The sequence below is a fragment of the Rutidosis leptorrhynchoides genome, chromosome 3 (genome assembly GCF_046630445.1).
Source record: "Rutidosis leptorrhynchoides isolate AG116_Rl617_1_P2 chromosome 3, CSIRO_AGI_Rlap_v1, whole genome shotgun sequence".
Lineage (NCBI taxonomy): Eukaryota > Viridiplantae > Streptophyta > Magnoliopsida > Asterales > Asteraceae > Rutidosis > Rutidosis leptorrhynchoides.
The window spans coordinates 68758963-68831051 of record NC_092335.1 but is presented as its reverse complement, the minus strand read 5'-3'; the positions used below and the strand labels follow the sequence as shown (position 1 = coordinate 68831051).

General features: G+C 33.1%; 2 protein-coding genes and 1 pseudogene across 2 annotated transcripts; 1 reads left to right on the top strand and 2 right to left on the bottom strand.

The window, feature by feature from the left end:
- Nucleotides 1-38169: 38169 nt before the first annotated feature.
- LOC139896282 (uncharacterized) lies at nt 38170-49868 on the top strand (annotated as a pseudogene).
- Nucleotides 49869-50333: 465 nt separating this feature from the next.
- Nucleotides 50334-52586, bottom strand: LOC139900071 (putative pentatricopeptide repeat-containing protein At3g01580). Its single transcript, XM_071882876.1, has one exon. It carries the CDS (start codon nt 52422-52424, stop codon nt 50334-50336), a length of 2091 nt encoding a protein of 696 aa, XP_071738977.1. The 5' UTR covers nt 52425-52586.
- A 1261-nt stretch (nt 52587-53847) lies between these two features.
- Nucleotides 53848-54512, bottom strand: LOC139900070 (uncharacterized). Its single transcript, XM_071882875.1, has 2 exons — nt 54185-54512; nt 53848-54071 (listed from the first exon to the last, which is right to left on the bottom strand). The coding sequence occupies exons 1-2, from the start codon at nt 54510-54512 to the stop codon at nt 53848-53850; spliced, it is 552 nt and encodes a 183-aa protein (XP_071738976.1).
- Between the last annotated feature and the right edge of the window lie 17577 nt (nt 54513-72089).

Sequence of the window (72089 nt, the reverse complement as noted above, 5' to 3'; positions counted from 1 at the left end):
ATCTTAGAAATTCTAAGATATCACCGTATCTTTCGTTATAAATATCCTCTATATTTCTGAAGATATCTTTATAACGATTCTTGTCAGCAATTAATTATCTCTTTGCAATATCTTTATCATAAAGGAAACTATTTTAGTTTCTATATTCTGTAAAATTAAAGTTTAAATTATGAATGATTTGAAGTAGTGTCGGGAATTGAAGCATGAGTTAGTATAATATAATGACGTCAGGCCAACGTGATTATATTACAGTAAGTCATGCTAAATTTTTAATGGAAGATGATGATTCATAGACTTTATAATCATCATTTGACATGTTACACGACTCTTACATTCTATTTAAACTCTAAACATATCAAGAAAATATTTTTCTTGATGATTCGGTCTTTTCCGGATATTCTGGAAATATGACAAATCAAATCGTGCTATTACCTTTCCTTCTGCTTTGAATATCATGATCATTCGAAACTTCATACCTATGAATTTTGGACCGTTACTTGCTTTACAAAAGCATGAAGCTTCGACATATAAGGGAAAATATAAAGCCCGATAACAACACCGAAATTACAAACCGTGTATGTCAATGTGTATAGCAATATAAAGACACGGGAGAACTAAAAACACAATAAATCCTAGAGCATAATAGAAGTAAACAGACTCCTCTGGTGGGAGTTGGAAAAGAAGGATGATTGTGGCGATAACCAATATAAGGTCAAGAACAAGAACTGGATTGAGCATATTAACAAAACTTTTGGAAGTATGAAATGAGAAAGAAAGTATAGAAGTGGTGAAGATAATGAAACGGAAGAAGCAAATTTATAGCAAAATTCCAGACACAGCAATCAACGCAATTCACCGCATTTAATTAAAGAAAATCCTAATTTCCGTAATTATCGGAGAATCAAATCTTATAAAGATTTCGAAGATTTCTTTAATTCCTTGAAATTCGGAAATCAATCGTAACTATGTCAAAAGTTAAGGCGAACATTTAATTTTCTCATTTACTCTTTTGCGATAGCTTCGTTCATACTCTTTCTATAATCGAATTACTTTATCCATATTATTTAATGTCGATAAAACTTTAATTCATCATTCTTGTTGTAAACAATGACGATCTCTATCAAATTTCATGACTATGATTTTCATGAACTCCTCTCTGTTTTGTCTGCCCTAATATTGCAGCATAAACGCTCAAGGTTTTAAATGAGCTCAATATTATTCATAACACATTTCATGTATCCAATTTACTGAAATGACTTGCATAACATCATTATTTTGAATGATCTCTGCATTAATGATAAAATGCACTTCGTAAAAGAACCTATAGAGATTATGGTTTGTATGACTTAAACGCTTGAAACAAAACAATATTCTATCCGTTGGAAAACATGCAAGGCCCCGAACATACCTGGGAACGTGAAGACCAAACAAAACGTAAATATTCTCGTCTATGTACGAACAATGCCGACTGATGGCAACAACAAAATTTCGGGACGAAATTTCTTTTAACGGGTAGGTACTATAACAACCCGAAAAATTTCGATTAAATTTAAACCTAACTTTGATATGATTTCGACGATTCACGAACCATTATTTATAAATAATTATTTATCATCGCTCACAAGTATTATTACACTCAATATTATTAATAATATTATTATTATTAATTATTATTATCATTATTATTATCACTTTCACTAAAAGTGAAAAGATTATTATAAAAATCATTATTATTAATACAACTTATTATTAATAATATTATTGTTATTATTAATAGTATTATTAACATTTTATAATGATTATTATCATAATTACTAATTATAATTAAAATTATCATTTTTATCATTAATACTGTCATATTAATATTATTATCATTATCATTATCATTAACATTATTATCATTACTAGTATTATTGTTATCATCAATTAGTAATAAAATTATGATTACTAGTATTAACATTAATATTATTTATTCATTATTATTATTAGTTATTATTAGTATTTTTACTATTATTAATATATTTAACAATTAATTAAAAATAAAATAGAAAAAAGGGGATTATGATCAGACAGTTACCTAAATTCGTAGATCAGATTATCTGTTTAGTTTTTATTTATTTATTTGTGACTCCATTCCAACTCAGCTAGTCATCATCAAAAGTTTGTTTATTTTTTTTTCCCGGTATATGTCTGTTAATGGGTTCATCATCGATCACCAACACTAAACAACAATTAATTTTCTGCTTTACACATCTGATTAACATCATGATTATCATATAAATACCACTATTAGCTGCTATTAATTAAAATCAAACAGAAAGAAAAAAAAAAGAGGTCGATACCTCTGTTCTTCAACTTTATAGTCAAAAATCGATTTCTATTCAATCTCTAAAATCTATTAATGCAGTTATGTTAGGAATCCGCTTGTGAATCGTTTTGCAAAATTTCGTATTCCAATTCCTAGTATCGAATTCAAATTCACGAGTCAAAGTTTCAGTTTCAAAAAGTCAACCGTCGTGTTCATCACAAAATTCGAACTCAATTTGATATTTCCGGAACAATTGATGATCGGGAAAGATTATAGGGATGATTTGAAATCTAATTGGTGTTGTAAGCTTTAGCTAAAACCTTCTAAAAATCGAAATCAAGTTCCATGTTCTTCGTTTTCATTGCCGACGTACAGCTACTGCTACTGCTTCATTTTTTTTCCTGTTTTAATTAAGTCAATCAATTACTTATTGTTGCTGTTTCGATTCCACATCATAATTCAAGTCTGGAACAAGCTATTGGGACTGTTAATGGTTTTCAGTCGATTACATTTGAAGTAATAGAAAAAGAAACAGTATTACGGGTTATATTTATATATCTTGGGTTTTAAATCAGAAAGAAACAAACAGCGTGGTGGTTGAGGGTGTTAACGGGCTACCGAGAAGTCACGGGTTCGAGCCTCATTTGAGGCATTTCTTTTTAGACGGGCTCTTAAGGTAGTTTCCATTTCTAATATTAATATTATTATTATGATTATTATAATTATGAGTATTATTATTATTATTATTATTATTATTATTATTATTATTATTATTATTATTATTATTATTATAGTTATTATTAATTATTATTATTAAAACAAGTGGAGTAATATTATAAAGATTATCATTTATATTATTACTATTATTACTAATATTATCATCATCATTAAAATTAATATTATTATTATTACTACTAAAAATATTATTACTTTTAAATCTATCATTAGTATTATCATTTAAATTAACATTTTTAATAAAAATATCATTTTGTTATTATTATCTTTATTAAAATTATCATCATTATTTATTATCATTAATATAAGTATTATTATTAATGTTGTCATTATTATCACCAATATGATTAACCTTATTATTAAAAGTGTTATTTTTATTAAAACTACATTTCTATCTTAACAATAATATTAAAACTTTTACTTTATTATTATTACTATCATTATTATTATTATTGTTATTATTTACTATTATTATTATTTTACTAAATAAGTATTAAGTCATATGTATTATACTTATTATATATCAATTATCAATAAATCAGTTAATTAAAATACTTTAATAAAACATATAATTTATTGAAACAACAATAACAATTTCACCATTAATAAAATAATTGTTCAATTACAATTATAGATTTTAATATATAAACTTGATATAGGTTCGTGAATCCGAGCACATCTCTGTACTTGTTCAAGTGTTATCATACGCATATCATACAAACTATCGTATAGTGAGTTTTTCATAGTTCCCTTTTTATCTATATTTTTGGGCTGAGAATACATGCGCTACTTTTATAACTGTTTTTATAAAATGAATACAAATACTAAAACTTATTTTTCGTGAGTTCATCTGCTCCCTTTTTATATATTTTTGGGCTGAGAATACATGCGCAACTTTTATAACTGTTTTACACGTATCAACTATTAAACTGTGATATGTTAGGCTATGACCAGCAAGTCCCCAACCGACAAGTATAAACGATAACTTGTACGGGGCAAACTTGAAAGTCTAGTCTAAATATCAGTACCAACTATTAAACTGTGATATGTTGGGCTATGACCAGCAAGTCCCCAACCGACAAGTATAAACGATAACTTGTACGGGGTAAACTTGAAAGTCTTGTCTAAATATCAGTACCAACTGTTAAAACTATGCTATACCCGACTATGTCCGACTAAGTCCCTACAGTGATATTTTTAATTGCTGCGGCATTCTTAATTATTGGGGATAGGCCTATCGGGAGTAACGTCCCCGATACATTTGACTAAGTCTTTGTATTACTTGATAATGAAATTAAACGACAAGGACAGAACAACTTGTCATGGGGAAAACTTGAACGTTTAGTCTAAATATCACGCATTGGCATAACTTTTTGATCCTGCAGGAGATCAACTTTACAAACTAAATCTTGTGGTCTATATCTATTACTGAAATTATTGTTTATGACAAACCTATGAACTCACTCAACCTCGTGTTGACCTTTTTAAGCATGTTTATTCTTAGGTACTTAAATATTGCTTCCGCTGTATATCTACTGCTTTGATGATGATTGCTTGCTATGCTTGAAGTCTTCATTACATATCATATCAATTAAAGACATATTTATCTTCCGCTGCAAAACTCAACAAAACGTCTCATGTAGAGTCGTCCTCGTTTATACAACTGTGATTTGATATAATTAGACACAAATACCCCAGGCCCTATTTGGGGGTGTCTCAATGTATTCTCAGCCCAAAAATATAGATTGCAAAAGCAATTAAAAAGGGAGCAAATGAAACTCACCTTAGCAGTACATAAAGTTGTTCACCGAAATGTGATCGAAACTCGGAATACCAAATAACCATAGATCTCAACCTAGAGAGCATATGTTGGTCAATAAATGTCTACCAAGCTAGGTCTGGTTATAGTATATCATAATCCTAATGCTCGAGATCGACATACAAAAGTTATCCAAAGTTGTTTCAAAAAGTCAATTTTGACAATAGTTCAACAAAACGAGACGTGCTTTATATAAAAATTCATTTACTCGGCTGGTAATATTTAAAAATCTATTTTATCAATCTCGTAAACAAGTTGTTTAAATCTTAATTGCAGATTCAAAAGCAATTTCAATTAACGTCAATCATAATTCAGTTGATCATATCTTTTAATCCGTTCATCGAAACTATTCGATATCTAAATGAAAAGTTATTGATTTTTTGTTAGCATTCCAAAAACATGTGTATCATATACCTTTTACTAGTAATATATGTATTTAATTCGTGATCTATTATAAACTATTTAACGACGAAATTTAGCATACACGTATGTATAAATATATATACTCGAGCACTAGACATGGATACACAATTAATATATAAAAGATAAAATATGAGTGCTTACGTATCAATATTGAGATTCAATATTGTAAGAAAGTACGTAGACATAACAGAGATGATAAACACTAGGTTTGATTCATAAATATACCCCCGAACATTACCCATAATTTCCTTAGCTCTATCCCGCTTGAAAACCATTTTTGAAATTGTTTGGACATAACCTCGTCGTAGTATTTTATGTATATATTAATAATAATAATAAGATTAATAATAATATTAATCTTAATAATAATAATAATAATATTAATAATAATAATAATAATAATAATAATAATAATAATAATAATAATAATAATATTAATAATATATATATATATATAGAGATATCGATATAGATTGAGAAAATGAACCAGAAATCGATCAATTTATAGGAACATTTCTGTCCCAGCACCTCATGCGATCGCATGAGGTTTGTATGGGATTCTCATGCGATCGCATGAGCCCCTCAGCCAGCTCACAATCGTTTATATTTTTGCTTGTCGACATGATTATTTAATATAAATATAAATATAATATATTTAATTTATATAATTAATTATATATTATATTAAATTCACGTGCATAGTTAACTTGTAATTTTTGTTCTGATAAGTCGTATGATAGTTATGCGAGGTGTATATAAAATAGCTATTATATTTTACAAGAAAATACTATTAAATACGATACAATTTTACACAAGATATTTATTTATTTATAGAATGGATATACTTAAACCTTGCTACAACACTTATAGGCAGTGTACCTAATCGTACAGTAGTGTAGTTTTTAGTAAGTCCGGTTCGTTCCACAGGGAAAATCTTTAAACAAAGCTTAACGCTATATTAGTTTACTTTTATAAAAATACAAATATATATATATATATATATATATATATATATATATATATAAGTAATATTATTATTATAAAGGGGGGTTTTTACCGTTTAATGACCGGTTTGTCGATTTTTAAAACTTTAGTTGCAGTTAAAACCAAATGTAAAATAATAAATAAATACAAGACTTAATTTAAAGCGTAAAGTAAATAACGATAATGAAATTGCGAATAATAAAAGTGCGATAAAATAAACTTGCGATAATTAAAAAGTACGATAATTAAAAGTGCAATTAAATACAATAGCAATAAAAATGCGATAATTAGAAGTGCAATTAAATATAAAATAAAGGAAATTAAATATGAAATAAAAGAATTATGCTTATTTAAACTTCCGTAATCATGATGTTTGACGTGTTGATTTTTAGTTTATTCCCATGGGTTAATTGTCCTTTGTCCTGAATTATTTAAGATGTCCGTCTGGTTTTTGTCCATAACAGTCCATCAGTCATAAATATAAAGTGCGAGTGTCCTCGTCAAATTATCCTTATACCCGAAGTTAAATATTCCAACTAATTGGGGACTTAAACTGTAACAAGATTTTAATACTTTGTTTAATAATTACACCAGGATGTCGACTGAGTGTAATCCAAGGTTTTAATATTTTGTTATCAATTATACCAAGTATCCTTGTACATAATTTCACCCCTGTTTTAATTATTCTAGTGGTTATTAATCCATTCCCGTGTCCGGTTAAATGAACGATTATTCGTACATATAAATACCCCGCCCATCGTGTCCGATCGAGTGTATATGGTAATTTATAGGGACGCCCAATTGTAAATCTTTATATTAACATTAACAAACTATCATTTAGTTAAACAAATATAAAGCCCATTAATAGCCCATAGTCTAATTTCCACAAGTGTCATTCTTTTGTCCAAACCCCAATTATGGTACAAAGCCCAATTACCCAATTTTAATAATTAGCCCAACATCATGATTACTTTGTTTTAAATAAGCATAATAATAACTTAGCTACGAGACATTAAATTAAAAAGGTTGAACATAACTTACAATGATTAAAAATAGCGTAGCGTTACACGGACAGAATTTCGACTTACACCCTTACAACATTCGCTAACATACCCTTATTATTAGGATTAAAATTAAAATATAAATATAAATATATACGTTTAGATAGATGGATGGATATATTGGATGTTTTTTACGATCAGAATGCGCGAGCTTTATAGGGAGTTTCAGAATTTGGAGCTCCGCGACTCGCGGCATTTTTTACCTTCAAACTCCGCGAGTCGCGGAGTTTGAAATTACAGCTCACAAACTTTGGAGTCTTTCTTGCCGACGGATTTTTATTATTTATATAATATATAAATAATTATAAGAATTATTTAAATATTATATTATATTTATGTGCATAGTTGACTTGTAATTTTTAGTCCGTTGCGTCGAGCGTTGAGAGTTGACTCTGGTCCCGGTTCCGGATTTTCGAACGTCCTTGCGTACAATTTAATATCTTGTACTTTGCGTTTTGAATCTTGTACTCTTGTAATTTCGAGACGTTTCTTATCAATAATTGGAACCTCTTTGATTGTATTTTGTACTTTTGAGCTTTTTGGTCGTTTGCATCTTCAATTCGTCGAATCTGTCTTTTGTCTTCACCTTTTATTATTTAAACGAATATCACTTGTAAATAGAACAATTGCAACTAAAAGCTTGTCTTTCTTGAGGAATAATGCTATGAAATATATGTTCGTTTTTAGCATTATCAAATATTCCCACACTTAAGCGTTGCTTGTCCTCAAGCAATATCGTCTTGAAATACTAAAATCACTTCTTTATTCTTCACACTTTGTACATCCGTGATTTCTATACGGCGGTATAAATAATGGTAGTAACGATATGGTTTACAGTCCCACATGACTATAAAAATTTAGATCCATTAAGGAAATTGGATCTTTATGAAAACATTTGATCTTTTGAAAATTAAATCTAGTTTTTACCCTAGATAAGTTTTCCGGAATAACCCTTCACCGGTGTTTGCAAAATATTTTTGTGGGTTTGGTGGGTTTCAGATTTGAAAATTTTAGCTCAAAACTTGCGGTTTTGTGTCACCCACTTGCTAACATTGTATTTGGAAAGCAACACGTCCAGTTTACTTGTCCCGTATATTACCTTTCGGTAAACTACCGTCCGGTTGTAAAGGAAAGCGTTGAACAAGCAACTGTTAAGGCAATGTCCCCTGACATGCTTTTAATTATGGTCTATAACATGTCGGACGCAATTACTATCCTTGGTATGAGCAATAGTAAAGCTCACCCTTATAATTTTTCGGTCTGGCACAAGGTCCTGTCCTTGACCACTATGCAACCACCGTTCTTACGGTTGACACCCGATTTAGTTCAGGTGACCTAATGAATTCCAGGTGAATTCCTAGGATTTTACGTTCAACGGTAATGAACGCATTGAAAATAGGGTTTTCAGAAAACAAATCGGTTTGTAATTTTGATCAAAATATTTTCTCGTTCAAGCTCGAGTTTAGATATCATTGAATTCCATGAGTTTGTAATTCTCAATCTTTAAGGTCAATCTCAAGGATTGAGTAATATCAGGCTTAAAAGCTAATTTTTGATCTTTTAAGGAGATTATCCTTTCTGGGGATCTGATTCATTAGTCTTATCCAGCTAATTTGCATGGTGCCCCCCATTTTACGAGATAAATCCTTCTCATGGTTAGGATAAATCTGACCACTTGGCGACCCTGTTTAATGCTGAGGTCCGTGGATTTCCTGCTGATTTTAGTGATGACTTTTCTAGATTTTTCGTCAACCTACAGCTGGTCTGGACGACAACTTCTTGACCTAAATCAAGAAGCGCGTGTCTTTTTCGGAAGACTTTACTTCCTTTTAATGATGGAATTAATTCATCGTGTAGATCCATCTTTCTTACAGTAAATCAGGTAAAACTTTTTAGTTTAGTCCAAAGCAAAAGTATTTTCAGTTATTTGTACAAAAATATGTGATATATGTTTTGAATAACTTGGAGAATTTTCCCACACTTGGCTTTTATTTTCCTTTTTATTGTCCTCTATTCCATTTTAAATGAATTTTAACATTTTGGTTTGTTTCTCAATTTATGTCCTTTCTGAGGTAACAATAATTTCGGTGTTAAAACCTAGTTTTATCGTTCATAAATATGTATAAACATGATTTTGAGTTCATTTAATTGAAAATTTTGAAAATTTTTACTAGAATTGGGTAGTCAGTATATAAGACTAGGGCTGTTCTTTATTATCAGAGAGCACAAGATTCTAATACAACTACTACTTTACTAGTATTTCTAATGGTAACCAAGTGTTTAAGATAAAAATTATAAAATCCGAAAGAATTTAACCCCTTCCCACACTTAAGATCTTGCAATGCCCTCATTTGCAAGAAATCAGTAACAATTTAAATTATTGAGGGTGATTTGTGTGAAAATGATTAAATTTTTACCAAAGTTTCCAAATATATTGGCGTTTGTTTGCTGAATGATAAATGGTGCACATCATTTGTTCATTCCGTCTTGTTGTTATTTCACATATATTTTGCATCTTGTCGTCAAAATTAGTTGCTTTTGCTGAACTTAATGCCAGTCTTTGAAAATGCGTTGTTTTACCCTGTTGTGTACATAAGATAAACTGCAAACATATATACATATTTTTGAAGTTTGGTATATTACCCCACATTCAAAAATTATTAAAATCTAAGAATAAAAGTTAGAAAATTATAAAAACTATTACAATATTAACATAAGTATTAAACGTATCAACATTACAAATTACAAAATAAATAAAACTAAGTAGACTAGGGATGATACTGATACCAATAGGGGTTCCATGCATAACCATAGGTGCTATAAAATGCTTCGGCAGGGTTATACGTAGGATACGGTGGTTGCATCTCTATAGACCAGGGAGGGAATATGGGTTTTGGAGTAGGAATATAGTTTCTACCTATATGTTGGCAATGAGCTATGATTTGATTTTGATGAACTTGCCAATCTTCAAATGTTCTCTGTCTAGCATTTTCGTACTCCTGTGAAGCTATAAACCTTTGCATTTCTTGCATTTCATTTCCCCCTCCTACATTACCTCACTGTTGGTTTCTCTCAACCTGTGGATGTCTACCATGGTATTGTACTGCGGCGTTATTTCGCCTCTTCAAAACTTTCGCACCATGGTATACATTTAAACCTATAGTATCGCGGGGTTCTGGTTCTTCGACTAATAATCCCCCCTGACTTATATCCACACCGAGATATTCAGCAATCAAAGTAATAAAAATACCACCTCCTATTATGCTATGCGGTCACATCCCCCTAACCATAGCTGATAAATAATAACCCACACAATAAGGTATACTTACAGCGCTTTGTGGGTCTCGAATACACATATGGTAAAACAAATCCTGTTCATTTACCTTTTCCTTGTTCTTACCTCTTTGTGTAATCGAATTAGCTAAAAACCTATGAATCACTCTTAATTCAGCTCTATCTATATCCAAATAAGAGTAATTTCCCCCTTTGAATCGGTGATGGCTTGTCATTTGACTCCATACACCATGTGTATCAAAATTTTCATCTATCTTTCTACCATTTAGTATCAACCCTCTACAATCGGCAGATGCTAACTCCTCAGGCGTATATATACGTAAAGCCTGAGCCATGTCTAGTAAAGACATGTGGCGCATCGAACCTCCTAACAAAAATCTAATAAAAGATCGATCGGTTAAACTAGCAACCCGATCATTTAATTCTATACTACACAACAATTCTTCACACCATACTTTATATACAGGTCTACGCATGGTGAATAAACGTACCCAGTCGTTAAAAGTAGAATTACCATACCTCTGTGCAAGTAATTCCCTAATTGACCCGGCCAATTCTACAGCTTCTAATGGTCCCCATTCTATGACCCTCGGTACCTCAACAACTTTAGAATGAAGAGTATGCAAACCCCTTTGGTATTTTGGATAATCTATCCAAAGTCTGTCAAATCTCAGGTTCGGGTGCAAATCTTCCAAGTGCATATCAGAAAATGTCATGACTGGATGAGGTATATCTTGCTTGTAGTAGTTATCCACCTCATGTTGTTTCGCATTCTCAGTAGGAGCATTGCGAGCTTGGGATGAAGATTCACCCCTTTCAGTCTGCAAAACACATCAAACACAATTTTTGTGCATCCAAATATGCATTAGTGTCAGCAAAATCATCAATCAAAATAATTACAATGACATGATCAATTTATATCAAACTTAAGCTCATTTTCATATTTTCATCAAATCTACACTTTTTCAAATAAGCATATACGAAAATGTTCGCCAAGTTCATAAGCATTCAACTCAAATAACATGTTAAAATAATCATTACAAGCAATTAAACAAGTTTCAAATGGCATTATCTCTCAAAAATCAAGTTCATGAATTTTTAGACTTGAAAAAGTCCACTTTAATTTTCAAAATCATGTTTAGGCTCAAAGTTTGGATCATTTAACTATCTAAACATGTTACACTACTTAATTTAGCAACAATTCATGATAAAAATCGGCCATAACCTGTTTATATCAAAAAGCCCCAAATTTGCTCAAGAACACAAACCCTAGATTACTCAAAATTTGAAGTTTAAGGCTTCTAATCATGTTAAATAGCATCAATCTAGGTTATACAAGCATAATACATAAGCAATTTAAGCATAATTACACTAAAAAGCATCAAAATCAAATTGGGGAAAAAATTGCTCAAGAACACTAATTTTCGGATTAAATGGTGTTTAGGTGTAGAAATTTACCGTTTTTCTTGAGTAATTCCTTGATAGCATCCTTCTCAACATGATTTTAGTAAAAGATTTGATGATTAAAGGTTAAAAATTGTGATTTTGGGGGTGTTTTTTCGGGTTTTTGTGGAGTATTTTCGCAGTATTTTTCTTGTTTGTGGGTTGCAACTGAGCTGTTCTGCGTTTATATTTTTTTTCTGGATTTTAGGAACTCCGCGAGTCGCGGTATATTACCCTTCAAACTCCGCGACTCGCGGAGTTTGTTTTTTTTTGTTTTTTTTATAACATCTTATACTAATTAAAACAATTAAGTAATTAATTTTAAAATTTTGTTTCCCTTGTTATTTAGGACGAGGTCGTTTCGGATCGATGTCCTAGTTCGTCCTTCGACAAAATTTTAAAATTTGTCTTTTTGTAGCGATTGTTTTAAAAGCTAAGATTTTTGGGTTTTTTTAATGTTTTTAGCATACTTTAATTCAATAAGATTAAAAATAATGATAATAAAAGTTCTCGTCCCTCCCTCGGGTAAAGCAATTTCGGTTCAAAGACCTAGTCTTCAACTCACGACGAATTTTAAAAATCATATTTTTATCTTAATGAGATAAAGTAAATTTTTGTTTTTAAATTCACACAATTTAAATATAAAATTCAAAATTAATATTTAAAAATTCACACCAAACTTACAATTTAAAATGCATAAAATTAAAATTCATATTTTAAAAATTAAAAATTCACACCAAACTTAATTTAAAAATTCATATTATAAATTCACACCAAACTTATATTAATTTTTCAAATATTTACAATTTTAAATATATTGATTTTACAAAGTTTACAATATTAATTTAAGATTTATATATTAATTTTAAAAACATGGTAAAAATAAAATTAAAAATCTTTTTGGCTTTTTATCCTACTTTAATCAATCAAATATTATCAAAAATATGCGCCCCTCTTTTCGGTAAAGTAATTTCGGTTCCAAGACCTAATTTAACTCATGACGAATTTTTGAAATATTTTGGGTTGATTGATTAAAGATATTTATACCTTAAGAATAAACGTTAAATTTCGCAGTGATGTAACAAATTTTTGAATGATATCAATAATTTCGGTCGCCAAACCTAATTTTATTCAATACCAATTTAATACTTTATAGCGAACAAATTAGCGTTTATTATCAAAAGGTTAAAAATAAAAATAATAAAAACTGTACAGACTTACCTGTGAAATAGATTTCTTAGTTATATGATCTATCCCATTCATAAGATAGTCGGTTTAATTGGTTTTCCATGGCTACATAGGCGTAACCTCGAGCATTCAGTGTCTTTTCTTCTAAACATACGAACGGTCCGTCTCTGCATAAAGTAACAAATTCGGTATTTGAATAGGTTTGATTATTTGAACATTTACCTCCATGTGACCATTTTCCGCATTTGTGACATCTTTCTAGGTGTCGTGCTCTTCTTTTCGCTGCGGATTTTGATTTTCCTTTACCAAATTGTAACTTATTATCTTCGCATATGGATTCTTTTCTAACTCCGTCCAATCTTTCTCTGATTACTGATACTCTTTCATTCGGTAGTGTGTCATTATTACGTTTAGTGATCAAAGCGTGTAGCATTAGACTATGGTTTAGTTCACAGGCAGTCTTCATTTCCTAAAAAAAATAAAAATTCAGAATGGGGGGAGAAGACTAGTTCTTTAGGGTCTGCTAGGGAAAGACCATTCGGGTTCCATTTTCGAGAACTACACGAAAACAGACAATCTAACTCTAACAGAAATACATATTATCCTTTAAAGACTTGATTCTCCCCACACTTAGTTAGCTGTGGTGTCGAAATTGTGATTAACTTCGTTGTCGACTTCCATCGGACTATCTATGTAGTGTTTAACTCTGTGACCATTAACTTTAAATTCAATCCCATTTGAATTTATTAATTCTATCGTTCCGTATGGGAAAACTCTTTTGACTATGAATGGTCCAGACCATCTTGATTTCAATTTTCCAGGAAATAGCTTGAATCGTGAATTGAAAAGAAGAACTTTGTCTCCTTCTTTAAATTCTTTTAAACTTCTTATTCTTTTATCATGCCATTTCTTCGTTCTTTCTTTATAGATTAACGAATTTTCGTATGCTTCATGTCTTAATTCTTCTAATTCGTTTAGTTGACTTAATCGTAGACGTCCGACTTCATGTAAATCAAGATTACATGTCTTCGAAGCCCAAAATGCTTTGTGTTCAATTTCTACTGGAAGATGACATGCTTTTCCATAAACAAGTCTAAAAGGTGTGGTTCCAATTGGAGTTTTGTAGGCTGTTCTAAAAGCCCAGAGTGCATCCTCCAATTTAATGGACCATTCCTTCGGATTTGATCCTACGGTTTTCTCTAGAATACGTTTTAAAGCTCGGTTGGTATTTTCAACTTGTCCACTTGTTTGTGGATGATATGCGGTGGAGATTTTATGAGTTACTCCATATCTTTTAAGAACTTTCTCAAGTTGATTATTACAAAAATGAGTACTGATAATGCTAAAAACGAACATATATTTCATAGCATTATTCCTCAAGAAAGACAAGCTTTTAGTTGCAATTGTTCTATTTACAAGTGATATTCGTTTAAATAATAAAAGGTGAAGACAAAAGACAGATTCGACGAATTGAAGACGCAAACGACCAAAAAGCTCAAAAGTACAAAATACAATCAAAGAGGTTCCAATTATTGATAAGAAACGTCTCGAAATTACAAGAGTACAAGATTCAAAACGCAAAGTACAAGATATTAAATTGTACGCAAGGACGTTCGAAAATCCGGAACCGGGACATGAGTTAACTCTCAACGCTCGACGCAACGGACTAAAAATTACAAGTTAATTATATATATAAATATAATATAATATATAATTAATTATATTAATTATATATATATTATATTTATAAAATAAATTGTCGGCAAACAAAGAGCCAAAAGCTGGTGAGCTGTATTTACAAACTCCGCGACTCGCGGAGTTTGAAGGCAAAAAATGCCGCGAGTCGCGGAGCCCCAAAGTTTGAAACTCCCTATAAAGCCAACCGAATTCTGATCATTTTTCATAACATATATCTATCTCTCTCTCAATATATACGTAATATATATATATATATATATATATATATAATTTATATTTTAATTTTAATTTTAATTTTAAATCCTAATAATAAGGGTATGTTAGCTAATGTTGTAAGGGTGTAAGTCGAAATTCTGTCCGTGTAACGCTACGCTATTTTTAATCATTGTAAGTTATGTTCAACCTTTTTAATTTAATGTCTCGTAGCTAAGTTATTATTATGCTTATTTAATCCGAAGTAATCATGATGTTGGGCTAATTACTAAAATTGGGTAATTGGGCTTTGTACCATAATTGGGGTTTGGACAAAAGAACGACACTTGTGGAAATTAGACTATGGGCTATTAATGGGCTTTATATTTGTTTAACTAAATGATAGTTTGTTAATGTTAATATAAAGATTTACAATTGGGCGTCCCTATAGATTACCATATACACTCAATCGGACACGATGGGCAGGGTATTTATATGTACGAATAATCGTTCATTTAACCGGACACGGGAATGGATTAATAGCCACTAGAATAATTAAAACAGGGGTGAAATTATGTACAAGGACACTTGGTATAATTGATAACAAAATATTAAAACCTTGGATTACACTCTGTCGACATCCTGGTGTAATTATTAAACAAAGTATTAAAATCTTGTTACAGTTTAAGTCCCCAATTAGTTGGAATATTTAACTTCGGGTATAAGGATAATTTGACGAGGATACTCGCACTTTATATTTATGACTGATGGACTGTTATGGACAAAAACCAGACGGACATATTAAATAATCCAGGACAAAGGACAATTAACCCATGGGCATAAAACTAAAATCAACACGTCAACCATTATGATTACGGAAGTTTAAATAAGCATAATTCTTTTATTTCATATTTAATTTCCTTTATTTTATATTTAATTGCACTTCTAATTATAGCACTTTTATTTGTTGTTATTATATTTAATTGCACTTTTAATTATCGTACTTTTTAATTATCGCAAGTTTATTTTATCGCACTTTTATTATTCGCAATTTCATTATCGTTATTTACTTTACGCTTTAAATTAAGTCTTGTATTTATTTATTATTTTACATTTGGTTTTAACTGCGACTAAAGTTTTAAAATCGACAAACCGGTCATTAAACGGTAAAAACCCCCCTTTATAATAATAATATTACTTATATATATATATATTTGTATTTTTATAAAAGTAAACTAATATAGCGTTAAGCTTTGTTTAAAAAGATTCCCTGTGGAACGAACCGGACTTACTAAAAACTACACTACTGTACGATTAGGTACACTGCCTATAAGTGTTGTAGCAAGGTTTAAGTATATCCATTCTCTAAATAAATAAATATCTTGTGTAAAATTGTATCGTATTTAATAGTATTTTCTTGTAAAATTTAATAGCTATTTTGTATACCCCGCTGCAAACATCAAGTACCCCGATCACTTATTAAAGCTTTCGGTGTTCCAAACCTTGCAAAAAGACATTTTAAAAAATTGACTACAACTCGTGCATCGTTAGTTGGGAGAGCTTGTGCTTCCGCCCATTTAGATACATAATCAATGGCTACGAGAATATAGAGATTATTATGAGATTTTGGAAATGGACCCATAAAGTCAATACCCCAAATGTCAAATACTTCACATACTTGGATGACATTTTGTGGCATTTCATCACGTTGACTTATTTTTTCGGCCCTTTGACAAGCATCACAGGATTTGCAAAGAAGGTGTGCGTCTTTGTAAATTGTAGGCCAATAGAATCCAGCATCATAAACTTTTCTTGTTGTTAGTTGAGGTCCATAATGCCCTCCTGTTGGTCCTGTGTGACAATGGTTTAATATTTTACTAGCTTCATCTCCAAATACACATCGGCGTATTATTCCATCGGGACAACTTTTAAACAAATGTGGATCTTTCCAAAAATAGTGTTTTATATCACTGAAGAATTTCTTTCGTCTTTGGTACGATAATCCTTTTTCAAGGAATCCACAAACTAAGTAGTTTGCATAGTCTGCAAACCATGGAATTTCTTTATAATCTATCTTCAATAGATATTCATCAGGAAAGTTGTCTTGTATGGCCGATTCATTTAGAACTTCTAATTCGGAATTTTCAAGACGAGAAAGATGATCAGCGGCGAGATTTTCTGCTCCTCTTTTATCTAGGATTTCAATATCAAACTCTTGTAAGAGTAAGATCCAACGGATTAATCTTGGTTTAGCATCTTGTTTTGAAAATAGGTATCTAAGAGCAGAATGGTCGGTATAGACCACCGTTTTTGCTAGAACGAGATATGATCAAAATTTGTCAAAAGCAAAGACAATAGCAAGGAGTTCTTTTTCAGTAGTTGTATAGTTCGTTTGTGCTCCTTGTAACGTCTTACTATCATAATATATAGGTTGAAATCATTTTTCAATCCTTTGTCCTAAAACGGCTCCCATTGCAAAATCACTTGCATCGCACATTAGTTCAAATGGTAGATTCCAATTTGGTGTTATCATGATCGGCGCATTAGTGAGTTTCTCTTTAAGAATATTAAAAGATTTGATACACTCATCTGAAAAGATGAATGGAGCATCCTTTTCTAGGAGTTTATTCATAGGAGTGGCAATTTTAGAAAAATCTTTTATGAAACGTCGGTAAAAACCGGCATGCCCTAGAAAACTCCTAACTCCTCTAACATTGGTGGGACGTGGAAGTTTAGCAATTACATCTACTTTAGCTCTATCCACTTCAATTCCTTCTTTTGAAATTTTATGACCAAGAACGATGCCTTCTTTAACCATGAAATGGCATTTCTCCCAATTAAGTACTAGATTTGATTGTTCGCATCTAATAAGCATTCGTTCCAGATTAGCTAGACATGTTTCAAATGTATCACCGAAGACTGAAAAGTCATCCATGAAAACTTCCATGCATTCTTCTATCATGTCATGAAAAATCACCATCATACACCTTTGAAAGGTTGCAGGGGCGATGCAAAGTCCAAATGGCATGCGTTTGTAAGCAAAAGTACCATAAGGGCACGTGAATGTGGTTTTCTCTTGGTCTTCGGGTGCTATTGGAATTTGAAAATATCCGGAAAATCCATCTAGAAAACAATAGTAACTATTTCCGGCTAATCTTTCCAACATTTGATCAATGAAAGGTAAGGGAAAGTGATCTTTTCTGGTGGCGTCATTTAATTTTCTATAATCAATTCACACACGCCATCCTGTTACAGTTCTAGTAGGAATAAGCTCATTTTTTTCATTTGTAATGACAGTCATGCCACCCTTCTTAGGCACGCATTGAACTGGGCTTACCCATGGACTATCAGAAATTGGATAAATTAGACCTGCATCTAGCAGTTTAATAATCTCTTTCTTAACTACATTTTGCATATTAGGATTTAGTCTTCGTTGGCGTTGCACATACGTTTTATGACCTTCTTCCATAAGGATTTTATGTGTGCAATACGAAGGACTTATTCCTTTAATATCATGAATCTTCCATGCAATGGCTGGTTTATGAGCTTTCAACACAGAAATGAGTTGTGATTTCTCATTTTCAGTAAGAGAAGACGATATTATTACAGGTAATTCAGATTCACCATGTAAATAAGCATATTCCAAATGGTTTGGAAGTGGCTTTAACTCTAATTTCGGAGGTTCTTCTATCGATGATTTGTATCGATATCTGTCTTCTTCTTTTAGCATTTGAATTTCTTCTGTTGTTGGTTCATATCCATTAGCTATAAGTGTAGCTAACATTTCAGCTTCATCAATTGGTTCATTACCTTCTCCTAAAGAACATTCTCCTGTTCCTTGTAATTCTGGAAATTCTTCTAATAATTCTGCATGTGCATCTATAGTTTGAATATAATAACATGTATCATCTGCAGATTATGGTTGTTGCATTGCTCTATCAACTGAAAAGGTAACACTCTCATCCTCTATACTTAGGGTCAATTTCTTACCGAACACGTCTATCATTGCTTTAGCCGTGTTTAAGAATGGTCTTCCTAATATGAGAGGAACTTGAGAATCTTCTTCCATGTCCAGAACAACAAAATCTACTGGAAATACTAAAGTACCAACTTTAACTGGCATGTTCTCCATTATTCCTCTAGGATATTTTATTGATCTATCGGCTAGTTGTATGCTTATTCTGGTTGATTTCAATTCTCCAAGGTCTAGTTTAGCGTATAGTGAATACGGCATTAGATTTATACTAGCACCTAAATCTGCTAATGCTTCTATTGAACTAAGACTACCCAGAAAACATGGAATCGTGAAACTTCCTGGATCAGATAGTTTTTCTGGTATCTTATTCAACAGCACTGCTGAACAATTAGCATTCATGGTAACAGCCGAGAGTTCTTCCATTTTCTTTCTATTTGAGATTAGATCTTTCAAGAATTTAGCATATCTAGGCATTCCTGAAATCACGTCAATGAAAGGAAGATTTACATTTATCTGTTTAAACATATCCAAGAATTTGGATTGCTCGGCTTCAAGTTTCTCTTTTTTCATTTTACTCGGGTAAGGAAGTGGTGGTTGGTATGGTTTAACATAAGGTTTAGCCTTAACTGTATTATCTTCATTAACCTTCTCAACTACCGGTTCTTTTTCCTTATCTTGATCAGGTTGTGGTTCTTGTGGAGTAGGAATAGCTTCATCAGAAGTTACAGGTATTTCAGGTGGTTTAAGTGTTGTACCACTTCTTGTGGTAATGGCTTTAGCTGTTTCATTCCGGGGGTTAGCATTTGTATCACTAGGTAGACTTCCCGGTTTTCTTTCACCTATTAACCTTGCTAGGTTACTTACTTCTTGTTTCAGATTTTGAATAGAAGCTTGTTGATTTCTAAATGCTTGAGCATTTTGTTCATTAGTTTGTTTCTGAGATGTGAAAAACTGCGTTTGAGTTTCAACTAGCTTCGTCATCATATCTTCTAAATTCGGCTTTTTATCATCGGTTTGTTGTGGTAGTTTGTTTTAAAAATTAGGTCTTTACTGATTGTAATTATTATTGGATACTTGTTGATTGCTAGGACCTTGTTGGTTGTTGTATGGAATATTTCGGTTATAATTCTGGTTTTGATTGTAAATAGGTCTTGGCGGTTGATAATTATTCTGATAATTATTTCCAGGTCTTTGGTTTATGTATGAAATATTTTCTCTTTGTTCCATTGTTAATTCAATACTGAGACAATTTTTGTCAAATGTGGTCCTCCACACTGCTCACAACTAATTCGTATTGAGTGAATATCTTTAGTCATCTTTTCCATTCGTCTCTCGACAGCATCTATCTTTGCGGAAATGGAATCTAAGTCATGGCTAGAATCGGCTCTAGCTGCTTTAGATGATCTAACGATATCTTTTTCTTGGTACCACTCATGTGAGTGGGAAGCAGTGTTATCAATAATTTTGTAAGCATCAGTTTCGGTTTTCTTCATAATAGAACCACCAGCTGCTATATCTATGTCTTTCCTTGTAGTGATGTCGTATCCTTGGTAGAATATTTGTACTATTTGACAGGTGTCTAAACCATGTTGCGGACATCCTCTTAGCAACTTTCCAAATCTAGTCCACGCCTCATATAGAGTTTCATTTGGTTTCTGTGTAAACGTAACAATTTCTCCTTGAAGTCTTACGGCTTTAGATGCAGGAAAGAATTGTTTAAGAAAATTTTCAACTAAAACATCTCATGTATCAATCGCCCCTTCAGGTAACGATTCCAACCAATCTTTGGCTTCTCCCTTTAAAGTCCAGGGAAATAACATGAGATATATCTGTTCATCCTCCACTTCTCGGATTTTAAATAGTGTGCAGATCCTATTAAAGGTACGTAAATGTTCATTTGGATCTTCCTTCGGCGCACCACTAAATTGGCATTGATTAGTCACCATGTGTAGAATTTGTCCTTTGATTTCATAATCTGGCGCATTAATGTCTGGATGAGTAATTGCGTGACCTTGGCCAGTGCGTTTAGCTCTCATTCGGTCTTCCATACTTAAAGGTTCCAGATTCTCCATAATTGAATTTGTTGAATCGGAATCACTAGAGGATTCTGATTTAATGGTTCGTTCCTCAACAATCTCTGTTTGAATGATTGGTGGTTCCGGAGGAAAGTTTAGTGGTTCAGGATCTATGAATCGTTCCTGAATATTCTCCGGATTCTCAATTGTGAGGTCGGGTTCAAAAAATGGATTATCGGAAATTTGAACTGGAGTACTTGGTCGACTGGATGACGATTCTAAAGAAAAATCAACGGCAGTAATATTTGCTAAATGTCTTGATCTAGTTACAGGTGGTGAACGTACAAAAGGTGGTGAACGTCTTGCTCGGTGCATTCACTGAATATCCTATTAGTTTTTAAAAGGAAAGAAAAATTATAATAAGTTATCCAATCAATAGACTTTTCTGATTTTGCCCACGTTTCGAATAGCCAAAAGATGCAGCAGAGGGGCAGGATTCGTTTGGTCTCAATATAATTGAGGACTGTTTGGCTCCAATAACCCGGTCCACGTACAAATCCAACTATTACTACGAACCAGAAAATTTTGATGTCTATTAATTTAACCACTTAAAATAAATTTTCGTAATTTTAAGAAATTTAGATAAGAAGTAGAATAAAAATCTATGTCCTAAAACTAGAATATCGAGAAATAAGAAAGAAAAAGAGTTCGTCGAAAAAGGTCGAAAAAGAAAAATGGTTGAAAAATAAAAGGTGACGGAAAAATAAAAGAAACTTATAAAACTTAAAAACAATTGACTAACCTAACCTTATTACTACAACTAACTTAAAATTATAATCGCAAATTGAGATTACTAATTGGAATGATAATTGATACATAGGAAAAAGTCGTCTAAAAATATTAAAGCTTACAAGAAAAACTATATCCCAAATGGAAATAACTTAAAAAGAAACTAAAACTTAAAAAGGCGTCGCAAAATTCTAAAGCACCTAAATCTTAGTCTAAAGAAAAAGCACTTAAGGAATTCTACGGCAAAGCCTAAAAATCTAGAAGTAAAAATAACTATGGCAAAAACTAAGTTTAAAACTAAATATGAGCTAAAAATACAAATATTACGCTAAAACGATTAAAAAGGGACAAAATATAAAAATAAACTAAAAGTTGTAAAAAGTACAATTTTTATAAAAATATTATTTTTATATTAATTATTTTATAAAACTATTAATTTTATATATAATAAAACTAATTAAAATTTAAAATACAATTTAATTTAAAAAAAACTTAAACTAATTATAATAATTAAACTAATTAGGGTTTATTAATAATAATAATAATAAAATCCGTAATTAATGTGAAATTAGGGTTCTGTCACGTGTGTCAGAGTGTCTCCGCGAGTTGCGGTATTTAAAGCAGCAAGCCCCGCGAGTCGCGGGGTTCCAAAATTCAACTCTGGTACAGTTTTGAAATTTGACGTTTTTTTTTTTTATTTTCTGTTTTATATTTTTCTGTTTTAAAATCTAAATATTTATATAATAAAAACTTATATTTAAAAACTAAAATAAAAATAGAACTACTTTATAATTTTATAAATAAAAATCGTAAAACTAGATTTATATATATATATATATTTTTTTCGGTTTTTTTATTTTATTTTTTATATTAGCGTTGCTTCCGGCTTTTAAGCTAGATTTATTCCCCAGCAGCAGCGCCAAAAATACTTGATAGTTATGCGAGGTGTATATAAAATAGCTATTATATTTCACAAGAAGATACTATTAAATACGATACAATTTTACACAAGATATTTATTTATTTATAGAATGGATATACTTAAACCTTGCTACAACACTTATAGGCAGTGTACCTAATCGTACAGTAGTGTAATTTTAGTAAGTCCGGTTCGTTCCACAGGGAAAATCTTTAAACAAAGCTTAACGCTATATTAGTTTACTTTTATAAAAATACAAATATATATATATATATAAGTAATATTATTATTATAGAGGGGGGTTTTTACCGTTTAATGACCGATTTGTCGATTTTTAAAACTTTAGTTGCAGTTAAAACCAAATGTAAAATAATAAATAAATACAAGACTTAATTTAAAGCGTAAAGTAAATAACGATAATGAAATTGCGAATAATAAAAGTGCGATAAAATAAACTTGCGATAATTAAAAAGTACGATAATTAAAAGTGCAATTAAATACAATAACAATAAAAATGCGATAATTAGAAGTGCAATTAAATATAAAATAAAGGAAATTAAATATGAAATAAAAGAATTATGCTTATTTAAACTTCCGTAATCATGATGTTTGACGTGTTGATTTTTAGTTTATTCCCATGGGTTAATTGTCATTTGTCCTGGATTATTTAATATGTCCGTCTGGTTTTTGTCCATAACAGTCCATCAGTCATAAATATAAAGTGCGAGTGTCCTCGTCAAATTATCCTTATACCCGAAGTTAAATATTCCAACTAATTGGGGACTTAAACTGTAACAAGATTTTAATACTTTGTTTAATAATTACACCAGGATGTCGACTAAGTGTAATCCAAGGTTTTAATATTTTGTTATCAATTATACCAAGTGTCCTTGTACATAATTTCACCCCTGTTTTAATTATTCTAGTGGTTATTAATCCATTCCCGTGTCCGGTTAAATGAACGATTATTCGTACATAAAAATACCCCGCCCATCGTGTCCGATCGAGTGTATATGGTAATTTATAGGGACGCCCAATTGTAAATCTTTATATTAACATTAACAAACTATCATTTAGTTAAACAAATATAAAGCCCATTAATAGCCCATAGTCTAATTTCCACAAGTGTCGTTCTTTTGTCCAAACCCCAATTATGGTACAAAGCCCAATTACCCAATTTTAATAATTAGCCCAACATCATGATTACTTTGTTTTAAATAAGCATAATAATAGCTTAGCTACGAGACATTAAATTAAAAAGGTTGAACATAACTTACAATGATTAAAAATAGCGTAGCGTTACACGGACAGAATTTCGACTTACACCCTTACAACATTCGCTAACATACCCTTATTATTAGGATTAAAATTAAAATTAAAATTAAAATTAAAATATAAATATAAATATATACGTTTAGATAGATGGATGGATATATTGGATGTTTTTTACGATCAGAATGCGCGAGCTTTATAGGGAGTTTCAGAATTTGGAGCTCCGCGACTCGCGGCATTTTTTGCCTTCAAACTCCGCGAGTCGCGGAGTTTGAAATTACAGCTCACAAACTTTGGAGTCTTTCTTGCCGACGGATTTTTATTATTTATATAATATATAAATAATTATAAGAATTATTTAAATATTATATTATATTTATGTGCATAGTTGACTTGTAATTTTTAGTCCGTTGCGTCGAGCGTTGAGAGTTGACTCTGGTCCCGGTTCCGGATTTTCGAACGTCCTTGCGTACAATTTAATATCTTGTACTTTGCGTTTTGAATCTTGTACTCTTGTAATTTCGAGACGTTTCTTATCAATAATTGGAACCTCTTTGATTGTATTTTGTACTTTTGAGCTTTTTGGTCGTTTGCGTCTTCAATTCGTCGAATCTGTCTTTTGTCTTCACCTTTTATTATTTAAACGAATATCACTTGTAAATAGAACAATTGCAACTAAAAGCTTGTCTTTCTATAATGCTATGAAATATATGTTCGTTTTTAGCATTATCATCGTACGTCGTCACTCGACTTATGTTCCGTTTTCGGTTTTTTGAACGTCCTTTCGTACATTTAGAAAACTTGCATTTTATGTTTCGTGTCACGTACCTTTGTCAAAATATAGCCTTAAATTATCTATAAACTATACCACTCATAGTATACCTTAAACTTTCGAATGTTTTGGTCATTTACTTCTATAAATCATCGTCTCGCTATTTGTTAATATACATATAATATATACATTTTCATTTTGAAATAGTGTTTTACTGTAGCAAAGATACTGTAGCAAAGTTTTTTACTGTAGCAAATAGTGATTTTCGAAAACACTGAGCTTTTCGGGTACTGTAGCAATTCGAAAATACTGTAGCAAATTAGTGTTTTACTGGTTCATCTTAAACGTTTTAGTTAACTTATCTAAATATTAATCGAATCAAAAATCGAATGTTAATATCGTTTACTAAATAACTTGAAATCATATATATATATATATATATATATATATATATATATATATATATATATATATATATATATATATATATATATATATATATATATATATATTCACATTAAGTTATATATATTGTTCGTGAATCTTCGAGAACAGTCAAAGAATAATTGATTACATGAATATAGTTCCAAAACTTTGAGACTCAACATTACAGACTTTATTTATCGTGTCAAAAATATTAAATCATTTAAAGATAAAGTTTAAATTTAGTCAGAAATTTCCGGGTCATCACACATATGATGGTCGTCATCCACAGGTAGAGAGAGGTTCAGATGAGGAAATGAAGGAACCGGATGACATTAGGGATGTCATTAGGGAGGCTGTTACTGACGTTTATCAGCGTATAGATGAGGTAAAAATGACAAACGAGGCTAGATATAGTCAGTTCGAGCAGTGGCACGCCGAGAATGTGTACGAGCATTCCAGGCAACGACAGCATGATAGATGGCACTATCATCAGCATCAGATCATGAGCCAGCTATCACCTCAGGTACCAAATAACTACGTACCGACCCGACCTTCTTACTATCCGCCACACCAGCCCGATATGCGACCACCATTTACTCTCTACGACCCTAACCAGGCCTATCAGTACACCTATAACCAACCGTGGAACCCGACCGAGGACATGAACTGGAACCCCTATCCAGATTGATACAGTTTCCGTTAGTGATTTTTATCTTTTATTATTTTTATTTACTTATGTTTAAAACATATAATATTGTGATACTTTAATGTAAGTTTTAAATTTTTTTTTTGTGTACTAATATTTCATATTGGATTTGAAAGTGGGATGTTAAGTCCCATTTCAAATTACCATGCATGTTTATATTTGTATTGTATGTATTTTATTTCATGTACACAACAGGGTAAAACAGCGCATTTTCAAAGACTGACATTAAGTTCAGCAAAAGCTACTAATTTTGACGACAAAACGAAAAACAAATGTGATGTAACAACAAGACGGAATGAACAAATGATGTGCACTATTTATCATTCAACAAACAAACGCCAATATGTTTGGAAACTTTGGTAAAATTTAATCATTTTTCTACGCTAATCACCCTCAATAATTTAAATTGTACTGATTTATTGCAAATGAGGGCATTGCAAGATCTTAAATGTGAGAAGGGTTAAATTCTTTTGGATTTTTAAATTTTTGACTTATACATTTGGTTACCATTAAAAATACTAGTAACGCAGTAGTTGTATTAGAATCTAGTGCTCTCTGATAATAAAGAACAGCCCTAGTCTTATATACTGACTACCCAATTTTAGTAAAAATTTTCAAAGTTTTCAACTAAATCAACTCAAAATTATGTTTATACATATTTATGAACGATAAAACTAAGTGTTAACACCGAAATTATTGTTACCTCGGAAAGGACATAAATTGAGAAACAACTCAAAATGCTTGAATTCATTTAAAACGGAATAGAGGAAAATAAAAAGGCAAAGAAAGGAAAATAAGATCCAAGTGTGGGAAAAATTTACCAAATTATATAGAGCATATATCACATATTTTTGTACAAATAATTGAAGATACTTTTTTTTTGGACAATTTTATTAGTTTTACCCGATTTCTTATAATATATTTGAAAGAAATGTGCCACTTGATTTAAAAGGAAGTAAAGTCTTCCGAGAAAAAGACACGCGCTTCTTGATTTAGATCAGGAAGTTGTCGTCCAGACCAGTTGTAGAGTCTACGAAAAACCTTGAAAAGTTTTCTCGAAAATCAGCTGGAAATCCACGGACCTCAGCATCAAACAGGGTCGCCAAGTGGTCAGACTTATCCTAACCATGAGAGGATCTGTCTCGTACAATGGGAGACACCATGCAAATTAGCTTATAAGACTAATGAATCAGATCCCCAGAAAGGATAATCTCCTTAAAGATCAAAAATCAGCTTTTAAGACTGATATTACTCAATCCTTGAGATTGACCTTAAAGATTGAGAATTCAAACTCATGGAATTCAATGATATCTAAACTCGAGCTTGAACGAGAAAATATTTTGATCAAATTACAAACCGATTTGTTTTCTAAAAACCCATTTTCAATGCGTTCATTACCAATGAACGTAAAATCCTAGGAATTCACCTGGAATTCATTAGGTCACCTGAACCAAATCGGGTGTCAACCGTAAGAACGGTGGTTGCATAGCATGGTCGAAGACAGGACCTTGTGCCAGACCGAAAACTATAGGGTGATCTTTACTATTGCTCCTACAAAGGATAGTAATTGCATCCGACACGATATAGACCATAATCAAAAGCATGTCACGAGACATTGCCTTAACAGTTGCTTGTTCAACGCTTTCCTTTACAATCGGACGGTAGTTTACCGAAAGGTAATATACGGAGCAAGTATACTGGACGTGTTGCTTTCTTAATACAAGGTTAGCAAGTGGGTGACACAAAATCGCAAGTTTTGAGCTAAAATTTTCAAATCTGAAACCCACAAAATCTACAAAAACAATTTGCAAACACCGGTGAAGGGTTATTCCGGAAAACTTATCTAGGGTAAAAGCTAGATTGTATATTCAAAAGATCAAATGTTTTCATAAAGATCCAATTTCCTTAAGGATCTAAACTTTCATAGTCATGTGGGACTGTAAACCACAACGTTACTATCATTGTTCATACCGCCAAATCGAAATCACTGATGTACAAAGTGTGAAGAATAAAGAAGTGATTCTAGTATTTTTATTTCAAGACTATATTGCTTGAGGACAAGCAACGCTCAAGTGTGGGAATATTTGATAATGCTAAAAATGAACATATATTTCATAGCATTATCCCTCAAGAAAGATAAGCTTTTAGTTGTAATTGTTCTATTTACAAGTGATATTCGTTTAAATATTAAAAGGTGAAGACGAAAGACAGATTCGACGATTTGAAGACGCAAACGACCAAAAAGCTAAAAAGTACAAAGTACAAATCACGAGGTTCAATTTATTAATGAGAAACGTCTAAAAGTTACAAGAGTACGAGCCGCAAAATGAAAAATACAAGATATTAAATTGTACGCAAGGACGTACGAAAAACCGGGACCAGAGTCAACTCTCAACGCGCGACGCAACGGACTAAAAATTACAAGTCAACTATGCACATGAATATAATATAATATATAATTAATTCTTAAAATTATATATATATATATATATATATATATATATATATATATATATATATATATATATTATATATTAAAAACGTCGACAAACTAGCGAACAAAAGCATTTGGGCTGGATCCAGCTGGACATGCGATCGCATGGCCTGGAAGAACAAAACCCATGCGATCGCATGGCCCCAAAAGTTGGGTCAGGTCCTATAAATTTTGCGTGTTTTGGCCGAATTTGATACATCTTTTTCTATCCTCTCTATCTCTCACGATATATATATATATATATATATATATATATATATATATATATATATATATATATATATATATATATATATATATATATATATATATATATATATATATATATATATATAAAATTTATAATTTTAATTTTAATTTAAGATTAATAATAATAAGGGTATGTTAGCGAATGTTGTAAGTGTGTAAGTCGAAATTCTGTCCGTGTAACGATGCGCTATTATTAATCATTGTAAGTTATGTTCAACCTTTTTAAATTAATGTCTCATAGCTAAGTTATTATTATGCTTATTTAAATTGAAGTAATCGTGATGTTGAGCTAAATATTAAAGACGGGGTAATTGGGCTTTGGACCATAATTGGGGTTTGGACAAAAGAACGACACTTGTGGTAATTGGACTATGGGCTATTAATGGGCTTTATATTAACTAAATGATACCTCGTTAATTTAATATAAAGGTTACAATTTGACGTATCTATATATAACCACATACGCTTAATCGGGTACGGTGGGCGGGATATCTATAAATACGAATTATCATTCATTTTACCGGATACGAGAATTGATTAATAGTTAATGGACTCATTAAAATAGGGGTGGATTACATTCAAGGGTAATTGGTGTAATTGTTAACAAAGTAGTAAAACCTTGGATTACACGCAGTCGATAACCTGGTGTATTCATTAAACAAAGTATTAAGACCTTGTTACAGTTTGAATCCCCAATTAGTTGGAATATTTGACTTCGGGTATAAGGATAATTTGACGAAGACTCTCGCACTTCATATTTATGACTGATGGACTATTATGGACAAAACCGTATGGACATATCGAACATTCCAGGACAAAGGACAATTAACCCATGGTAATAAATTAAAATCAACACGTCAAACATCATGATTACGGAAGTTTAAAAAAGCATAATTCCTTTATTTCATATTTCATCGCACTTTTATTTACTGTCATTTTATTTATTGCACTTTTAATTATCGTACTTTTTAATTATCGCAATTTCATTTATCGTCATTTTATTTATCGCACTTTTATTTATCGCAATTTCATTATCGTTATTTACTTTACGCTTTAAATTAAGTTATTTTTATTTTTAATATTTTACATTAGGTTTTAACTGGGGTTAAAGCCAAAAATAGGCTACAAACTTACACAAATGTACCGATGTCGCACACAAACTCATTTCCGTCCTACTGTCGCCTACAAACTTATAAAAATGTGCTAATATAAACAAAATACTTTTTTTAACCGTCAACCAAAATGGTTGATTACGTGGCTTCTAAGTAGTCAAGACACGTCGGTGATACATCGAAATAGAACTGAAAGTATATGGGCGATATCGGGACACAACTGAAAGTATATGGGCGACATTGGAACATAACTGAAAGTATATGGGCGACATCTGGACATATAAAATGAATAAAAAAAGTTAAATAATTAACTTTACCGGTTCAACATGTAACCGGTAACGAAATGTTAACATCGGCACATTTTTTATAAGTTTGTAGGCGACAATAGGACGAAAATAAGTTTATGGGCGACATCGGTACATTTGTGTAAGTTTGTAGCCTATTTTTTGGCTTTAACCCTTTTAACTGCGACTAAAGTTTTAAAATCGACAAACCGGTCACTAAACGGTAAAAACCCCCTTTTATAATAATAATACTACTTATATATATATTTATATATTTAAAAATATAGCGTTAAACTTGGCTAGTTCCCTGTGAACGAACCGGACTTACTAAAAACTACGCTACTGTACGATTAGATACACTGCCTATAAGTGTTGTAGCAAGGTTTAGGTATATCCACTCTATAAATAAATAAATAACTTGTGTAAAATTGTATCGTATTTAATAGTATTTCATAGTAAAAATTAATAGTAATTTGTACCCCTTCGCTTTAACATCATGTGCATTTGCTCATTTTAGAGATATTACTTGGAGTCATTCATGACATATTTCAAAAGACATTGCATTCGAGTCGTTGAGTTCATCAAGATTATTATTAAGTGAATTATAGTTGGATATATTATGAAATGGTATGCATGCCGTCAACTTTCGATGTAATGAAAGTTTGTCTTTTAAAAACGAATGCAATGTTTGTAAAATGTATCATATAGAGGTCAAGTACCTCGCGATGTAACCAAATGTAATGTATTCGTCCAGATGGATTAGGACGGGTCGTTAAAGAAGAAGCAAACTTGAAAACAATGACGGCTAGTCAACTTTGACAACTCATGTGGAAGAAGCAAAGTTGAAACCTATGACGGCTAGTCAACTTTGACAACTACCATTCACACATTCCACCTCCTCAAACTTTCTTTATAAATAGAGGTGCAAAACTCATTTGTAAATTATTTAGAAAAGTGTAACCACACCTAGTTAGTGTGTGTGAGTTAAAGTGTAATCCTAACCAAGAGTGAATACATCCCTAGAGAGTGGTGAGAATTTCTAGTGTGTTAGTTTGAGATTTTTTTTTTGTAAGAGTTTTGTAATACTCTGTAATCTATTCTTGTGAGTAATAGAGTTATTTTCTCACAAATTTCTGTCTACCAACGTCCAGACGATCCCTCTTAATCATAACAAAGGATATCTTAGTGGTTTACTAGGTAGTTTTTTCTTTGTTATTTACTCTAGTATATATAAGACTTTGTAAGCATCGGTTTCATTTGAACAATGTATTTTAACGAGTAAAATATACAGAAAATTGTTCCATCTATGTGTGTTCTTTCCCCCCCCCCCCCTTATATATCCCTTATGTTATTCAATTGATAAGTGTGAGTTATTATCATAAATTATTTATTTAAATACATTAAATACAGTAATACGGAGTAATAAATGAATGAATGATGATAAATAATGTTATTTTTGTTATAATTCAGTAGGCTTATAACTAATTTTGACCTAAGCCTATACAATCCTTAAATATGAGAGAGTAGTAATGGAAGAGAGAGAGAGTATATTTCTTATATGTAAGAAAATGGTGTGTATATGTGTGTTCATTATCCACATATATATAGTACAAATTTTACTATCCATATTTGACTAATTACCATCCATATTTTACTACTAAATTTACAACACTCCCCCTTGGATGGTAATTTTTTTTTTAAAGAGCAATTAATACTGCCTCGTTAAAAACCTTGCTAAAGAAAACCCAGTGGGATAAAACTTTAGCTAAGGAAAAAAGAGTGCAGCATAGAGTTGACTCCCCCTCAAGTAGACAACGCTGAGTCGTCACATCTTTTGAACTTGCCTCATGCCAATATTGTGAATGTATGTTTTGAAAAACAGCGATTGACAGTGCTTTGGTATAAAGATCAACAGAGTTGTTGATTGAATGTATCTCATTTTAATCTGGTTGTCTTTTACGAGATCTTGAGTATATGAGAAGAATCTGAGGTTTTCATCTGAAACTGTATCATCTAAATCTTTTATGTACAAGTTTGGTCCACGTGATTTGTCTACAGTCTCCTTCATGGTTTGTTCAAACTGTTGTTTCAATTCCTATTCCCTTTCAGTCTTTTTCTGAGCCTTACTAATATACCATTCTTTTCCATCAAACTTATGACCGTTGAGACTGTTTATAACTTTAGCGCCTCGTCAGCATTTATGTTTTATTCTGTCATTTTTTGATACTCTTCTTTCATTTGTACTATGTAAGCTGTATTATCTTCATAGATAGTTGTTAGACTTTTATAGCGTTCTAGTCCACAAGAATCAATAATGATTTGTATCATTGATCTTAACTAAAATCATTCCCGAGTAGCTTCATGTAATGCAATCACTTCGGCATGATTTGATGATGTTGCAACAAGTGTTTGTTTTGAGAACGTCATGATATTGCGGTGCCTCCATTTAGGAATACATATTCAGTTTGAGATTTAGCTTTATGTAGATCGGATAAATAATCTGCATCTGTATAACCAAACAAATCTTGTTTCGAGTTGTTAGAATAAAATAATTATAAATCAGTAGTTCCCCGAAGGTATCAAACTATTTGTTTGATCCCATTCCAATGTCTTTTGGTAGGGGCTGAGCTGAACCTTGTCAACAAATTAACTGCAAAAGAAATGTCAGATCTTGTATAATCTATAAGATACATAAGAACCTCAATTGCACTAAAATATAGAACTTCCGATCTGTTAAAATTTTCATGATCTTCGCAGGGATGAAATAGATCAGTGTCAATATTGAGTGATCTAACAACAATGAGTTTGTCTTTAAAAAAAATGTTTTAAAATCTTTTCGGTATAAGTTGTTTGATGTACAAGTAAACCATTAGGCATATGCTCAATTTGCAATCCAAGGTAATACTTGGTTTTTTCAAGATCTTTCATTTCAAAATAATTCTTTAGAAGTTGAATGATTTCATAGATCTCTTTATTTGTTCATATGATGTTAAGAACATTGACATAAACAACTACGATCTCATATCCGAACATTGTTTTTATAAAACATACGTGCAAAATAAGTTTATATTTATACCTTTTTTTTATCAAGTAGTCATTTAATCGGTTATACCACATACGTCCCGTTTGTATAAACCCACTTAGAAATCTTTGTGATTTAATGGAATATATTCCCTTGGGTTTTACATTAGATGCTTATGATACCTTAACCCTTTAGGTATATTCATATATATCACTATTAAGTGATCCATACAGATAAGTAGTAACAACATTCATGAGATGCATTTAAATAACTACCAGGTTGATTAAGTATCTAATAAGTAATTGTATCCATTACAGGAGGATAATTTTTCCTCCTAATTCATTTCTGGTCTTTGTGGGAAATATTGAGTTACAAGTCTAGTTTTGCCTTGTAACTTCATTTGCACATTTCTTTTCGGATAAAAATTCATTTGTATCCCATACGTTTCACATCTTTAAAAGTGATAACGATTGATTCGAAAACTTTTCTTTTATCGAGCGATTCTAATTCAGCTCTTATTGCTCCTTTCCATTGAGCTCAATCATGTCCATTTTGTATATTCAATGACAGATTTTAGTTCCAGATCATCATCTTTATTCATGATGTCATTGTAACATTATATGAAAATATCTCATAGAGATTTTAGTTTCATTTCGGTTTCATAATATTGCATAATTTATCGCAATTTTAGTATTTACATTTATCAATATCCTCTGCAGAAGGAATATTGATTTGTGGTTCTTCTTGAACACTTTCTCTTACCTCATTATCAGCTGATTTTCTTTTTCGAGGATTTTTATCTTCGGAACCAATTGATCTTCCACGTTTGATGCGTGGCAAAGACTCAACAGTGACATTATTGCCAGCTTTTGGAATTTCAGTTCGAGCTGGAGCATTTATCGCTGGTATATATGATTTAGTCACCTTTTTATATCTGTAAATGCATAAAGTAATTAATTTGCAAGTTCTTGCATATGCATTATTTTTGAACTTTCGTTTCACATTCTTTTGTGCGAGTTCAATATACCTTAATTGATGTTCGCATCATGAAGCATCATTTTATTTTTTATTTTTTATTTTTATTTCTCCCCCTAATCTAGGGAACAATGTTTTATTAAAATGACAATCAGCAAAACGTGCTGTAAAAACATCACCCATCATGGGTTCAATATATCTTATGATTGAAGATGTTTTATATCCAAAATATATTATCATCTTTCTTTGAAGAACCATTTTATTGTGTTGTGGTGATACAATTGGAACATACACTGCACAACCAATGTTTTAAGGTAGAAAATATTTGGCTCTTGGCCAAAATCAAGTATTAAGTGAAAATATTTACGACTTTCACATGGTATAATGCGAATTAATGTCGCAGCATGTAAATTTACATGTCCACATATAAATATTGAGAGATTTGTACTCATTATCAATTGTCTAGTTATTAGCTGTAAGCGTTTATCTATTGATTCAGCTAAACCAATTTTGTGTATGCACATGAGCAACTGGATGTTCAACAACAATCCCTGTAGATATATAATGATCATTAAATGCTTGAGATGTTAACTCACCGGCATTATCAAGTCTCATCCTTTTAATGGTGTAATCAGAATAATGTGTTCTCAATTTAATAATTTGTGCAAGAAACTTTGCAAATGCCATATTACGGCTTGATAACATACAAATATGAGACCATCCGCTAGATGCGTCTATTAGAACCATGAAATATCAAAATGGTTCACATGATGGATGAATTGGTTCATATATCTTACCTTGAATTCTTTCAAGAAACATTTGTGATTCTTTTTCACAATATACTTTTCATTAATCACCATATGTGCTTTCCATTAATCACCATATGTGTTTTTTTTTTTTTTTTTTATAAATCACCATATGTGTTTTTTTTTTTATCATATATCCTTTTCACCATATACGCTTTTAATCATATGTGCTGTGTTTTTCACCATATGCGCTTTTAATCATATGCGATTTTCATCATATGCGTTGTGCTTTTCATCATATTCGCTTTTTATCATATGCGCTTATCATATGCGATGCGCTTTTTATCATATGCGCTTTTTTATGTGAATAGTAAATTAATTAATTTCGTTTTACTATTCATATGAATTAATTTAGATTTACTATTTTGTTAATTGAGTAATATATATATATACATCATATACTTGTGACTCCGAAGGCTCAAATGAATTTGACCATATAGTTATACGTTGTACCTTGCACATTAATTTTCAGTAGAAGCTTTAGATGCATATTATTTTCAGTAGAAGCTTTAGATGCACTTTTTTTTTAATCACCAAATACCACAAACACTTTGTTTGCGTTTGTTCATAGTCATCAATGAAAATCATTTTCTTTAATTTTATTTTATACAATAAAATTAACGCATCATTATTCTTTTCAAAAACAATAATCTACTGTTATTGTTCACTTGTGCCATGTTTAACAACAAAAGTCAACAACCTCTGTCTTGTTTGTTGTGGCAACCAAAAACAACCTTTGCTTTTGTTACCGAGAATCCAAGACCAAAAAAAAATTAATTTTTAATTAATCTTTTATCAAAACCATAAATGATTTTATTGATCTACGTTGATATGGCCATAAAGAATTGACGGCTGACCTACTTTTGTAAGTGTATTTCGGCTATCATCCCGAAAACGCACAACGACCCTTTTTTTTTTTTTTTATGAACTATTTGTTTCATATCTAGCTTAGGCAATTATTGTGAACATTTGGTCCCTATAAGAGCATTTATTTTTTAGACTTTTAGTTGATTTGTACTTGTCACAGTTAGGGATAGCACCCGCGGGTCGTGGATGCGGATCCATTGGATCCATCACCCGTACCCGCGGATTTTTTTTTAAGAGACATCCAATTGAACCCTTGTTCGTTGAAACAATTTGACTATATTTTTATTCCCCATTGTTAAACGGGCCATTTTGATGCACACTCTTAAAAAAAATAATTTGTTTTTTAAGTTTTATTATTCAACCTCCTTTTTTCAACGGTCACGTTTTTAACAAAACATTTGACAAGTTTGGAAAAAAAGTTTTTTATTGATTATCATCAAAAGTTTTCTATTGTCACTCTACTGGATGGAATTATGGCATACAACCAAAATTGCAACCCAACACTACATAAGAACAAAAAGGTTGTTTTTAATTAACATATGTATATGTGTTAAACTCGGAATAATAATAACTTATTTTAGAAAATTAACATAAGACATGTTGAAACATTTTTGTCACATTTAGCTCATCAAGTCTAATACTTATCATTGATATATTTTATCACGTCTAGGAGATGTTTACTTTTTTCTTGTATTAAGTCCTACTTTCATTTACCTTTGTTTGGAAAAAAGTTTTTTTTTTACTTTGCTTTCCCCCTTTCTGTAAAACTCATTTAAACACTTTCTTTGTTTTTTTTTTAAAAAAAAAACTTCCTTTTTTTTACGTTACCCGTAAATTATAAATATATAAAAAAACTTTTTGTTTAAATTTTTTTTCTAGTTTTTTAAAAAGGCCACTTGACCAATTTTTTAATTCTTTCACAACACCTGATATCGTGATCGTGACCTTTCACCAAAGCAAGAGATATTCTTGATAAACTAAACACGGACTCGTGTTTGAAATTGTCGGCCACAAAAAAATTCATTTGATAAAAGTATATTTTTTTTTAGTTATAGAAGGAGACCACTTCATTTTCAATACTTCATTTTTGACAAAAAAACTATTCCATTTTACCATCCCCTTTTTTTTCTTACTTTAACTTTTAAGATATAATTTTAATAAAAATACAAACTACTTTTTCTTATTTTAACTTTTAAGATTTACTTTTAATAAAAATACAAACTACTTTTTGTATTTTAACTTTTAAGATTTACTTTTAATAAAAGTACAAACTACTTTTTTATTTTAACTTTTAAAATTATAAATTTAAGAATAAACATTAGTATGCATGAAATAAATAATGATTAATTGCATAAGTAATCATAAATGTTAGATAACATATAAAGACCCCGTCGTATTCGTATTGATCGGAATTAATCTCGACCCATGGTACCGTGTTGTCAAATGACGTGTTGCGTACATAAAGTACCGTGTTGTCAAATGACATGTTGCGTACAATCATGAGGTCTTATTAACATAAATATAAATGTTAGTGAAGTTAATAAGAGTTAGATTACAGAAAATATAATTCAGGCGGTATAACCGGCCATATATAACTTAAATAACATAAATATAAATGTTAGTGAAGTTAATAAGAGTTAGATTACAGAAAATATAATTCAGGCGGTATAACCGGCCATATATAACTTAAATAACATAAATATAAATGTTAGTGAAGTTAATAAAAGTTAGTAAACATAAATGATAGTTAGGCGACAGTGTCGACCATATATAATTTAGGTGGCAGAGCCAACCATATAATAAGAACAATACAAATGCACTAAGAACTTAATAAAAATTAGTAGTTCAAAATGTTAGTAGTCCAAAATTTGATATGTCCGAGTCTGAAAAACCTTAATAATTTCATACCTTGATTAGTGACTCGTGATCGTTTGAGATATCCTTTGATTACACTAAGCTCTTCGTGCTGATAACGTGTTATAATTCAGTAGGCTTATAACTAATTTTGACATAAGCCTATACAATCCTTAAATATGAGAGAGTAGTAATGGAAGAGAGAGAGAGTATATTTCTTATATGTAAGAAAATGGTGTGTATATGTGTGTTCATTATCCACGTATATATAATACAAATTTTACTATCCATATTTGACTAATTACGATCCATATTTTACTATTAAATTTACAACAATTTTCACATACTCCGTACTATAATAATATATTAATTTTACAGATGTTAGGTGTTTACTTAACAAATTAGGCGTTGACTCGAGTAATGAAGGATCTACATAAATCATAGAATGATGAGTTTTCAGTTATGAATCATTCATAGATAGATAGATAGACAGATACAATATTAGTCACTGGGTGAAGCAAATTACTAAAATCAATTAAAGGTATGTATTATCAGTAAAACCTTCTAACGGTATCAATCATGGTGGTGTGAACACAAATACTATGTTTTGATCTTAATTAGCTTAATTAATTAATGGTGTATCGGTCAGTGCAGATGAATTCCAGGCCACCACCGAACCTACCTTGTCAAGATCTAATAACTGGTAATTTCTTTTCTCTCCATGTTATTATTATAGATATTAATATTAATATTATTACTCATGTTCAGTTACGTTTTTAGTTCAATCAATCAATTAAGTTGTTTAGTAAACATGCATATTCAACTGGTTCAGTATCTGCACAGCTTAAAATCACGTCTTCGATACAACGATTGATATACTGATTACAATTATATCTTCGAAAAACAGACTCTTGGTTTCCCTCCTCTCTCTCTCTAATACATCAACTCTCATTACACACAGTCGCCACACATTCTTCTGAGTTTCTCCTCCGATCGTCGGCCTTGGCCGACAGTCCGGAGGGACTCCCACTCTCTATATATTATTCTATGTATTTGCTCATGAGTTTTCATTTCTTTCATTAAGCTTTTCTCGAGTTTCGTTTTTGATCGGTAGTCTTTAGGTAGTTTAAGGTCATTGAAAAGGTGTTGATTTCGGGTGGTCGTTCAGATTAAGGCGTGCAAAGAGTATTAGTTAGTTTTTTGTTGGTCGTTTTCGGGTAGTCCCGTTCGTTTTTCGGGGTATTTTCGAGCGATTTTGGATCATTTCTGGTGATTTCGTGTGACTTCGGGTGCTTTCAGGTTGTGGTGTTGCTGTAACAGCGCGTTTAATTACCGAGATGTTCCTTGGAAATGACCCTCCTCGTGCTCCTGTTCATCGATTGCTAATATAATGTGCAACTTGATGTGCTTGTGTGTATGTCGTCACAACCATGCTGATTGAGAAGAGGTATCGTCATATTTGATAATATATACAGTGAAACCTCTATAAATTAATAATGTTGGGACCAGAATATTTTATTAATTTAGCGAGATATTATTATATCGATACATTAATAAATTATCAATTTAAAAAATTAGCTTATATTTGTGAGCAAGTCTCAAATTAATGCATTATCATTCGAAATTATCATGTCCGTTCACTTTACCTATTTGAATAAAACATAAATAAAGACTTTCAAAATTCTCATGTATGTACATTCACATATTAATGAACTTGTCAAGTTCAATGTATATTGGGATTTCAAAAAAAAAAAATTAGTAATTATTAATTTATAGTTTCGCTGGGACCAATATATTTACATTGAGATTTCAAAAAAATTATTATCTTATTATTTTATCGATTGGGGTTCAAATTTGTACTGGTCCCAAGTTGGGACCGGACAAATTATTAATTTTATCGAGGTTATTAATTTATCGAGTATTAAATTACAGAGGTTTTACTGTACTGCTAAATATGTGGTTGTCGTCCCTCCAAATTAGTTTGGGTTTAGGGACTTCATATGAGTATAAAATTATCATGGTGTTAGTAACATCATTGTTTGCTCATACGTGCTTGACTATATATTATTTTGTTTTCCTGTTTAGAATGGGTCTAAACATGTGGGTTTTAGTTAGTGGTATCAAGTGGTTTGTGTTTCGTGTTTTTGGGTTGTTTTTTTCTTTAGGAAAACACACGTCGTGGTGACGTGGTGTTAGGGGTCGAAATCAAGGTATGAGAATGTTAAGGTTGTAATCAAAGTGCAAGTCATTTTTAGACGTTTATTTATGACTTTATGTTCATGAAATTAGATTTATGGATTCGAGTTGCTTCGATGGTTGGCTTGGTAAAATGATTTTTATTATCGGGGTTTATTGTTGATTAAGTGGTTCGGGGGAGCCGTGGATATTGGTTGTGGTTTTACACTTGGAGTTTCTTTTTTTAGTTTATATTTCGACATTTCACGATATCACCAATTGGTTATGGTCTAAGGTTTCAGCTGATTTTGTCTTGTTATCGTTCTGTTGATCGTGGTTGATATTTCACTTTACATGCTTTCTACGTAGTGATTGCTCTTAAGTGGTATCGTGTGGTGTTGATTTGAATGTCGGGTTGATTCTTAGATTGTTAAATTTTAGCCATTTTTGTTGTACTTTTTCGAGGTTGGTGTATTGTATTGTAAATCGAGTTATATGGTTCTTTAGGAATTGAGTTGTCGATCGTGAAATCGTGTTTGTTTAAGTTCTCGTCAATTGTTGTAATTCTAGCTGATTACGATCTAAAACTGTAGCAGCTTCATTACTCTTGTATGTATGTGTGTTACTTTTAATAGTAGTGTTTTATTATTAATTATTAAATTATTATTATTATTATTATTAATTATAAATAAATATAAATATTATTTTATCATTTATTATTGTTAATTATTAATATTATTAATTATGATAATTATTTATTAACTGTTAATTATAAATATTATTTATTTATTAGTCCGTATTTATTATTTTTTTTTTTATTACTATTACTATTGTTATTATTATTACTGTTATGTTACCGATATTGTTACCGTTATTGTTATAACGTTTTAACAAAAATAAATGAAGGTTTTTAGGGGACAATTTGCAATATATAGAATTGCTAGCTGTTTAATCTTACATATCAAAAGCATATATTTAGATTCTAGATTAATAAAGTACTAGGTTAATGCCCGCGAATTCGCGGGGCTACTTTATGGGACTAAGCAAACATTAGTTAGAAAATACTTAATGCGAAACATTATATTATTTGCGTAGTTTTCAGTAACGGAGACAATTATAGAATATTGCTATATAGTTGTTGAGCAAAAGATAACAAATAAACCCGTAAATGCAAGTCTAATTCTTAAATTTAGGTCTTGTTTCCCATAGACTATTTCACGCTTCCAATCTCTTGACGTGTTGATGTAAAGATAGCGACATTTGATGATTTGAAATTCCTTCCTCACTCGAAGTCTCAATCTATATCCATATTGATGCTACGTATAATTATACCAAAGATCCATACTTATATCCATATTGATTAATGTAAAAGCTAAGACACACTATATCACAAATCATATTTATATTTAGAATTGTTAATAACATAAAAAAACAAAAGAATTAATCCATATCACATGAACCTAAACCCTAAATTTGTGTTAATCCATAAAAGAATTAATCCATAAATTTGTGTTGCTAGTGTCAGTCTTGGGGAGAAGAAGCTAGGGTTTTATTTTATCCAAGTATCGTAAATTAAACCTAAACTCTAAAATCGAAACCCTAGAATCTAAATTCTAAACCCTAACCTAAACACTAAACCCTAAATTTAAACCCTGAACCCTAAATCTAAACCCAAAACCCTAAACACTAAATCTAAACTCTAAAAACTCTGAACCCTAACCCTAAACCCTAAGCCCTAAAATCTAAACCCAAAATCTAAACCCAAAACCTAACATCTAAACCCAAAAAACTAAACCTAAAACCCTAAATCTAAACCCAAAACCTAACATCTAAACCCTTAAAACTAAACCCAAAACCCTAAATCTTAACCTTAAGCCCAAAATTTAAACAACCCTAAATCTAAACCCCAAACTCGATACCCTAAACGCTAAACCTAAACTCTAAACCCTAAACCCTAAAAACTCTGAAACCTAACCCTAAGCCCTAAAATATAAACCCTAGAATCTAAACCGTAAACCTTAAACCTTAAATCTAAACTCAAAACGTAACATCTAAACCCTAAAAACTAAACCTAAAACCCCAAATCTAAACCCCAAACCTAACATCTAAACCCTAAAAACTAAACTTAAAACCGTAAATCTGAACTCTAAACCCTAACCTTGTAGCGACCCCGCCAAATCGTCATTGACGGCGCCGTCTACTTAGGTCCCGTTACGTGGTCATAAGTCCTTAAAACAACGTTTGACCAAAATATGTCGCATTCATTTCAAATGTAAAAGTGTTTCGAGTTTACAAAAGTAGTTCAACGACTAGTTACATTACGATGTTTAACGTACAAATGAAACCTATGCGACACAATTTAAAAGTAATCAAAAGACGCTCCAACTATGCATGTATACTCGACATCCAAGCAAGTATCAAAAAGAGTGCGGAAGCATGTATCACATAGCGTTCAAGGACCTGAGAAAACATATAGAAAATTGTCAACGAAAAACATTGGTGAAATCATAGGTGTATTAGTAAACGTGCATTTGAACCACAAGATTTAATATAAGTTGATTATCTAAATCGTTTGCATTCCAAAAGCTGTTGTTTGTATCACGAGCACCCAATTATCAAGACTTAACTGTTTTGTACCCTGTTACGTAGTGTTAGAACATACACTATACTCGAAAATATATTTCATCCGCTAACGGTAGCGAACCGTCCGAATGAGGCTCGTCAAGCCCATGTGATCACATAATATAAGTTCTCGTTTACACCCTGCAAGTGTAACTAATGATAATTGAATTGAGGCTTTTTGTTCAAACTCGCACGTGGAATGTTTGTTTTCGTACTTGTGTTCAAAGCATAAAAGTATGATACGTATAAGTTTCTCATCCCATAGTTTAAAACGTAAAAGTTGTTGAAAAGGTGGGACTATGATCTCACCTTGAGTTCACGAGTAAAAAGTACTTCACAAGCATACGTGTGCAAAGAACAATGCTAGTCTTGACCTAAACAAATAGGTCGTATCAATAACGATAATCACGATTGGTCAAAGATGTTTAATTAGTCATATGGCTCGTTACGACTCGATTATATAGCATGTGAATTAAATTGTCAAGTTTCATGCAAGATACAAGTATAAAAGCACGTTAGAAAGATTGCACAAACATTTGGTTAAGTTTGACTAAAAGTCAAATTTTGGTCAAAGTCAAAGTCAACAAAAGTCAACACGTTCGGGTCGGGTCCCGAACTATTTTTCTGAAGTTATTAATCATATATAAGCATGTTATAACAAGTTCCATGTGAATCAGAGGTCCCTAGCATATCGTACATTTTCCTTGAAACGACCACCAAATCAGTCTGCCCCAGATGCGCCGCATCTGCAGTAGATGTGCCGCATCCAAAGGCAGATGCGCTGTATCTGTATCTAATTAAGTGAAACTGCTCTAAAACTCAACAAGTCTCGAGCCAAACTTCAATTTAACGCAATTTATGATCCGTAAACATCTAAAACATGTATCTTATATCGTTGGAAAGGTATTTTGACAAGGAACATAACTAAACACATTTCAACAAACAATTCAATACTTACAACAACCCAAATCACATTCAATGCTCCTCATTTATGACATTTAAGTTCAATAATCTCATTTCATGATTCGGTGATCCACTTTACACCTATGATATGCCGTTTCGAAGATAATTAAACATTCAATACAACTAAACACTTACCAACAATATCTCATGTCATTTAAAGCATCAAAAGTTCATTTCAAGTTCATCAAACCCTAACTCAAATTCACCAAAATCAATAATCAAGTTTATGAAGTTTTTTAAAGCAACCTACACATCAAATTGAAGCTAGTGATACTAGGAACACATTTAATACTTGCACTTTATCATAACAACAACATTAAATCATCCAAAACTCAAAATCAAGCACACACTTTTCAAGTTCATGCTAGTTACATTTAAACAACGAGATCAAGCATATAAATAATATATTCATGTTAGACTTGAGCCATAGACACTAATTAACAACTTTATAAGTTAAAAACATCAAGAACACAAAATCTAGTGATTTTAGAAAGTTACCCAAATGTAATGAAATCGGTATGGAATCGAGGAGGAAGATGCAAGAATTCAAATATGTAATTTGTTTTGTAAAACACTTGCTAGATCTTGAATGGATGATGAGTTCTTTGATTTGGAGTTTGAGAGTAAAAAGTTGAAGTAGTAAAGTGAAAGAGATGAATGAATGGATGAGAGTGAGTGTTGACTAGTTGACCTAGTCAAAGATTTGGTCAATTGGCAAAACGAGTCCCTCAAGTTTCATTCGGGCGCGTGAATTACCTAAACGAGATAATTTAAAACGCGTATTAACGGGAGATGTTATAAATGTAAAACGGACTTTAAATAAGTAAACGGAAAAATGCGGGATGTTACAAACCTAAACCCTTAACCATAAATCTAAACACAAAACCCTAAATCTAAACCCACAACCCTAAACACTAAATCTAAACTCTAAGCCCTAAAAACTAATCTGAACCCTAACCCTAAACCCTAAGTCCTAAAATATAAACCCAAGATTACACGACTTTGATAATAACATAACTTTTATCATTTTAAAATGCTATTCTTTGCATGAGATTGATTTCTCTTTGGGTCAACCGAACCCGTACCAAAAATGATACATTTTGACCAAAAGTGACAAGTTGGTCGTTACCCAAAGCATTTGACGTTTGACCCACCTCATTTGGTCATCTATGGCACGGGACACAGTAAAGTGACAAAATTACATATATGTGAAAAAACAAAAAGAATTACCCATCAATAAAACCACATAAAACATTAAATACTGTTCATCTTACTTGGTCAATCAAATCAGGATTAGTCAAACCCCGACCTTTTCTTCTGTATGCTTCACATAGAACATTAAGACCCGCGAATTCGTGAGATTATGAAAGAATATTATTAGTAATGAAGTATACATTCGCGATGCACATTTACTCATATTGATCCGTTAAAGTGAACTTCAAAATCTTAATTAGGAACCATAACTTATAATCCAAAAAGAGTGAATAATAACGTTGTAAACTTCATTTACAGTAATCCATAAAAGAATCGGTGTTAGTCAACAGATTTTACAATCATACTATGTAGTGTGAAAAACAAATCCGTGTATAATTTATTATGTAGACAAACTTTAGATACTCTTTAACCAGCACGCATTAATATCAGTCTATTTTTTACCCATTACCCAACTCATTTGAGTTGGCAAGTATAAAACTAAATATAAGTAGTTATAGACAATCATCTACATAACATATGCCCCATTCGAACGATGTATTACCTGTTCATAACAATTCACCAACCATTGGGGAAATTTGAATATATACCCTTTCGTAGAACCTTTAAGATAGAAGAAGGATCTTAAATTGATGCCCATTTAAAAACAGATGAAAACACCATCTCAAACATATCACCGTAGTCGGTGAGAAGAAAATGTCATTATTGTTGGTATAGTGGTTATGAAGTGGGACAAACAAATCAAATAATATTCAACATCTAATTCATATAGGATGAACAGATAAACCAATCTCTGAAATAATACCTACCAAAAACAATGGTAAGTAACACATAGTAAGTCCAATGTAATTACATATATAATACAATTGATGGCAACATAAAAGATCAGTTAATTGGAACACTTAAAATTACAAAATAGAATAGTATAATTATAACATAATGGATTTGTAGAAACCTTCTATGCAAGCTCACATGTTGTACTTTGCAAACGTTGAACAAAATGTCAATACTTCCCGATGTTGTTTAATGGACAAGCTCCGTCATGATGACACTGAAAAATCGATATGTACCTGTAAGAATCGATATGAATTACTTCGTTGAAAGATCGATATGAATCACACCTTTAATTCAATTGATCATATTAGATTCATGCTTAAGCCGAAAGGAAAATAACAATGAGACCATTAACTTACCTGCTCAAAATAAAGATAAAACAAAAAAACTCTACCAAGCAAGATGTACATAATTGAAATCAGTTAAATGAACCCCCAAAGATGAATACTTTACCTCATAGTGATCATTAGATTCAAAAGATTATTGACCAATTTAAGAAGGTGCGGATGAATGTTACCTTTTCTTCTGGCTTGTAAATCGACTTTTTTCAGCCGCACCCTTTGGTTACATGATTTTTCTACAACTACAAATGTAAAGTTAAAATCATTCAAGTAATAGAATTTAACAGTAAATAATCATCTTTTTGAAGCTCTAACAATCATTAAAATTAAAGGTATTATTTTATGGCTGATGCGATCTGTTGTTTTGCCAGCTTAATATTCTAGATAAAATATATATAAATATGTGTATAATAAAAATTCATATACTCTGTATTAATCATCCTAGATCCATATTTTCGTGGCGACTAAGATTAGGGTATAAGGGTAGTTTCGTAATCAAACAATTCAATGCTAGGATTTTGAGGTCATTCGAAAGATTAGGAGAAAATTAAGGGTCTATATTATTGATAATTAATTTAATGGATGGCTAAGATTATTTTTGCTATCTAAAATGATCTATTTTAGCTTTTATTATTATATATAGAAAATATAGATAGATAGATAGATAGATAGATGTTATGTTATGTTATATAAGAGAGATATTCATAACTATGAATTTTATTCATTATTCTAATAGCATCCTTTCTTTTGTAATTTTAGCTAATGTTTATATATGTGGTTCAATATAAAAACTTAAATAAATACTTAAATAGACTAATTATTCAACGAAAAATTATTTTTGTAAATCGTGTAAACAAGTTTACATATAATCCTCGTATCATGTAAACTATAAATAAATATAAATAAAATAGTTAATTATAAAAATAAGATTAGGGTATAAGGGTAGTTTCGTAATCAAACAATTCAATGCTAGGATTATGAGGTCATTAGAAAGATTAGGAGAAAATTAAGGGTCTAAATCATTGATAATTAATTTAATGGATGACTAAGATTAGTTTTGCTATCTAAAATGATCTATTTTAGTTTTTGTTTAATGATAAAAATAAGATTAGGGTATAAGGGTAGTTTCGTAATCAAACAATTCAATGCTAGGATTATGAGGTCATTAAAAAGATTAGGAGAAAATTAAGGGTATAGATCATTGATAATTAATTTAATGGATGACTAAGATTAGTTTTGCTATCTAAAATGATCTATTTTAACTTTTGTTATTATTTTAACTTTTGTTATTATATATAGAATAGATAGATAGATAGATAGATTGACTGATTAATTAACCATTTGCCTTGGGATTAAATTAAAGGACCCAGAAAGGAATACCTCAGAATCGGTGTCCCTCTTTACGAAGCATCCATCAAATGTGATTGGAAATCGGCTAAAGTCATTCTTGATGAGAGACAGGAGTTGGTAAGGTATGCAATCACTGAAAATGGAGAAACTGCACTTCACGTCGCTGTATCATCTAAACGTGACAAAAGAACACAAGAGTTTGTGCAGCATCTGGTGGATATCATGACAAGGGACGATTTGGAATTGCAAAATAAAAATTACGATACCGCCTTCTATTTGGCAGCGTCAGTCGGAAATACAACAATGGTTAAAATAATGATGGAAAAGAACAAGGGCTTGCTGACAATCCCTGGTGGTGGAGGAAATATGATGCCATTGTATATGGCTGCGCTGTATGGCTATTATGATGTAGCCCTGTTTATTTACCAAAATTCCAGTTTGCATGATGATGGTTGGAATCCTCAGAATCGTGGTTGGCTTCTCGAGAAGTGCGTCGAGAGTTATATGTTCGGTAAGAATTTAGTACTCAAGTTTTTGAACATCTGTGTTATTTAAAATTTAAAACATATGCAAGCTTTTAGTATGCATGAGTAGTTAGTACATATATACGTTTTGTTACTGATCAATATTTTCATGAATTCCACGCTAGCGGCTACTTTAATATATATTTAGCCATTTAGGTATAAGCATAACTATTGCAGTTGTTTGTAATTCGGCTTAGGCCTGTTTTATTTAATATATGATTCACATTTTGAAATAAATAAATAGAAAGTTATTTTCGATAGAAGACATTTTGATTCACATTATCTTTAACTAAGCTTTGTCATTTTTTTTGGTTCCGTTGTTAATTAGGTTCTTTGTAATACCTTTTCTTCACAATGAGATTGCTAAATCTTTTTAGATATCGCACAACTTATGGTGGAAAAGCACCCAGAACTTGCTAGTAACGGGAATGCACTTGGAACTTTGGCTCGCATGCCAGAAGCGTTTTCATTCAGAAAAACAAATTTTATCCAGGGAATCATCCTCTGGGGTAACCATCTCTATTACTTGATATTACTTATGATTGTTGTGATCTACAGACTTAAAAAAAAAATGACTTCAAAATCGGGAATACTCAATTTGAAAAGAAAAGACAGAAAAGTATTGTATGTCAAACGTTGACCTTTCCATTTAATAAACACCACTAATTCCGACTTCGACTTGGCCCATCATTATCTTATTTCTTATATTAGTAAATATCAGATCATATCACAAACCTGACTAATTTATCTTTTGTGGCCGTTGGTGTTAGTTCTTATGTTCCTTCGCTTAAGGAAGGGAGCCCCTCTAAAGGAAAATCAAGCATTATCATTGTTACGAACCATTTGGAAAGCTATTGCAGAAAAGCCCACAAGTCAGATTGACAATATAATAAGAGGCCCGAGAACTTATGTAAGGCATGGAGAAGATACATTAAGAGGCGTAAGTCATGGAAATTTTACATACCCTTATCGGTTACTTTTCGTTGCTGCAGAAATGGGAAACACTAATTTCATAGTTGAGCTCATTCATCACTATCCTGATCTAATCTGGAAGGTAAATGATGTAAATCAAACAATATTTCACATTGCTGTCAAAAATCGCCACGAAGGTATCTACAACTTGTTGTATGAGATAGGCGCAATGAAGAACATGATAACTCCTTTAAAAGATAAAGATGATAACAATATGTTGCATTTAGTAAGCTTGATTTCCGGAAAAAAAAAAACAAGTGCCGAATGCGTCAGGGGTTGGTTTGCAAATGCAGCGAGAACTATTATGGTTCCGGGTATATATTCCTCTGCACGCTTCAATGACTCTTGGCTTATTTTTATTTTATTGTTTCGCAATTAGTATAAGTGTACAACCATAAACTAATCTTTAACCCTAGTAGTTTGTTTGTATTGTAGGAGGTAAAGGGAATGATCCCTCCTTCTTACAGGGCTAGGTGGAATAGAGAGGGACTAACACCACATGAGCTATTCACAAGAGAACACCGAGATTTAGCTAAACAAGATGAAAAATGGATGAAAGAAATAGCTGGTCAATGCATGGTGGTTGCGGCGCTTATTGCCACCATGGTATTCACTGCGGCTTATACAATGCCCGGCGGATACAATCAAGAAAATGGTATCCCTATCTTTCATTCAAAAACAGCCTACAAGATTTTCGTTGTGGCAGATGCCGTTTCTCTACTCTCATCTACAACATCAATTCTCTACATGTTCGTGTCTGTCTTCTTCTCATCAAATTATTCCGAGCTCGATTTCTTGGAATCTTTACCCAAAAAGTTGATATTAGGTCTATTATATCTTTCCGTATCCATAATATCCATGTTGATTGCTTTTAGTGTCAGCTTTTGCATCCTATACCTGAATGGTATGTTATGGATACCAGTCCTTATCAGCGTATTTGCTTTGATTCCCTTCTACCGATCATTCAAGATGTTTTATCTATTGTTGGATAGTGTGATTCGCATGGAATACGGTTCAAAGTACCTCTTTAAGCCCAACAAACCTGTTTTGTACTATGAAAATCCTCAGGTCTAACCATTGTCGTTGCCCAATCCTTATTGGTATCGTTTTTAATATGTACTTTGTAAAACAGTTGTAAACCGCATCTGGATGATTATGCATTTTTCCAAAGATTATGTGATTTTAATGCTCCTGTGACCTTTACAACAGGTATTCGGATTTCGCTTCGCTGGTTAGTAGATCGGACGCCAAGTCATTTGATTAGATTAGTTGATTACAATAACAAACTAGCTCATTAGCATGCGATGCAAAGAGGTACTAAAATAAGGTGTAGATTTTGGCAAAATAATAGTAATGGTAATGTATGATTGGTTCGCAACGAGACGTATAGAGTATATGTAACTATACTCTTAAAAATGAGGATGCTCGTATATACTCACGTAAACCTCGAGCTTTGTTGAAATCATTCTTGAAGTTTCAATGGCAATCGAGCAACACTGATCCGTTGTGAGATTAAGTACCATCTAATTATTAATTAACATTAAATCAGATTACAAAAGTCAATTTAAAATCGAGATCTAGATGATACTTTTTAAATAAAGTGATCAACAACAGAGAAAATGTTACCTACTTACTAACAGCAGTTTTCAAACATTTTTTACAGAGCATTATCCGAATCATCAACAGCAGAACATAAGCTATCTTCCATCATCATAATTTGCAATGACTTGAGTAACCCATGAATGGTCTCAGCCTGAGGGCGAAATCTGTCATTAGCAGTGAAACTATGAACCTCACTCTTAACCTCAATTGCACTTTGACCATGTACCTTATTAAACTTATTTTGTTTCATAATTGTTCTAAGTCGCTCTACGTTATCCCAATCCTTATTAACAGCATGCATATTTGACAACAAAACATAGTACCCAGCATCACAAGAATCGGACATAAACATATTATTCGCTGCAATGTCCCCCAATTTAGTGTTACCGTGAATCCTACAAGCACCAAGTAATGCTCCCCAAATCTGAGGTCCGACTGGTACATTCATATTATCAATAAAACCAATCGCTTTGTCCAGTTCCCCCATACGCCCAAAAAGATCGACCATGATTGCATAATGATTCGATTCAGGGGTTATTTGATACTCGTTTAACATGATATTGAACAGATGCAGGCCTTCTTTGATCAAACCTGCATGACTACATGCAGATAATATTGAAAGAAACGTCACGTTGTTCGGTTTGACTTTTGAAACGTTGACCATGTAATTGAATAACTCCAGAGCTTCCCTCCCTTTTCCATGAATACCATAACCGGCGATCATCGAACTCCAAATGACAACATCTTTATTTTCTATAACGTTAAATACTTTAACGGCATTAAATAAACTACCACATTTAGAGTAACATTCAATAAGTGAAGCTTCGACATAAGAATTATCATCAAATCCAGATTTAATTACTAAACAGTGAAGACATATGATGTGTTGAAAAACACCTAATTCTGAACAAACTGTGAGGATTTTCACTATAACGTTAACATCTGGTTTGATATCATTAAATAACATGCTAACGAAAAGTTCCATTGACTTATACGCCATTCCATTTTGAACACATCCACTTAACAAAGCCATCCAAGTAACATCATCTTTATTGGGCGTTCTTTCAAATAGTTCAATAGCTTCATTAGGTGAAGAGCACATCATGTACATGTCAATTAAAGCTGTAGAAACTAACACATCTAGCTCAAACCCTTTCCTTGAAGCAATTTCATGAATTTTCTTGCCTTCTTCTAAATTACATGTGGCTTCACATGATTGGAGAGCACTTATAATCGACACCGAATTAGGTCCCACCCTTTTAGAAATCATCTCATTGAAAAGAACAATCGCGTCATCAGGAGCACCGTTATGAGCATAACAAGAAACCATTGAAGCCCATGAAATTGCATCTTTTTCTTTCATTTCTCTGAAAAACTTTGCTGCAGTGTTAACATAACCAGATTTTGTATAAGAATTAAGTAAAGCATTACACACTGACAGACCCTTTTCGAATCCCCTTTTAATCACAAATCCATGAGCACAACTTGCAGCTGCCACATTTGGTAACTGTGAAAGAACACTAACAACTGTTACTGAATCAGGACTTACACGTCCCTCCTTTAACATACGTGAAAAGATCCCGAATGCTAATTCCAAATCACCAATGTGTTGGTACCCTGTAATCATATGTGTCCACATGACAATATCAGGCTCTGTATATTGCTCAAAAACTTTTACAGCTTCACCTATTAGTCCACCTTTGAAATACATGTCAATTAGAGCAGACCCAACAAACAAATCAGAATCCAGGTCATAGTTCTTTTTGACAAACCCATGAATCATTTTACCGTAACTAAGTTCCCGCAATCCAGAACACGTGTTCAACGCGATAGATATGGTAGCTTGGTCAGGTTTTACGACAGATACCATTTCACGAAAGAGTTGAAGTGTTTTCACATATAGTTTTTCTCTACAGTAAGATTTTAAAATAGAGTTCCATATAAACACAGTTCGTTGAAGCGTTTCATCGAACACCTGGCGTGCAGACTCAAGCAATGAATCTTTTGCATAACAGCTGCTTAACTTGCCGGCAAAAAAACTATCTTGGATATATCCAGTCTTGATGGTGACGGAATGTAATTGTGTCACACACCTACATTCATTGCATAATCTAAAAAGATCAAGAACAAGATCCCTTCTTTGCATGCGAACAATTTGAAGTTATCAACTTGATCTTGGATCACACGGGTATGGACTTGGATTCGGTACTTTGTCCATGTTGCCAAGACTCGGTTCAGAGGAATAGAGGATATAAAACTGTATCATATTAAAAAAAACTCACAATTATGTGTCTGGACTTGGTGATCACAATTTATAAATAAAGCAAAGTTAAACAAAAAAGTATTTAATTTTAAGCTGGTCTATATAATTCCTATTCCTAATTATATTATATTATATTATATTATATATACTTATAACAGGCTCCCCAACGAACAGTAAGCCGAGCCACCAAGCCTCTGAACAGTAGCCATAGCTGAGCCATCGAGCCGATGAATAGTGAGCGGAGCCGACGAACAGTAATTTCTCTCTTTTTATTTTTTTATTTTTTCTTTTGTTTGTGTTTTGGGTGGCAGACCTTTTCTAGTAAGTATAACAGCCCAACTCGAATGAACAGTAACGGGGTATTCTGGTCATTTAACTTTTGATAAGTGGCATGTGTTTAGCTTCTTTGTGTTTAACCACAACTTCAGTATTTTGTTCCTGACTTTTTTTTTCTTATATTGGCCCAACTTTTGCCAGATAAATATAAATAGATAATAATATATATAATACGGAGTATATAATATAATTATAATTATAATATAAATATTATTATAATATATATATATATATATATATATATATATATATATATATATATATATATATATATATATATATATATATATATATATTTTGAGCAAATGATCCGTTATAAGATAAAAGACTCGACGATCTTATAAGGATACGAAGAATTCGTGTTTGTGATATTTAACTCGATTAATAGAAATTAAATATAACAAACATAAAATTGGGGAATAGAAGTTTTATTGATAACTCCTTTCTTTAATTACATACAATTTACAATGAAGCAATTAAAGGCTATCCCTCTACTCTCTCTTCTACCAACTATATATAATATACAGAAAGGAAAAGAGGCTATTTTTGTTCTCTCTTTGAAGTAATTGATCAAAGAGGCTTTCACTCTTTTAATCACTTATACATGCATCGGCTGATAGTAATTAAAAGGCTGTTTTGATTTTCACTTTCTTCCACTATATATAATACTCCGTAATAAGAGTATAGTGGAGCATATCTCCATGTTACCAATACATGGTAATACATGGCCCACGTTCATATTTTCTTTGCTTAGAAAACAATGGACCGACATTGAAAAAGTCCTTGTTGACTCATTCAATTCTTTCCCTTTTTCTCTCGGATACAGGTGTTGGGTCTAGATCCTACCGGATCAGCAAAAGGAATATTTTATTAAAAAGGGCCAGGATAAACCCAAAAGTCCAAATACAATATACAATCCAAACACCAAATCAAACGAAAAATCAATACAAAGCAATTACAAGCCCAACAATCAAACAAACTTGAAGCGATTATCAACCCACTTCAGATTCCACAACTCTGCTACTTTCTTAACAGCACTCGAGTTCTTAACTTTAAGAGAGAGCAACTTCCATCTTATATAATTCTGGACATCTTCACCTACTTTTGTTGCTGCCTTCTTCTGGTGTCGAAACAACCTTGCATTCCTCTCTTGCCAAATAAAATAAACACAAGCAGCTAGTACAAGCCTGTTAACTACATTCCATATATTCTTGGTAAATGGATAAACTGACATCCTTTGCACAATGCTATCCAAGTTATTAGGTAGACCTCTAAAAATAGTTTGGCCTTAACACTTTTCCATATACAACCACTATAATCACATTGAAAAAACAGATGATTAACTGAATCATTAGTTTTTTCACATAAAGGACATATCATCTGCATATGAGGCATCCAAGACTGCATTCTATCTTGAGTGTTAAACCTATGAAGAGTAGCCAACCACAAAATAAATGCATGCTTTGGCTTTAGCCCCTTAAACCATATAACATGATGCCACTCAACCTTACTTCTATTACTCTTCAAATCCCTCCAAACTTGCTGTGTAGAGTAATTAACAACACTACCATTATTAGTTTTCCACTTATAACTGCCATTAACAATAACCACATGATCCTGAATTTTGTGTCTCATATCCAAAATACATTTCCAGCCCCAACTATCATTACAATTGTAAACTGCATCCCATATGCTACCACCTTTTAATTTCTCCAAATTGACCCACTTACTCCAAAGGGTGTCATTATGGGCAAACACCCTCCACAAGTTTTTAACCAATAATAGGGATGGCAATGAATCTAAAAAAATTCGAGATCTGCGAGTACCCGCACCCGTGACGGGCTGATAAAATCAAAAATTTTTACCCGCGGGTGGGCGATGGATGTAACTTGTACCCGCTGACGGGTCGTGGGTGGGTGATGGATGTAATAGATCTGTTGCTGGTAAAATCCGATTCGAAAATCCTTAATAACCGTTTAAATAATCCGCGGATATACCCGTTCTAAATGTGAAAAACGCCGCCTTGAATAAATGGACAATAGGTAATAAATTACTCCGTATAAGTTTTTACATTCCTCATATCATTGCGGTATCGAACTTTTTAGTAACTAGAGCATCCCACAACTACACATCACATGTATTATATAATCAAAGCATGTTATTGATTGTTTCATTTATTAGACTATCTTAATAAATCTAATTTTTACCTATCATTTTAATAATTCGTCAACCTACTGTATGATTAGTTTTAGCTACTAAATTTTGATTGTTACTATTAAACGTTGTAGCTTCACATATATTAGCAAAAAAAGTATAATTAATATACATTTTCTCATTGTATTATATCATAAACATGTGAATATGATTGGATGATGTTTTTCATGTCACTTTGAATTGCATAATGGTATTTATTTTTGTTTTTTGAATACTTTAATTTACATATATACTTCATGAATAAGATACGCGGGTAAACCTGCGACCCGCGAATATCCGTGGACACGTGCATGGATATAAAAATAAATCTGTTAACCAAGATCTGCGAGCTAATGGATCCTCAAAAAATTCGCGGGTGCGGGTGATGGATGTAGTGAATCCGCGCCCACGACCCGCGGGTGCCATCCCTAACCAATAATGTTTCATTCCATTCCCTCAGAGGCTTTACACCCAAGCCCCCTTGATCCTTAGGAACACATATATCTTTCCAGGCAACCCTAGCTTTGCCTTTGATATTATCACCTTGGCACCACAAAAACCCTTTAAGGAGTCTATCAATTTCATCTATAACACCATATGGAATTTTATACACAGAAGCCCAATATAATTGCATAGAAGACAAAACAGAAGTAACTAACTGCAATCTTGTGACACCGCTATTTTTTTTATAATAAATACGTGGCGGAAGCATAATATTAATTAAATACGATATCGACATTTGTACAAACCGATGTCACGTGTCATTACAAAAAATTCCATACGTAACTGAAAAATACGTAAATACATTAAGTTTTCAAAAGAACATGGTTCAAACTATAAAAGACCACATCAGAGTTAACCCTGTCAAACATAACATCACCACGCCCGTCTTCTCCCAAAATGCACTATCTACAAAAGCTATCAACCTGCAGGGAGGAGATGGAGGGGAATTAGCAAGAAGCTAAGTGAGTACGACTAACTACAGACTGTAACGACCCGACTAAATCGTCATTGACGGCGCCGCTACTTAGGTCCCGTTGCGTGGTCATAGTCCCTATATGAGACGCGTTTGACCAAAATTATGTCGCATTCATTTGAAACGTGCATGACTTGCAAAGTTTAGTTCACCAAACGGATCGACAACAAGTTTAAGTTTACAAAAGTAGTAAAGTACAAATGAAATATCTTGAAACATAATTAGTTTAAAATCACAGTTGCTATAAATAGCGTAAGTATGTAAACAATATGTTTGAATCCAAAGTTGCTATCACTAGCGTATGCATGTATGTATGCTTGACTCCAAGCAAGAAATCAGAGTGTATACATGTATGCTTGACCCCAAGCAAGTAAGAATGTACGCGGAAGCATGTATCAAATAGCCATGTATGAACCTGAGAAACATATAGAAAACTGTCAACGAAAAACGTTGGTGAAATCATAGGTGTATTAGTAAATGTTATATTTTGAACCACAAGATTTAGTATTTCCAATATGTTGATTTTCCAAATCGTTTGCATTCCAAAAGTTTGTTCGCGAGCACCCAATTATCAAGACTTAACGTTTCCTTCCATAGAACCCCATCACAATAGTGTTAGAACATACACTGTTTCTCGAAAATATATTTCATCCGTAGACGGTAGCGAACCGTCCGAAATGAGGGTTTGTCAAACCCGTATGGCCACACAATATAAGTTCTCGCTTACACCCTGCAAGTGTAACTAATGATAATCGAATTGAGGATTTTTGTTCTAACTCGCTGTGGAATGTTTGTTTCATCGTACTTGTGTTCAAAGTATAAAAGTAAGTAGTACAAAATGTAACAAAGTATATGTTCCTCAGCCCACAATTTAAAAGTATAAAAAGTTGTTGAAAAGGTGGGACTATGATCTCACCTCGACCTAAACAAATAACCGGTTACGACACAAACAAAGGTGGGACTATGTGTGCATGATAGTTGCTTAGCCTTGACCTAAACAAATAAGTTGTATCAATTAACCGGTTACGACACAAGGTCGGGTGAAATGTGTTCAATTAGTCCTATGGCTCGTTACGACTCGATTATGTAGCATGTGAATCACGTTGTCAAGTTTCATGCAAGAATCAAGTATAAAATAAGATTAGAACGATTGCATAAGTGTTTTGTTAAGTTTGACTAAAAGTCAAACTTGGTCAAAGTCAACGAAAAAGTCAATGGGGTCGGGTCGGGTCCCGAACTATTTTCATGAGCTTAGAAATCATATATGAGCATGTTGTCCAAGTTTCATGTTGATCGGGGGTGTGTAGCATAGCAAACATTATTCAAAAATCGTCAAAATTGGACAGGCCACTTTGGCGCGCAGCGCGGGTATATGGCGCGCCGCGCCATTACCTGTGCAGAGAATTCTGGCAGTTTTCACACTCAAGCACGAATCCAACTTCAAATACCCATAAATCCTAAACCGTAAACATCCAAAACAAGTATCTTATATCGTTGGAAAGGTATTTTGACAAGGAATACAACTAACTACTTTTCACCAAGCAAAAACATCAATTACAATAACCGAAAACTCGTCAATTGATCAATAAAGGTTTATTTTCAAAGTTCAAGTTCATCAAATGCATTTTTAAGTTTCGGGAATCCAATTCGCACATATGATATGCCGTTTTGAAGGTAATGAAACGTGCATTACAACTAAACACTTACTAACAATATTTCATGGCATCCAAAGTATCAAAAGTTCATTTCAAGTTCATCAAACCCTAATCAAGAATCACAAAATCAATAATCATGTTAACGCAAGGTTTTCATATCATCCAACATACCAAAACGAAACTAACGATGCTAGTAACACTTTTAACACAATGGGTTTAACATCTAACAACATTTAATCAATCAAAATCAAAGATTAAACTAACCCATTTTGAGTGTTCATGCTAGTTACACCAAATAACAAGATCGAGCATACAAATTACATACACGACATCACAATGAGCCATAGACACTAACTAACATCATTTCAAGTCAAAAACACGAATTTAGAGAAAATCTAGAGTTTTAGAAATGTTACCCAAACGAGATGAAATTGGTACCAAAATGTAGAGGATGAAGAGAGGATCACGAATATGTAATTTGTTTTGATGTTGGCCTCCTAGATCGAATTTAGATGATGATTGAATGAATTGGGTGTTATGGTTGTTCTTGCAACTAGAGAGAAAAAGAGGAGAAAGGAGGTGAAAGGTGGATGGAAATGAATGGATGAGAATGGTGGGTTGACTAGTTGACCTAGTCAACTAGTTTGCCCACTTGGCAACCTCGATCCCTCAAGTTTCAAAGCGGGTGCGGGAATTAACCAAACGAATATTTTAAAAACGCTCGAGTAAACGAGTGATGTTATAATTAAATAACGGGAAAAATTAAGAACGTTAGTCATCGGAAAATACGAATTTAAATAACGAAAGATATTATAAAAAAAAGACGGTGTTAAAAATAAATTTAACGGAAAAACGCGGGATGTTACATTACCTACACCTTAAAAGAAATTTCGTCCCGAAATTTAGTTGGAAGTAGTAGTCGTTGTTTCTTCCTCGAGATCTTGCGTTGTCGGTTCTACGAATAAGTGAAGGTACTCCCTCGGGTATTTCAACGAACTTCGACAGTCGCGATTTTACGTTGGTTCAAAGTTTGGTTTCACGATTTATAATTCAACCGGTCCTCCTAGGAAGTGAAGTTTGTCATCGATAGTAAGCTCATCAAAAGGAATAACAAGTTCTTGTTTCGCAAGACACTTCTGTAAGTTGATTCATAGAATGTAGGATGAACGGAGACTCAAACGTGTCGGAAAATCTAAACGGCTAGTAACGGGTTCAAAACGCCCCCGGATTCTAAAAGGTTTTGTGTATCGCAGATTTAGCTTTCTATGTTTCCCGAAACGGGTTGCACCTTCTCAAGGTGCGACTTTTAACGTTACGGGGTTGCCCACTTGGAATTCGAGAGGTTCACGTCTAACATCGGCATAGTTCTTTTGGCGACTACGATCCGCCTTGAGCCTTTCTTGGAATTGAAAAATTTTCGGGTTGTTTCATGAATGATTTCGGGTCCGGTGGTTCGCTTGTCACCTACTTCGGTTCAACAATTTAAGAAAACGACAATTACGGCTATACGGGTCCTCGAAAAGTGTGACGTTAATACTCGAATGAAAATTATTGTAGTAAGAGAATTCGGCTAAAGGCAACTACTTTTCTCAAGTAAATTGAAGTTGATAACGCAAATTCGTTTTATGGTTTCCAAGGTTTGAATCGTATGTTTGCTCGGTCCGTCGGGTTGTGGTTGATGTGTTGTACTCATGTTTAAACGTGGTCCCGAGGCTTTTTGTAAGGCACCCCGAAATCTAAAAGTGAAACGAGGATCTCGATCCGAAACGAGGTACATCTCTTTAAGGTATATTTGAAAGAGTTTGTTAGGACGTGAAAACGTTTGTTGGAACAAGTTTCTGTTTCTCAAGAATTTCGCGCCGCGGAAGATTTATCGGTTTCCGAAAATGTTCGACAGGACTATTCACCCTCGAGGCGAATACTAGTATAGTGTGAAGAGTCTCTATCTCCATTGAGAATTTAGATAAAATATTTCCTTAAACGGAAGTACGAGTGTAAGGCGAGAGAATTTTTCGCCTCGATGTGAGCATACCAAGCATTTTGTAGTTCGTCTATAAAAACTATAAGAAAACGAGATAGTACACACGTGTAACATATGTTTGAAGTCGGAAGAATTTGTCATTCATTCGGAAGCATAAATATGGTTCGATAATAATCGAAGATGTGTCCCGGGTATGGTTGTTATCAATATTCTCAGAGTTTTCGGATATCCCAAACAAGAAAAATAAAGTCATGTACATGGCACATGGTGGTGATTAGGTTGATCGAGTCCAACCACCATCATGTGTCATTAGAACTTTGGTATGAATTACCGTAATATAACCACGTTGATCGAGTGTCGTTATATTACGCTAACTCATACCTCCATTCCCACATCACTCCATAACATCAAGTTCGTGTAACTGTGAAGATCTAGAATGAACAAAGTGTAACGACGTCTCAAACGTGACTCGTATTAAATCGAAAGAATTTCTGCAACTCTAAAGAAGCGTTCCCCGAGGGAAGTGTATAAATGTGTGTTCACGTCAATGCGGTTCAAGTCAAACAATAATGTCTTTAGGCGCGAAAAGAGTAACGAACCATGATAACGAGTAGTACGCAATCGTAGTGATAAGTAGTGACGACGATACTCACCTAGAGTAGTGATGGCAGTAACAAGAAGTGGTAGATAGTAAGGTACACTGGTGTGACACTGATAGTAAGTTGAAACGGTGGCGAATAACAATCTGGGAGACAGAGTTCCCGAACAAGTGTGACTAATGAAGTCGTCGTCATCCTTACGGGTATGAATCCTGAATTTACGCGTGTTACCAGAAAGTTGCAGAATACGAGTTCGTATGATGAAAGTTTGGTACCATTATGGATTTCACCTAAGAAAGATTCAAGTATATATGCACAAGTAGTCAAGTAAGTGCTATCTATAGCAAATGCAAGTCAGGATGCAATGATTAACTATCCGGTTGTAGTCTAGATTCACTAATGCGTCCTAACGACTCCGTCAGACACACTAATGCACATCCTAGTTCCCTACAACCAACGCTCTGATACCATCTGTAGCGACCCTGCAAGTAGCTACAGATGGGGTAGAAACCCACCCAGTGCCTTTCCAGCTAACCGCTTGGTGACCACTGAGTGTACCTCAAACACTGATTTTACGGCCCGCATTTCTGTCAAACTGCCAACCCTCAAATTCCAAGGGATCGCAAGGGGTAAGAGCCAATGCTTCGTCACAGGTAACACTGTGAGAACCCCCTCTACGATTAACCCGCCAAAAAGTATAGTCCGTATGGGTGCCCGGCCTGACAGCTGGCGCGCGTGACTACCTTTACGGCTAAGATTAAACCAGCTCTGATACCATCTGTAACATCCCAGGTAAACGTTCCCCGTAGCATGATATTGTCCGCTTTGCCCGTAGGCGCACGGATTTTTCTTGGCGGCCAAACACGACGAGCACTTTCCCAGGAGGTTACCCATCCTGGTAGTGCTCTCGCCTGAGCACGCTTAACTGCAGAGTTCTCATGGGATCTGCTGCGCTTGTGGTCCCAAAACGCGTCATGCTAGGAAAGGTCTCCACACCCTTATAAGGCATGCTTCGTTCCCCTCTCCAACCGATGTGGGACGGATGTAACACGGATGTTACAATCCTCCCACCTAATGGGACACAGCGTCCTCGCTGTGCACGTTTGGTCCGGGGCCTGGCTCTGATACCATCTGTAACGACCCGACTAAATCGTCATTGACGGCGCCGCTACTTAGGTCCCGTTGCGTGGTCATAGTCCCTATATGAGACGCGTTTGACCAAAATTATGTCGCATTCATTTGAAACGTGCATGACTTGCAAAGTTTAGTTCACCAAACGGATCGACAACAAGTTTAAGTTTACAAAAGTAGTAAAGTACAAATGAAATATCTTGCGACATAATTAGTTTAAAATCACAGTTGCTATAAATAGCGTAAGTATGTAAACAATATGTTTGAATCCAAAGTTGCTATCACTAGCGTATGCATGTATGTATGCTTGACTCCAAGCAAGAAATCAGAGTGTATACATGTATGCTTGACCCCAAGCAAGTATGAATGTACGCGGAAGCATGTATCAAATAGCCATGTATGAACCTGAGAAACATATAGAAAACTGTCAACGAAAAACGTTGGTGAAATCATAGGTGTATTAGTAAATGTTATATTTTGAACCACAAGATTTAGTATTTCCAATATGTTGATTTTCCAAATCGTTTGCATTCCAAAAGTTTGTTCGCGAGCACCCAATTATCAAGACTTAACGTTTCCTTCCATAGAACCCCATCACAATAGTGTTAGAACATACACTGTTTCTCGAAAATATATTTCATCTGTAGACGGTAGCGAACCGTCCGAAATGAGGGTTTGTCAAACCCGTATGGCCACACAATATAAGTTCTCGCTTACACCCTGCAAGTGTAACTAATGATAATCGAATTGAGGATTTTTGTTCTAACTCGCTGTGGAATGTTTGTTTCATCGTACTTGTGTTCAAAGTATAAAAGTAAATAGTACAAAATGTAACAAAGTATATGTTCCTCAGCCCACAATTTAAAAGTATAAAAAGTTATTGAAAAGGTGGGACTATGATCTCACCTCGAGTGCACGAGTATAAAAGTACTTCACGAAGTAAATGTGTGCATGATAGTTGCTTAGCCTTGACCTAAACAAATAAGTTGTATCAATTAACCGGTTACGACACAAGGTCGGGTGAAATGTGTTCAATTAGTCCTATGGCTCGTTACGACTCGATTATGTAGCATGTGAATCACGTTGTCAAGTTTCATGCAAGAATCAAGTATAAAATAAGATTAGAACGATTGCATAAGTGTTTTGTTAAGTTTGACTAAAAGTCAAACTTGGTCAAAGTCAACGAAAAAGTCAATGGGGTCGGGTCGGGTCCCGAACTATTTTCATGAGCTTAGAAATCATATATGAGCATGTTGTCCAAGTTTCATGTTGATCGGGGGTGTGTAGCATAGCAAACATTATTCAAAAATCGTCAAAATTGGACAGGCCACTTTGGCGCGCCGCGCGGGTATATGGCGCGCCGCGCCATTACCTGTGCAGAGAATTCTGGCAGTTTTCACACTCAAGCACGAATCCAACTTCAAATACCCATAAATCCTAAACCGTAAACATCCAAAACAAGTATCTTATATCGTTGGAAAGGTATTTTGACAAGGAATACAACTAACTACTTTTCACCAAGCAAAAACATCAATTACAATAACCGAAAACTCGTCAATTGATCAATAAAGGTTTATTTTCAAAGTTCAAGTTCATCAAATGCATTTTTAAGTTTCGGGAATCCAATTCACACATATGATATGCCGTTTTGAAGGTAATGAAACGTGCATTACAACTAAACACTTACTAACAATATTTCATGGCATCCAAAGTATCAAAAGTTCATTTCAAGTTCATCAAACCCTAATTAAGAATCACAAAATCAATAATCATGTTAACGCAAGGTTTTCATATCATCCAACATACCAAAACGAAACTAACGATGCTAGTAACACTTTTAACACAATGGGTTTAACATCTAATAACATTTAATCAATCAAAATCAAAGATTAAACTAACCCATTTTGAGTGTTCATGCTAGTTACACCAAATAACAAGATCGAGCATACAAATTACATACACGACATCACAATGAGCCATAGACACTAACTAACATCATTTCAAGTCAAAAACACGAATTTAGAGAAAATCTAGAGTTTTAGAAATGTTACCCAAACGAGATGAAATTGGTACCAAAATGTAGAGGATGAAGAGAGGATCACGAATATGTAATTTGTTTTGATGTTGGCCTCCTAGATCGAATTTAGATGATGATTGAATGAATTGGGTGTTATGGTTGTTCTTGCAACTAGAGAGAAAAAGAGGAGAAAGGAGGTGGAAGGTGGATGGAAATGAATGGATGAGAATGGTGGGTTGACTAGTTGACCTAGTCAACTAGTTTGCCCACTTGGCAACCTCGATCCCTCAAGTTTCAAAGCGGGTGCAGGAATTAACCAAACGAATATTTTAAAAACGCCCGAGTAAACGAGTGATGTTATAATTAAATAACGGGAAAAATTAAGAACGTTAGTCATCGGAAAATACGAATTTAAATAACGAAAGATATTATAAAAAAAAGACGGTGTTAAAAATAAATTTAACGAAAAAACGCGGGATGTTACACAGACCATAGCATACATAAGTGTTATACTAATCATGTCACAATAGTCTAACACACAAACATCACCCAAGTGCCGTCTACAGAGACTCTGGCGGCTTGGCCAAACCATTAACCACCAGCTGATCGGACTGGGGCTTACCAGAAGTTCCTCCACCACCGTATGTATATACATAATCCACACGCGACGGACGCGTCATTCACATATATATACACCACGGCTGTCTAGGCTACCACAGAGGAACCCAACCCGCAGGTTGATCTCTCCTACCGAGGCTACCACATAATAGGGACGCACTGGGCTCCAACAGACAAGCATCAACTAACATGCAGTCATCACAACAACTAACTAACCACAACAATAAGTATATCTAACAAGCATGGCAATCATAATATAACATGCTTCTATATACTATATTCTCCAGTTAGTCCCACTCACCAAATACCAGCAAACGAGAAGGTGTTCAGCTATCTAATCACTGAACCTTCTCTTTCTCCTTTTCTCCTGAGAAATACATATACACGAGTTTGTTTATGTCCATAAACACCAAATAACACAATACAGAAAATTTTGTCAGAAAACTGTCCGCTAAAAAGTTTCTGCTTAACACTTGTGCACTTTCAAAATTTACATCCTAAACACCAAAATACAAACGGGCAGCATAACGGCTAAAAATCAACACTTAGGTAAAATATTCTGCCCTGGACACTCAGTCGGTCAACTGACTATTACAGTCGGTCGACTGTCGACACAACCGGTCGACTGACCTTCCCAGTCGGTTGATTCATTTGGTATTACATCAATCGGCCGAAGGTAAATCTCAGTCGGTCGGTTCACTCAACAGTCGGTCGGTTGTCTTCGTCAATCGGTCGGTTCAACCCTCAGTCGGTCGACTGTCGACCGACAGTCGGCCGAGTGTGTTCATCTTCATCAGAAACTGAACAAAGGCTACGGACTTCACGATGAAATCTTCAAATCTCGATCTAGAGCTCGTTTTAAACACCAAAATCGACCACAACTTGTTCACTGCTTGTTATAGACTCAAAACACACAACAATTTGACCATAACAACACTTAAATCACTTGTTTTGATACAAATTCAAGCTTTTTACAAAACTAACACAAAACCTTAAATTTCTCAAAGATTAGAGCATGGAAGCTTGTGATTCTTACCTTAAAAGAATCAGTGAATCACAAGGAACACAAAGATATGAAAAATTTGAGCTCTAGCTAAAGATTAAGGATTAGGGTTTGATTGTAGGTGGAAGGGAAGGTACGAGAGTGTTTGGGAAGAAGGGTCTAGAAATGGAAAAAAAGAACACAGACTAGTCACTTAATTGTGGATAATTCCCACACTGTGTGACACACGGGTATTTATCAGTTATCTGATATCATTCGTACATCATTTGGCAACCCAAACGGAGTCCAAATTAAATAAACAAACCTGTTTTGTGACCCTTGTCACAAAATGGTCCTAACCACATTATTATTTAATAATAAATATTAAATAAAAATAAAAGCATATAATAACGCAATACAAACTTAAGGGCAAAATAGTAATCTTACAACTAGGCCCGATTGAGGATGTTACAAATCTACCCCCTTAAGAAGATTCCGTCCTTGGAATCTGGTCAAGGTCAAATAAATGAGGATAGCGCGCCCTCAGTAACTCCTCGGTTTCCCACGTCAAGTTAGAACCTAAACTATGCCGCCACTCCACTAATACCATTGAAATCTGTTTCTTCCTTAACTTGGTGACTTTCCTGTCCACTATTATAACCGGTTCTTCTACTAGTTTCTTAGTTAAATCAACTTTCAAATCCTTCAATGGAAGAATCTGACTTTCATCGTCTACTTTACACTTTCTTAAATAACAAACATTGAACGTGTTGTGTATTCCTGCTAACTCTGATGGAAGATCTAAAACAACAGTCTGATCATTCAAAATTTCTTTGATCGAAAATGGCCCAATAAACCTCGGTGCTAGTTTACCACGTTTACCAAATCTGATCACCCCTTTCCACGGCGAAACTTTCAGATAAACACGATCACCTACATTAAATGTCACCGGACGTCTGCGCGGATCAGCATACATCTTTTGTCTGTCTCTGGCTGCTTTTAACTTCTCACGTGCAATTTTAACCTTTTCTGCAGTTATCTGAACAATTTCGGGACCTGCAAATTGTTTCTCACCTGCTTCTAACCAACATGTCGGAGTTCTACACTTATGACCAAACAACATTTCATATGGTGGCATTCCAATACTCGAATGATACGAATTGTTGTAAGCAAACTCTATCAGTGGAAGATGCGAATCCCAAGAACCACCATATTCTAAGACACACGCTCTCAACATGTCTTCTAACGTTTGAATCGTTCGTTTACTCTGACCGTCTGTTTGTGGATGATATGATGTACTTAAATTCACACGCGTACCCAGATTCTGTTGTAAACTGTTCCAGAAGTTCGATACGAACCTAGTATCTCTATCAAAAACTATTGACAAAGGTATACCATGTCGACTAACGATCTCTTTCAAGTACAATTCTGCCAAATCACTTAACGAAGCTGTTTCACGAGTAGCTAAAAAGTGAGCACTCTTTATTAGACGATCCACAATCACCCTGATCATGTCATGTCCTTTCTGGGTTCGGGGTAACTTGGTTACAAAATCCATCGTTATATGATCCCATTTCCACTGAGGAATTTCTAATTGTCGTAGAGATCCATACGGTTTCTGATGTTCTGCCTTAACTTGCGCACAAATATGACATTTTTCGACAGAATTTGCAACATCTGTCTTCATTGTCGGCCACCAATACAATGTTTTCAAGTCTCTATACATCTTTGTACTACCTGGATGCACTGATAATCTCGATTTATGCGCTTCAGTAAGGATTAAATTGAAATGTCCCGTTCTTATTGATTAAAAACGTTCCATATTAATTGATTTCGTTGCGAGGTTTTGACCTCTATATGAGACGTTTTTCAAAGACTGCATTCATTTTAAAATAATCCATAACCTTTATTTCATCAATAAAGGTTTAAAAAGCTTTACGTAGATTATCAAATAATGATAATCTAAAATATCTTGTTTACACACGACCATTACATAATGGTTTACAATACAAATATGTTACAACAAAATAAGTTTCTTGAATGCAGTTTTTACACAATATCATACAAGCATGGACTCCAAATCTCGTCCTTATTTAAGTATGCGACAGCGGAAGCTCTTAATAATCACCTGAGAATAAACATGCTTAAAACGTCAACAAAAATGTTGGTGAGTTATAGGTTTAACCTATATATATCAAATCATAATAATAGACCACGAGATTTCATATTTCAATACACATCCCATACATAGAGATAAAAATCATTCATATGGTGAACACCTGGTAACCGACATTAACAAGATGCATATATAAGAATATCCCCATCATTCCGGGACACCCTTCGGATATGATATAAATTTCGAAGTACTAAAGCATCCGGTACTTTGGATGGGGTTTGTTAGGCCCAATAGATCTATCTTTAGGATTCGCGTCAATTAGGGTGTCTGTTCCCTAATTCTTAGATTACCAGACTTAATAAAAAGGGGCATATTCGATTTCGATAATTCAACCATAGAATGCAGTTTCACGTACTTGTGTCTATTTTGTAAATCATTTATAAAACCTGCATGTATTCTCATCCCAAAAATATTAGATTTTAAAAGTGGGACTATAACTCACTTTCACAGATTTTTACTTCGTCGGGAAGTAAGACTTGGCCACTGGTTGATTCACGAACCTATAACAATATATACATATATATCAAAGTATGTTCAAAATATATTTACAACACTTTTAATATATTTTGATGTTTTAAGTTTATTAAGTCAGCTGTCCTCGTTAGTAACCTATAACTAGTTGTCCACAGTTAGATGTACAGAAATAAATCGATAAATATTATCTTGAATCAATCCACGACCCAGTGTATACGTATCTCAGTATTGATCACAACTCAAACTATATATATTTTGGAATCAACCTCAACCCTGTATAGCTAACTCCAACATTCACATATAGAGTGTCTATGGTTGTTCCGAAATATATATAGATGTGTCGACATGATAGGTCGAAACATTGTATACGTGTCTATGGTATCTCAAGATTACATAATATACAATACAAGTTGATTAAGTTATGGTTGGAATAGATTTGTTACCAATTTTCACGTAGCTAAAATGAGAAAAATTATCCAATCTTGTTTTACCCATAACTTCTTCATTTTAAATCCGTTTTGAGTGAATAAAATTGCTATGATTTCATATTGAACTCTATTTTATGAATCTAAACATAAAAAGTATAGGTTTAAAGTCAGAAAAATAAGTTACAAGTCATTTTTGTAAAGGTAGTCATTTCAGTCGAAAGAACGACGTCTAGATGACCATTTTAGAAAACATACTTCCACTTTGAGTTTAACCATAATTTTTGGATATAGTTTCATGTTCATAATAAAAATCATTTTCTCAGAATAACAACTTTTAAATCAAAGTTTATCATAGTTTTTAATTAACTAACCCAAAACAGCCCGCGGTGTTACTACGACGGCGTAAATCCGGTTTTACGGTGTTTTTCGTGTTTCCAGATTTTAAATTATTAAGTTAGCATATAATATAGATATAGAACACGTGTTTAGTTAATTTTAAAAGTCAAGTTAGAAGGATTAACTTTTGTTTGCGAACAAGTTTAGAATTAACTAAACTATGTTCTAGTGATTACGAGTTTAAACCTTCGAATAAGATAGTTTTATATATATGAATCGAATGATGTTATGAACATCATTACTACCTCAAGTTTAGTAGGTAAACCTACTAGAAGTGACAAGAAATGATCTAGCTTCAAAGGATCTTGGATGGCTTGAAAGTTCTTGAAGTAGGATCATGACACAAAAACAAGTTCAAGTAAGATTTTTACTCGAATTAAGATAGTTTATAGTTATAGAAATTGAATCAAAGTTTGAATATGAATATTACATTGAATAAGAAAGATAACCTACTGTATATAACAAAGGTTTCTTGATCTTAGATGATTACTTGGAATGGATTAGAAAGCTTGGAAGTAAATTTGTAAACTTGAAGGGATTTTTGAAGTGTTCTTGAAGTGTTCTTCCTATGATGATTATAGCTTGATTCTTGAAGTGATTTTTGATGAAGATGATGATTAAATAATGGAAAAATACGTTCATAATAGTGTGTGTGTGTTGAGAGAGAATTAGAAAGAGAATTGGAAGTGAAATGGAGTGAATGATGAGTGGTAATTGGTGAGTGGTGAGTGGGGTTAAAAGGAGTTCTAGTTAGTTGACTAGCTCATGGTAGAAGTTAAAATTGATTAGTCATACATGACATAATCAAGAGTGGAATTCCATGCTAGTTCCTATTGGTATATACCCATAGTAAGTACGTTTTGAAGCTGTGTATAATACGGGTAAGAATACTACTAGAATTCTTGATGAAAGAAAAGAATGGGAAAGTAACTGTAACCATTTTCGTTAAGTATGAGTGTTTTGATATATGTATTGAAGTCTTCCAAAAGTATTTTAATACATCTAAATACACTACATGTATATACATTTTAACTGAGTCGTTAAGTCATCGTTAGTCGTTACATGTAAGTGTTGTTTTGAAACCTTTAAGTTAACGATCTCAATTAATCTTGTTAACCCATTGTTTATTATATCTAATGAGATGTTAAATTATTATATTATCATGATATTATAATATATTAATATATCTTAATATGATATATATACATTTAAATGTCGTTACAACGATAATCGTTACATATATGTCTCGTTTCGAAATCCTTAAGTTAGTAGTCTTGTTTATATGTATATAACTCATTGTTAATATACTTATGGAGATACTTACTTATCATAATCTCATGTTAACCATATGTATATCCATATATATCGTCATGTCGTTTTTACAAGTTTTAACGTTCGTGAATCGCTTGTCAACTTGGGTGGTCAATTGTCTATATGAAACATATTTCAATTAATCAAGTCTTAACAAGTTTGATTGCTTAACATGTTGGAAACATTTAATCATGTAAATATCAATCTCAATTAATATATATAAACATGGAAAAGTTCGGGTCACTACAGTACCTACCCGTTAAATAAATTTCGTCCCGAAATTTTAAGCTGTTGAAGGTGTTGACGAATCTTCTGGAAATAGATGCGGGTATTTCTTCTTCATCTAATCTTCAAGCTCCCAGGTGAACTCGGGTCCTCTACGAGCATTCCATCGAACCTTAACAATTGGTATCTTGTTTTGCTTAAGTCTTTTAACCTCACGATCCATTATTTCGACGGGTTCTTCGATGAATTGAAGTTTTTCGTTGATTTGGATTTCATCTAACGGAATAGTGAGATCTTCTTTAGCAAAACATTTCTTCAAATTCGAGACGTGGAAAGTGTTATGTACAGCCGCGAGTTGTTGAGGTAACTTAAGTCGGTAAGCTACTGGTCCGACACGATCAATAATCTTGAATGGTCCAATATACCTTGGATTTAATTTCCCTCGTTTACCAAATCGAACAACGCCTTTCCAAGGTGCAACTTTAAGCATGACCATCTCTCCAATTTCAAATTCTATATCTTTTCTTTTAATGTCAGCGTAGCTCTTTTGTCGACTTTGGGCGATTTTCAACCGTTGTTGAATTTGGATGATCTTCTCGGTAGTTTCTTGTATAATCTCCGGACCCGTAATTTGTCTATCCCCCACTTCACTCCAACAAATCGGAGACCTGCACTTTCTACCATAAAGTGCTTCAAACGGCACCATCTCAATGCTTGAATGGTAGCTGTTGTTGTAGGAAAATTCTGCTAACGGTAGATGTCGATCCCAACTGTTTCCGAAATCAATAACACATGCTCATAGCATGTCTTCAAGCGTTTGTATCGTCCTTTCACTCTGCCCATCATTTTGTGGATGATAGGCAGTACTCATGTCTAGACGAGTTCCTAATGCTTGCTGTAATGTCTGCCAAAATCTTGAAATAAATCTACCATCCCTATCAGAGATAATAGAGATTGGTATTCCATGTCTGGAGACGACTTCCTTTAAATACAGTCGTGCTAACTTCTCCATCTTGTCATCTTCTCTTATTGGCAGAAAGTGTGCTGATTTGGTGAGACGATCAACTATTACCCAAATAGTATCAAAACCACTTGCAGTCCTTGGCAATTTAGTGATGAAATCCATGGTAATGTTTTCCCATTTCCATTCCGGGATTTTGGGTTGTTGAAGTAGACCTGATGGTTTCTGATGCTCGGCTTTGACCTTAGAACACGTCAAACATTCTCCTACGTATTTAGCAACATCGGCTTTCATACCCGGCCACCAAAAATGTTTCTTGAGATCCTTGTACATCTTCCCCGTTCCAGGATGTATTGAGTATCTGGTTTTATGAGCTTCTCTAAGTACCATTTCTCTCATATCTCCAAATTTTGGTACCCAAATCCTTTCAGCCCTATACCGGGTTCCGTCTTCCCGAATATTAAGATGCTGCTCCGATCCTTTGGGTATTTCATCCTTTAAATTTCCTTCTTTTAAAACTCCTTGTTGCGCCTCCTTTATTTGAGTAGTAAGGTTATTATGAATCATTATATTCATAGATTTTACTCGAATGGGTTCTCTGTCCTTCCTGCTCAAGGCATCGGCTACCACATTTGCCTTCCCCGGGTGGTAACGAATCTCAAAGTCGTAATCATTCAACAATTCAATCCACCTACGCTGCCTCATATTCAGTTGTTTCTGATTAAATATGTGTTGAAGACTTTTGTGGTCGGTATATATAATACTTTTGACCCCATATAAGTAGTGCCTCCAAGTCTTTAATGCAAAAACAACCGCGCCTAATTCCAAATCATGCGTCGTATAATTTTGTTCGTGAATCTTCAATTGTCTAGATGCATAAGCAATCACCTTCGTTCGTTGCATTAATACACAACCGAGACCTTGCTTTGATGCGTCACAATAAATCACAAAATCATCATTCCCTTCAGGCAATGACAATATAGGTGCCGTAGTTAGCTTTTTCTTCAATAACTGAAACGCTTTCTCTTGTTCATCCTTCCATTCAAATTTCTTCCCTTTATGCGTTAATGCAGTCCAGGGTTTTGCTAT

Bases quoted from the DNA above. Each gene is read 5' to 3' on its own strand.
- LOC139900071 (XM_071882876.1), bottom strand. From the start codon at position 52,424: ATGCAAAGAAGGGATCTTGTTCTTGATCTTTTTAGATTATGCAATGAA.
- LOC139900070 (XM_071882875.1), bottom strand. From the start codon at position 54,512: ATGAGACACAAAATTCAGGATCATGTGGTTATTGTTAATGGCAGTTAT. The intron at 54,072-54,184 runs GTATATGGAAAA...TATGGAATGTAG, and splicing joins TCAATGTGATTATAGTGGTT to TTAACAGGCTTGTACTAGCT.